Here is a 60474-nt window from a genome sequence, read left to right on the forward strand (position 1 = left end):
GAACTTTGTATAGTTGGTTTAAAATTACTTTTAAGACAATCGACGACAACTTTATGGTTGAGTGATTTTTGGAACATGTGCGAAGTAAGGGTTATTTTTAATGGACATAAACCAAGTTCCCCGCTTTTCAACATACGCACCATTTTCACGATTTTGTCATTTAAAGCTTGGCTAATGTCATGAATTTTCCCGCCCTTATTGTAAGGAAACTGCAATAAACATCTGAGTAAATATGCCAGGACTTTCTGACAACCAGCGACATGCAGTTTTGGGTATGGTCAAATGAAGCCTTTGACGGCATACAATTACGAGAAGACTTAAGTTGTAGCCTCAACAATAACCCAAATCATCCACAAATTCAACCAAAATGGATCATTTAATGATAAGCGACATCCCGGGGTACAAAAAGCAAGAAATGCTCAGCCAGACCGATACATTTGGCCTTAAACATATTCGATATTGACTCTGATGGGTGTACAAAGGTCACGAGAGTTCAATGGGGGTCACGGTAGATCCTTTTCAGTAAAGCATAATTTACGCAGAAATTGTTAAAGAGCGCCAAAGTCTTTCCTTAGTGACATCTAAACGGCCGTAAGGCGTAAATATCGAATTCTGTAGACCAAAAATCATTCATTGTGTACCAAAAACCGTCAGGGGTGGTTACATAGACATTTGGCATCCATCTTGGCCAAAAGTCATGTGTTTCGCCCGATTTTGGTCCGATCGAGCAAATGTTGCATCCGATTGGACATGTTTTAGACGATGAAAACCACCACCAATATCATAAAGTCAGCTTGAGTTTGATATGCGGGACAAGTGGAACAACATTCCACGAGATCACATTAAACGTCCGGGATGATTAGTTCCACGGCGCTGTAGAGATTGCGCTGCACAACGAGGTTGTAACATGTTTTGTTAGGACTGTGATTTGATGTTTCGACATTGGATGTTTCATTTACCTATAGCGTCTGAAAGATGACAATAAAACATTTTTGTTTGATATCGAACTATTGTTAGAATTGTTTATTTTCTAAAACAATTTATTTTGAAAGATTATCATTTCTAATATAAATTTTATGTTTGAAAAACCAAGTGTTGCGTTTTCATTGGCACTCAGTATAAAATGTATACATCATCTCTTTTTTCGTTTCCGTAGTAACATTGTTATTCATCGGAAGTCAAAACAGGCTCCAAAAAAATATCCCTCTGCTAGAAATATATCTGAACGGTATACCATCAGACTTTGGAAAACGTCAATAGCGTCTGTGCAGAACATCGATGAACCAGGGTTATATCAAAGAACGTCTCGTTCTTTTCCAAAATAAAAGTTTATTGGAAAATACTAAAACCTAGTTGATTGATTTCCTATCATTTTCACAAATAAACATGATAGTCTTGAAGTAAAGATTATAGGTACTGACTTTGTTTGTAATCTTAATAACATGTTATTATAATTGTGCTCCTCTTCTTGCCAACTTTTTTCTTCACTTTTATGAGGCTGACTTCATACAGGAACTTCTAAGGATGATAGATAAGAAGTTAGCTTCTTCTTCTCTTAGTAACTTCCTCCTGTGGTTAGGAGCACATCAATTTCTTGATTAATAACACATCGGGCTTATATTACACGGACTTAATAGCTAGAATCACTTTGTTATTTCACAGTATAAAACGCAATTGCATATATTAAAATACGATGGGCTTGTATTACACGGATGGTATTAAAAGTTATTCACTTCGATACTTCGTTAAAAATAGTCTAAAATCTAAAATGACACTGATTCACTTTATGACATTTGTAAAACCGTGGTCTGACACTGTTAAATATCTGCATGTCTCTATAATCAGAACATCAGCTACCACTCTGATACAGCAATTGTCTGTATATTACGTATATCATTATTAACATCCACGTATTCCTAAGTACATCTATATCTCAACTGTCCACTACTAGTATGTACTTTTCACTTCTAACTGATAAGCAATATCCTTTAACTCTGCTTTCCGCTATATAGATAATGTTCTTTCATTGAATAATTCAAAATGTGGTGACTATGTTGAATGCATCTATCCCGTCGAACTAAAGATAAAGGATACAACAGATACAGTTACGTCGGTCTCATATCTTGACTTACATCTAGAAATTGACCATGAGGGTCGGTTGAAAACAAAAATTTACGACAAAAAAGAGGATTTCAGCTTTCAAATGGTGAACTTTCCATTTCTACGTAGCAACATTCCAGCAGCACCTGCATACGGGGTATATATCTCCCACCTGCTACGATATTCCCGTGCTTGCATTTCCTATCATCATTTTCTTGATAGAGTATTACTGCTCACAAGGAAGCTATTAAACCAACAGTTCCAAAGAATGAAGTTGAAATCATCCCTTCGAACATTTTACGGACGCCATCACGAGTTGGTTGACCGTATGGAATAACCGTTTCACAAGTGATATCGGATATGTTCATTGCGTCGTAACTACAACCCCCTTCCTTTTCATGAATGTGACCTACCGAATTACACTATTAACTGGATTTGTAATAACATGAGCAACACGACGGGTGCCACATGTTGAGCAGGATCTGTTTACCCTTCCGGAGCACTTGAGATTACCCCTAGTTTTTAGTAGAGTTCATGTTGCTTATTCTTTAGTTTTCTATGTTGTGTCATATGTACTATTGTTTGTCTGTTTGTCTTTTCATTTTAAGCCATGAACATGATTAACCTTGAATGATTATTCCATTTCTTGGTATATACTTTTGGTGTGGATCTGTAGTTATACATCCCGCCGTTGTGTTTTAAATGCGCTATGTTCAGATTTTGTATTAACGTCTTTCATTTGTGAAAATGTGCTTCGACAATGTGCCATATCATTTTTTTGTTGACATATTTGTTGGTTTTTATATAGGCTGAGTGGCTAAGATGATAATACAATGTTGACTGCTGCACCCTATTAAATTATTTTACATTTTTATCTATTATGTCTGTTTGTTTTGCACACACATTGTTGTCAATATAACAAATTGTTTGTATGCTAAAACAACCCGGCATAATTTTGTACCGTAAGGTATACAAAGCATGAGGGATTTTTCCATATGATGACAAACTATTTAATAATTTATTATATTTACGTGATTTAACAGGGATTATATTTAAAAGAGGGACGAAAGACACCAAAGGGACAGTCAAACTCGTAAATCTAAAACAAACTGACAACGCCATGGCTAAAAATGAAAAAGACAAACAGAAAAACAATAGTACACATGACACAACATAGAAAACTAAAGAATAAACAACACGAACCCCACCAAAAACTAGGGGTGATCTCAGGTGCTCCGGAAGGGTAAGCAGATCCTGCTCCACATGCGGCACCCGTCGTGTTTCTTATGTGATTACAAATCCGGTAAATAGTCTAATTCGGTATGTCAAATTCATGAAAGGGAAGGGGATTGTAGTTACGACGTAAGGAACATATCCGATATTTAAATGTGGCACTATCCTTCACCCGAGGGTTCATTCACTGTTTGTTTCTGATGGAATTTGTTGTTCTTAATCTCATATATATGGCATGTAGCCTGTAAACGCGACCCTTTGGGTAAAAAAATTTCAGAATGTGATCGGGTTTTTTTTTTTACACATAGGACACATCATTGTATACATTAATATTGGTACATGTGTAATTTTTATTGCTTACATTATCATCTTCATCATCTGCACATTCATTCTTTTTCATCCGGCATTTCATCCGTTTTTGCTGCTATAACATTCACAGAAATTTAAATATTTCTTCAATTGTTCCCTTTTTCTGTATGGTCTATTATGTAAAGGAGGATTATGCATTGCTGCTCCCCTGAAAGGTGAGAATTAAAGCTTAGTCATTCTCGTGAATGCGACGCAAATTGGGTTAAGTCACTCATGGTAATACCAAATAATGAACAATGAAGTATTCGAATAGCCAATTGGTTAAAAAAAGATATCTGTGTAGTATGATATCACCTGAAAATTTTGGGTTACAAATGTTATGTCATGTACGCATGTTCGGAAAGTCGTAGGTTGCATGGTGACATAACACTATTGCTGTCGCGTAATTAGCAAATCATTAAAAGTTTTCTCGAATTTATATTATCTGATGAATTGGTATATAGAAATCAGGAGATTTGCATCCTATTATACGAACTCTTATTGTTTTGTCAATCAATAAAAAAAGTTACCAACAAAAAGATTTATTTCACAATCCAGTTTTCTTTGAGGAAAAGTTAATCCTATGATTAATTATCATTAAATGTACATTGAAATTAACAGGACAAACAGAAGTACTACTTTAATGATTAACCATATTGTTTATGATTTTGAACACCTAATACTTGATTGATTGTAATGGGTAATTCATTTTATCCATTAACGCGTTGATTTGAATTGTTTGTAATACTTTATCACCAGACGTAATGAATAACTATCGTTGATAACTATTTATTTTCTGCAAATATTTCAACATTTTGTGTTACATTCTTTTGAAAAAGAATTCAATGACCAACCTCATTTGATAACTTTTGTTTGAAGATTTATATGTCAATGAGAACTGTTATCTGTTTATTGAAAACATATAAAACCCATTAATAACTAACGTCAGTTTTTTTTTTCTAGCATTCTTAATTGGAATATACAATGCAGATTGAAAACGCCACATCATATCAAGGTGAAAATTGCACTATGATAACTTCGAAGTCTCCAAAGTCAATGGTAATCTTACTTAATGACTGAAATTGTTTTTTCTGGGTTTTTTTATATTGAAAAATCGGCGTTTGTAGTGATTAGCGGTAAGGGCTTTGCTCATTGGCCGATGACATATAGTTGTTAATTTTTGTGTCATTTGTTCTCTATTGGAGAGTGGTCTCATTGGTATTTATACCACATCTTCTTTGTGTATATCTGTCTTAGTTTCTGTTTTATTTGTTCATAGCTGTATAATCTACAGACGATTAAGAGCTTGGCACATTGTAGTACCATTTTCTATTGTAGGAGATGGTCTCTTGTAAGTTTGCATCACATCACTGGATTGATGCCACTACTGGTGGACTGCAAGTCCCGGATGGTTCCACGTGCCCGATAACCAGTTATTACTTACGTACTACTATGTATATTTGTACTACTTTTATATTGATAATTGAGAATTCATATTCCACAACTAGATATTATTATCCAACTATAAATTTAAAAAGAGAAAATATCGTAGGACTGCCAATGAGACAACTCTCCACATAAGTGACCAAGTGACACAGAAATTATCAACTATAGGTCATTACACGACCTTCAACATGAGGAAAGTCCATACCACATAGTCGTCTAAGGTTGATGATTAGTTATTCTTTATTTCAATTTTGTATTAAGTTTCGGGATTTTTTTTTTAAATTTGTCGATTGTTATATGTTGTTATTTTCTGTCGATTGGTCTTCGAACTTGGATATTTGGTAATTTTCAAGGGGTGTTTTTTGTGTAATGATTTTTTTTTTAATTTCCAGATATTTGATAATCGTATTTTTCCCTTCACCTGTCTTGTTGCCTTTCACATTTTACAGTTATGATTACAATACATCATATTTAAAACAGATTTGTTTTTCATCGTAGCTGTTTATCTTTCATGCCGATTTTTTTGAATTTTGTGAGTTTTGCCTGTCGTCCAAATGGTCAATTCAGAAAAATGCAGAAAAGTTGAGTGTGGAAATTTAGAAAATCACTGATTAAAAATTAGTTTTGTTGAATTATGTAATGTCAGTTCTTAAGCTCTATAGTCAATGAGACGAACGATTGAAAATTGATTGAAACCGTAATATTTACTTCTAACAAATACCATAAGATAACATAAGATAAAAGTCACATAAATAAAGGCAGCAGTAGTATATCGCTGTTCGAAACTTATATATCGATTGAGTAAATAACAAATCCGGGTAACAAACTAAAACTGAGGGAACACACATAAAATATGAGAGGAGAACTAAGACACAACAGAAACACAACACTAAACTGTAACACACACATAAAGTCAAACGAACGATAATATAAAAACTTCACTGCATATTTTGTCGTATTTTGATAAAGATAAACGATAAACGTACATTGTCTAAAAATAACAAATGTATAAGTGACTGGAAGAATAGCAAGGTATTCTGAACGTAACGAGAATTGAAGTTGACGTATTGTTATTTGAATTTGCCATGTGATTATCGACTTTTCGAATTGATTTTCCTCTAAGTTCATAAATTTTGTGATTTTACTTTTTTCGTTGAATTTGGAAAGAAACTGAATTGCCTTTAGACAAGAATGCGAAAAGAATCATAACATTATCTTCGATGTTAAATTAAAGATTTAACCTCAAAATGAATAAGTAGTAGTCGGCTGAAAACATTTCTTGGATAATCAGTATATGACTGGTGCTTTTTGTTAAAAGTTAGCAATTTAAAAGTTATCAAAGGTACCAGGATTATAATTTAATACGCCAGACGCGCGTTTCACCTACAAAAGACTCATCAATGACGCTCAGATAAAACAAATTAGAAAGCCAAATAAATACAAGGTTGAAGAGCATTGAGGATCCAAAATCCAAAAAGTTGTGCCAAATACGGCTAAGGTAATCTATTCCTGGAATAAGAAAATCTTTAGTATTTCGAAAAAATCAAAGTTTTGTAGACAGGAAATTTATACAAATGACCATATAATTGATATTCATGTCAACACTTGTAATTGTTTTAATTATGTTTTTTTATCAGTTAATATCTGATTTTTTGGCGTTGGTTGAACCAGATTGAAAGCCCTAAAAATACTTTTTAGTGTCGTATAAAATATCAAACTTTTATATCCCGAGTTCTGTATAAGGATATGATGAAGTTATACAAATACGACGGCAACGATCTTAATCGAAGACAGCATTTTTTATTTATCCTGGTTCTGGAAAATAGCTATTTGTTTAAGAAGAGAGACGAAAGATACAAAATGTACATTTAAAGTCATAAGAAACCTCAAATTAAAAAAAAATATGCATATGTTTTTATAACTTAATAGATAGTTTCCGTTATACAACTTAGCGCGAGAAGAAAGACGTAGACACTCTTTCCGAATGGATTAAGGCAGTGATGTCGTTGATACAAATCAGAATTAAGAAACTAAATAGCTATATATAGGTCTATCAATGTCCATGCTACGTCAATCTTTAAAGACCCAAATGTTACAAAACACCTATCCTACCTCCATGACAAATATGCTGTTGTCCCCGCAGATAAAGCCCCAAACCACATCGTTTTTGTGTGTAAAACTCATTACATTAACTGCTTGATGAACGAATTAGGTATTGACAATTCACTTGGAAACTCAACATATAGATATACACGACACTTACCAAAGAGGAAATCCTGGATAATCATAGGTCTGTTCTATGTTCCTTTGGAATTTCAACCAAAGATGAAGAACTGGATCTTCCATCACTGTATTGGATACCTAAACTACATAAACGCCCTTACAAACAACGGTATATTGCTGGGTTTTCCAAGTGCTCCACGAAACCTCTTTCTAAATTATTAACATCTATTTTATCAGCAATCAAAGACGGGCTTTCATCTCTTTCATCTTGTAACAGTAATAACTTAAACGACAAATTGAAAGAGTTGGTATTGCTTTGCTTCATCAAAAAGAATGGTCAACGAAGATACAAGTATCTTGTCTAAGGGAGGGATAAATCCTGCTTTGTAAAGGATCACTCTGATTCAAAGAAAAAAATCTCTGAAACTGATATTATCAAGATGCTTGATTTCTTGATTGGCAACATTGACCGTTATGGAATAACCCTTTCACAAATGATATCGGATATGTTTATTACGTCATTACAACAATCCCCTTCCCTTTCATGAATGTGACCTACCTAATTAGACTATTTACCGGATTTGTTATCAAAAAAGCAACACGACGGGTGCCACATGTGGAGCAGGATCTGCTTACCCTTTCGGAGCACCTGAGATTACCCCTAGTTTTTGGTGGGGTTCGTGTTGTTTATTCTTTAGTTTTCGATGTTGTTTCATTTGTATTATTGTTTGTCTGTTTGTCTTTTTCATTTTTAGCCATAGCGTTGTCAGTTTATTTTAGATTTATAAGTTTGACTGTCCCTTTGGTATCTTTCGTCCCTCTTTTATGTACATATACATTTTTTGAAGACAATTCTTTAATTTGTCCACATTAAGAAAAAGTTTAATTATTTCTAATTGCTTCTTTCCAGGAAGCAGGAAGCAATTCGCCGACATAAATTTCCGTATGCTTAGTTACCTGAGCATTACCTTCCTCGTAAAAATCCGGTGATCAATACGCATGGATCTTTCATTAAAATAAACAGTTATCTGATTGTACATGTTAAACACGTGATCAATACCATGCTTTTTGTTATTTGTTTACTATAAGGTGACAATCGGTAAACTTTCGGCTTCAAAACACGGCATTTAATGAGCAGCAATATTTGTTAAATCATAACAGACAGAGAGAGAAAAATTGACGATTAAACGAGATATTTGCGTAAAAAATGATAAAATTCGTGCACAGAGGACTAAGTTTATGATATATACATGCATTGGTTCAAGAGTTCGATAAACATTATTTATCACCAATCACTCGTTTCATATGACTTTAAACTCATAAGTTTAAGATAAACTGACAACCTCATGGAAAAAAAAGAAAGAAAAAAGGACAGTTCACAAAATATTACATAAAAGTAGTTATCAAAAGTACCAGGATTATACTTCAGACGTGTAGTACATAAGACTTATCAGTGACGCTCATATCAAAATATTCATAAAGCTAAGCAAGTACAAAATTGATGAGCATTGGTGATCCAAAATTCCAAAAAGTTGTGCAAAAATTACAGACTGAGCAACACGAACCCAAACGTAAACCATCATGGGCTCAAGTACACCAGAAGAGGTAGCAGGTTTATAAAAATCTATATAGAATACTTTATTTGTACAAAATAACAATTTGAACACAACATATACTCATATGCGACGCGAGAAAGAAAATAAGGCTTTTCTTTTCTTCCTCAGGAATACCTTTGCTGTATTTTGGCAAATCTTCGAGGTTTTTTTTGCCCCATTGCTCTTCACGTCGTTCTTGATTTGGCCGTTTAACATTTTTTTATTCGACCGTCACTGATGCGTCTTTTGTAGATGATGAGTTCATAACAAACAACAAATAAGGGATTAAATACTGCGCACTAGTACATGCACAATGTATTTATTTTGGTTTATTATCATTCATTTCATTTTATTCAATTATCTTTGTCTTCTCCGGAATCAAAAGAAGCTTTAAGCTTTGCAAGTGCGGACAGTCTTGCATCCCGCCATTTTCTTCTCTCGTCCAGTTTATCCAAAGGTAAATATTCCACCATTTCACTTTGCATTTTATCGACTGTTGGGCCTTCAAATGGTTCTGGGCCTCCAAAAGACTGGCAAACTCTTAATATATCTGCACCGTATTTCCGACCCCAATCAAGCATACCTAAAATGACTTAATTTATATAGAATTCTGTTTGGATTGTTTTTTTCTTTTTTTAAACGATGGAAAATGTCGTGCATCTGTTACCTTTTACAAACTAAATTGAAAGGTTTAACAAAACAAAATTATATAACATTTCATTTTTCTATGCAACTAAGAACAATTATCTTGGAGTATGACAGTTGTTATTTATTCGTTTGATGAGTTTGAGTTTTTCTACATTTCATAAGGGACTAAATATATGAATTTTTCTCGGGAGTTCGGTATTTTTGTTATTTAATTTTTGTGCATCAATTTATGTGTACACAGATTCCATATAATCAGAGTGGAGATGGAAATGAAGAATAAAGTGATAACAAGCCGCTGACATACTTACACGATTCGTTCCTTTTAAAGTAAAAAAGGAATGCAAAATCGACCTTTTTTTTAATGAAACAATGGTCAATTGAAAATGTTTATGTTTGTGCCAACATTGACTAAAACAAAGCAAAGATCACCTGATCATTTATTAAAAGCGACCTTACAATGTTATGTAATGGAAACCACACCTATTTATCATTTTATGCTATAAACTACAAAAACCAGTATAGAAAACTGAAAATTTTGAACGACAGACAGATCAAGGAAATACGTTTTTAAAATACGAAAAGAAAATGCTTTTTCTCATAACCTTTTCTAGAACGAAAGGCGAAAGATATTTGATAAAAAAAGAACAAAAGTTATATACATTGATCGTTTCTAAAATCAAAATTACCATTTGGGCCAGCATTTAAGTAGGCAGTCTCGAATGGTCCAATAAAGGCATACCTACGGCCTAGTCCATCAGACATCACCTTGTCTAAATCCTGGACACTTACAACATCTTCCTAAAAGGACAAACAATTAAAATGCAAATTAATGTAATGTGTGTGTAGTACTGCAGAAAACTGTTCAATCACCAGCATCTTGATGCACAGGAAGTGAAAGATATATCTGAGTGGTATAAGTGTTTAGGAACCAAACTATATCTTGATGCACAGGAAACGGAAGATATATCTGAGTGGTACAAGTGTTCAGGAACTTAACTATATCTTGATGCACAGGACGTGGGAGATATATCTGAGTGGTATAAGTGTTCAGGAACTAAACTATATCTTGATGCACAGGAAGTGGGAGATATATCTGAGTGGTATAGGTGTTCAGGAACTAAACTATATCTTGATGCACAGGAAGTGGGAGATATATCTGAGTGGTATAAGTGTTCAGGAACTAAACTATATCTTGATGCACAGGAAGTGGGGGATATATCTGAGTGGTATAAGTGTTCAGGAACTAAACTATATGTTGATGCACGGGAAGTGGAAGATATATCTGAGTGGTATAAGTGTTCAGGAACTAAACTATATCTTGATGCACAGGAAGTGGGAGATATATCTGAGTGGTATAAGTGTTCAGGAACTAAACTATATCTTGATGCACAGGAAGTAGAAGATATATCTGAGTGGTATAAGTGTTCAGGAACTAAACTATATCTTGATGCACAGGAAGTGGAAGATATATCTGAGTGGCATAAGTGTTCAGGAACTACACTATATCTTGATGCACAGGAAGTGGAAGATATATCTGAGTGGTATAAGTGTTCAGGAACTACACTATATCTTGATGCACAGGAAGTGGAAGATATATCTGAGTGGTATAAGTGTTCAGGAACTACACTATATCTTGATGCACAGAAAGTGGGAGATATATCTGAGTGGTATAAGTGTTCAGGAACTAAACTATATCTTGATGCACAGGAAGCGGAAGATATATCTGAGTGATATAAGTGTTCGGGAACTACACTATATCTTGATGCACAGGAAGTGGAAGATATATATGAGTGGTATAAGTGTTCAGGAACTACACTATATCTTGATGCACAGAAAGTGGGAGATATATCTGAGTGGTATAAGTGTTCAGGAACTAAACTATATCTTGATGCACAGGAAGTGGAAGATATATCTGAGTGGTATTAGTGTTCAGGAACTACACTATATCTTGATGCACATGAAGTGGAAGATATATCTGAGTGGTATAAGTGTTCAGGAACTACATTATATCTTGATGCACAGGAAGTGGGAGATATATCTGAGTGGTATAAGTGTTCAGGAACTAAACTATATCTTGATGCACATGAAGTGGAAGATACATCTGAGTGGTATAAGTGTTCAGGAACTAAACTATATCTTGATGCACAGGAAGTGGGAGATATATCTGAGTGGTATAAGTGTTCAGGAACTAAACTATATCTTGATGCACAGGAAGTGGAAGATATATATGAGTGGTATAAGTGTTCAGGAACTACACTATATCTTGATGCACAGAAAGTGGGAGATATATCTGAGTGGTATAAGTGTTCAGGAACTAAACTATATCTTGATGCACAGAAAGCGGAAGATATATCTGAGTGATATAAGTGTTCAGGAACTACACTATATCTTGATGCACATGAAGTGGAAGATATATCTGAGTGGTATAAGTGTTCAGGAACTAAACTATATCTTGATGCACATGAAGTGGAAGATACATCTGAGTGGTATAAGTGTTCAGGAACTAAACTATATCTTGATGCACAGGAAGTGGGAGATATATCTGAGTGGTATAAGTGTTCAGGAACTAAACTATATCTTGATGCACATGAAGTGGAAGATATATCTGAGTGGTATAAGTGTTCAGGAACTAAACTATATCTTGATGCACATGAAGTGGAAGATACATCTGAGTGGTATAAGTGTTCAGGAACTAAACTATATCTTGATGCACAGGAAGTGGGAGATATATCTGAGTGGTATAAGTGTTCAGGAACTAAACTATATCTTGATGCACAGGAAGTGGAAGATATATATGAGTGGTATAAGTGTTCAGGAACTACACTATATCTTGATGCACAGAAAGTGGGAGATATATCTGAGTGGTATAAGTGTTCAGGAACTAAACTATATCTTGATGCACAGAAAGCGGAAGATATATCTGAGTGATATAAGTGTTCAGGAACTACACTATATCTTGATGCACATGAAGTGGAAGATATATCTGAGTGGTATAAGTGTTCAGGAACTACACTATATCTTGATGCACAGGAAGTGGGAGATATATCCGAGTGGTATAAGTGTTCAGGAACTAAACTATATCTTGATGCACATGAAGTGGAAGATATATCTGAGTGGTATAAGTGTTCAGGAACTAAACTATATCTTGATGCACAGGAAGTGGAAGATATATATGAGGGAAAAAAATCATATAAATACATATACAATATATAAAAGTTATAGGGAACTTACTCTTATAAGACTAAAGCATTCCCGTAATAAAGCATACTGAATCCGATTGAGAACATATCCTAATATTTCCTTTTTAACAGTAACAGGACTTTGTCCAATCTTTTTCATTAAAGCTGTTGTCTGTGGCAACAAGTCTGGATCTGCCCATGGAGAAGGTCCAAGTTCTACCAATGGAGCATAAAATGGAGGATTTGTCTACAAAATATGTGCATTTCTGTATGTTATAAACATTAATATAAAAATATTTTACATTTGACAGCAATTAAATAAAAATCAAAAAACAATTTCATTGTAGTACAATCTTTAATCTCAAATGGACCTTTTGTCGTATATCAGCAGAGAACAGAAATTTAAGGTGACATTTCAAAATATTTGCATAAACAAAATGCCAATGAACTTACAACAGACTTAACATTGCCATAAAAGTGTGAGGTTCCGCTAGCCATAAAACCAGGTTCAGCTCACAATTTTTTCTAAGAATGTCTGTACAAAGTCAGGTAAATGGTAGTTGTTATCTTATATTTCGTTTATGTGTGTGTTGCATTGTCGTTTGGTTTTGTTTTTTTTTCACTTCGGTGTTTCTGTGTTTTCGTTTTTTTCCTCTCATAGTTGATGAGTTTCCTTCGGTTTTAACATACAGCGGTATATTACTGTTGGCTTTATTTACGTCAAGCTCTATAAAGAAAGTAATTAAGCTATTATTCTTTTAGAACAACTCATACCTTATTTCCATGATAGGTGAAATCAATTAGTAATGGTATAAAAAGCATACCACAAAATATTTTCAGAAAAGTATGTTAAAGATTTAAAAAAAATGAAACTACGAAAATGTCGGATCTTTATTTAAAGTATGTTCATATCTCTTTCACCTTGTCTTTCAACCGTTAAACTATTTAATCACTAAATAGTACCACATAACGGACCAGTACCTGCTTAGCAGTTTGGTATTAATGCTCGACGTTTCCTTAAGTGATTTTGCGTCCTAACTGACATGATGTGCGTGCCACTAATAATTCTTAGTTAATAAAAATAGAGCTTCTGGCATACTAAAAAACAAAAAAATAAAAACAACACGTTATAAATGGCATGCCTCCGAAGCACTTTTCTGCAGCCTAGTATGATGATTTTTGCACTCCTTCCAAAGTTTAAAATGGAAACTTAGGGAAACTTACAGGATGAGCCACGATAAACCTGTTTCTGTTTTTCAGGTGACTACAAAGATCTGAAGGTACAATGGTACTGGCTGATGAGGTTAGTATTGCCGTAGGCTCCATAATAGCATCGATCTTCTGATGAACACTTCTCTTCAACTCTAAAATTTCTGGAACATTTTCCTAAAAATAGTAGAAATGGATAATATCCATGCTTTGAATAATACTTTCATTATTGTGATCAATTGTTTGATGTAAAAACAAACTCAATTCACTGTTAGCAAGTCTGAGATCTTCTAACAACGAGCGACTATCGGTTACCCGAACGTTTTCGTCATTTAATTAAGAAAATAGAGGTGGATTGGATATATATTCCACAATAAATCAATGTTTGTAAAATATCTGTGTAGAAAAGCGATTACAATTGTATGGGATACTTTACACATAATAATGAAAAGGAATTAAAAAAAACGATATACCAGTTACCTGTTGTATTTGACTTCTTTACATTTTTTCCTTACCTGTATATACATTGCTCCTTCTATACAATATTTCAAATCATTTGTTCCTTCTATAGCCCGGAACTGTTGTTCTTTAGTCAAGTGTCCTCTCATTAAACCAATTTCTTCCAAATGTTCTAGTTGTGAACTAATATTGGAGAGTGCGTCGGTTATCTGTTTTGGTTCAATGTCGTATATTCTAACTTTGTATCCCGCTGCAGCAAACAGCATGGCCCAACTCCGACCAATCAGGCCACTTCAAAATAAAGTTCATAAATCATATATCAGTTGTGTTACCTATTACGGAGATACATTAAAATAAGGAGTTGTGGTGTAATTGACATTGCGACAACTATCCACCAAAGTTTAAATAAAGTGAATCTTTATCTTAGTTGGTATAGGCAGCCGTACGGTATTGAATAATATTATAAGAAAACCCATACCGTACATGAAAAGTATGAAACAATTCAATTGATAAAACTAGCGGCCTAATATGTTACAAAACAGTTAACGAAAAACGAAGTTAAACTTCTCTCTTTCCTATGATGATTTTAAGAAGAAAAAAATCTGATCTTACCTTCCCACTATTGCAACTCTTTCCATGATATAACTACAAAAAAATGTCTATTATATATGACCTAGTCAATATTTATTGTCAAAAGGATAAAGAAAAGAAGAGTATGTTCCAATCAAGGAATGTGCATAAAATGGATTTTAAATACTTAATATAGTGCTAGGTTTCGGTACCAAATTTCCCTCTCCTACCGACTCGGAAAATTTCCCAGTCCCTTGCACAGGCACTTTTTTTTACTAAAGGTTTTTTTTTCTGAGAAAAAGTGCATGTGGTCCCTTAGTTGTTATTTTTTTGGCTAATACTCCTCCATAACATGATATATCTGTTTATAAATTTAGCGTGACATATGATGTTTTAGCTATACCCTAGCTGAAATTGAACTTATTTATGAAAAATTACGTTCTGGATTATAAGTCTGGAACATAAAAATAGTACCCGATGTAGTAGATTCAGTTGATATTTTGAAAACGGCTTCTTAGTAAAACGGTTCTACTGTAGAGAATTCTTTTCCTTTTGTTATTATATAGGGTAATCAGAATTAATACTACCAATTAGATGTAATAAATGTTTTTGCTTGAATTGAGAACCTATTCTCTACACCCAAAGAGGAATTCAATGAATGTCTGCATTTCAAACCGAAATAGTTTTAACAGTATAAACGTACGTCTACAAATCAAAGAAAATCATATCGAGAAAGTAATCTATGCACGCCTTCCGGTGTGTGGGATTTTGTCGCTGTGTTGAAGACCGATTGGTAGCATCGGGCTGTTTTCTGCTCTTTGACCGGGTTATTGTATCTCTTTGACACATTCCCCCTTTCCATTCTCAATTTTATTTATTTATTTATGAGTTATAATCTCACGACAGTTATGCAATTCTTGATGAAGAATCAACAAGATGTCAAACTAGAAATAATGATATACTGTATGTACTAATTTAAGTAAAACTAAATGATATAACAACAAACAATTAATGAAACGAATACGGCACTTACTTTAATTTATTCAGTCTTGAAATTTCTATATAAAGTCTGCTTGAAAATCACATGTAATATAGTATGTGATCTGTTTAAGAGTGTGTCGTTATCTTTATACAGTGTGAATAATGTTCAGATTTGCATAAATTGTGTGACTTTCCTGACATCCTACCTATTAAGGTTGTTTTCGATAAGCAGGCATATTGTTTAGAATGAACAAGGTGGCTATAATAGGATGGTAAGTTTTATATTAATTTACTTATTCATACATACATATTTCATAGATCAAAGAAATATACTTTAACTTATACCTAATAATGATCTTGAATTGTGTTGTCTTAGCCTTTCTTTTACAGTTTTATTTTGTTTGTTTGTGTACATCTAGGTCTGACAGTGGACCGCTGCTCAGTACTAACAGCATCGTTTTTTTACTCGAGTGTTGGTGTTTTAACGCCACTTTTAAGCGCAATTGTTGGGCTATTTCGTGGCAGTCGGGTTTTTTTGGCGGAGCGAGCCGGATATACCAGTGAAAACCACCAACCTTCGATAGGGAAACTGACAATCCAGGTCAAATAAGATTGGATTCGAGTGTACCCGCGTAAGGGGTTTGAAATCTCAACGTCAGAGTTGACTGGCATGGTTTTTACAGCTCTTTTCATAATGCTAATTTGTTTTGGGAAATGTGAAATATTGTTAGATGTTTTGCCTTACACACTTTCTTTGATATAAGCTAAGTGTTAAATTTACCAAATCAGCAAAGATTTCAAGATTATACAATATAAAGGGCTATCAGATTGCTTTATTGTGTTGTGTCATTTATAGTAAAAATCATTTTAAGACAATAACATACATTTGCATAAAGTGTGAGATGATTTCGCACACACATCCATCTATAAAGATTGTGTTGATAATCTGGCATATTGAAACAAGGGCTGTGATAGGGTGGTTATTAAAGGCAACATGCAGTAGTATGCTGTTGTTTAAAATTCATTAATTGATTGAGAGATAACAAACCCGTGTCACAAACCAAAACCAAGGGAAACACCGACGTGCAACAAAATAAACTAAACGACAATGCAACATACATAGAAACGAACTATTAGATAACAACTGCCATATTCCTGACTTGGTACAGGACATTTTAAGACGCATTCATATCTTTCGTACTTTGTCAAAAGTATTTGAACATGTATTAAAACTACTTCCTATATGTACGAGGTACGAAAATACTAATTTAGTACGCCAGATTTGCGTTTCGTCTGCAAAAGACTCATCAGTGACGCTCATATCAAAATATTTATAAAGACAAATAAGTACAAAGTTGAAGAGCATTGAGGATCCAAAATTCCAAAAAGTTTTGCCAAATACGGCTTAGGTATGGGATAAGAAAATCCTTAGTTTTTCGAAAATTTCAAAATTTTGTAAACAGGAAATTTATAAAAATGACACATTATTGATATTTATGTCAAAACCGTAGTGTTGACTACTGGGCTGGTGTTACCCTCGGGGACGAAACGTCGACCCGCAGTGGCATTGACCCAGTGGTGTGAATATTTATAAAGACAAATAAGTACAAAGTTGAAGAGCATTGAGGATCCAAAATTCCAAAAAGTTTTGCCAAATACGGCTTAGGTATGGGATTAGAAAATCCTTAGTTTTTCGAAAATTTCAAAATTTTGTAAACAGGAAATTTATAAAAATGACACATTATTGATATTTATGTCAAAACCGTAGTGTTGACTACTGGGCTGGTGTTACCCTCGGGGACGAAACGTCGACCCGCAGTGGCATTGACCCAGTGGTGTGAATAGTTATCAAAGGTACCAGGATTATAATCTAGTACCCAAGACGCTAGTTTCGTCTACATAAGACTCATCAGTGACGCTCATATCAAAATATGTATAAAGCCAAACAAGTACAAAGTTGTATTAAGTCCATTCAATCCTGATACAGGATGTGTGCGTCTCCTGATCTCCTTTAAACAAAAAAAAAGTAAAAGGAATTTATAGACACTTGATTTAAATCGAAAAATATCACTATTAGATGTTCTTTTGAAATATTCCAAATTTAGCCACTGTAACGAAACACAGGATTTCTCGAAACCTAGCTCTTAAAAGATGGGCGTAAAGTGGACTCATTGCCATTTCTCGATGAACGAACAATTAAAAGTGTCTTGTACGTTGATCTTTTTACCGAATTCAGAAAACACGATGAATAACGAGCCTTTTTCACGGGTGCACGTGAAATAAAAATGGCAAATCACGTTGCACGAAAATAACCCTTTACCACACTCTTAAAAAGCTTAACCTCAGTATATATGGTGGAAATCCCTGATAAATGTATTGGCTATCGAAGATGGCCGCTATATTTTATCATAGATTACATACTACCTTTATGGATTCATCTACTTATTTTTTGTCAGATAAAAATTATCAAGATATCTTTAAGTCTTATCTCAATTTGCATGTGAGCATGTGATTCAAACAAGCAACTTGAAACTCAAATGTCAAATGGGAAGTAAAAAAAAACATTTAGTGTGTTGTTTCTTATCAGAACGATATGTATACTAGTATATAATATTATTTGCTTATAAGAACCAAAATATATGCATATGTACTTTTAATTATCAATATTTTTGTGTACATAATTATAAGAACAATTGGTAGTGTTCCTTAAGTAACATTTGCAGAATTTTTTAAGGACGCTTATTATTAATTACTATTATCATAGAATACTACACACTTATAAGGAATCATCAGTGTATGGCATGGCATTTTGACCTACATAAGTCTTACATAAGTAAACGTGGTAAAGTTCTATCAAGTACAGATACTATTGAACACAATGAATCAGCCGATTCGTTTACTATTGATCAATCAATGATAAAACATTGTTTTTCTAAATGGAAGGTTTTGAAAAACATGATGAAGTTTATGTGTTAACCGATTGTTTAAGTTAAATGAGCGAACAACTTCCATTAATAATTATGTCATTTTCAAACTTATGTTTTAACAAATATCGTATCAATAATAAACTGTCCATTTTTTTTCATTGATCTAATATTCAATATACCTCTAATATTGGCCATTGGGCGTTATGAAAAAAAACCATAATTAATCACCTATATGATTGTTATTACATGGATTACACATAGCAGAGCAGATGTACGAGAAATTTAAAAGACAAATTGAGTTTAGATACTGTTAAGACTGTAATTTTTTATTTTTTTATATCGTTTTTGGATTTAAAATAATACTGACTATTAATTTTAGTGTTGTTTTTTTTTTTCATTTTGAAGATTTGTTTCTATAGATTTTTATTATGTCGGTTGTTTGTGTAAGGGAGATGTAAAAACCTAGGGATTCTATAAATGATTAAATTATATTATAAGGATTGGATAAAACTGTTTTAATGCCAGTGTCCACCCTTATTTCCTTTCGAATAATATCTGTAACCTGCTTGCTTCCGGGTACATGAACTTCTCGCTGTGTTGCAGACCCATTGCTGGCTTTCATTCTTTTTACTGCACTTTGGTGTCTCTTTGTCACATTCCCCAATTCCTATTTGTAATTTATCTTCAGTATCCGTACTAATGGGCCTTAAATGCCGACCGGCATGAAGAGGATAGGTGAGGTGATCCGTACTAATGATAAACTAGCAAGACAGTACATTTTTATTTTTTTAAGTGGAATGATAGGTCGGAGCTGGGCTATGATATTTGCTGGGAGTGGTTATAAAGTTTCTATTTATGACACGGTCCCAAAACAACTAGAGGAAGGTTTAGCTGCAATAAAATCAGAGCTTGAAAGCCTAAAATCTGCAGCTCAGCTTAGAGGAACTTTATCAGTTGAGGAACAAACAGCCTTGATCGAAGGAACAACAGACCTTAAGTCATGTGTTAACAATGCCTTTTATATACAGGTATGAACCGATTAGTATTAAAATTGTGTTATTTTTTTTTATAAATGTGTACATTATACGGTTAATTTCCAATAGAGCCATATTGTGCTAAATTGTATTGCAATAATATGTGTCATCAAAATTGTATCTAATATTTCAAATAATTTGTAGCAATATCAGAGTAGATATTTCTTAGAGAGAAAAAAAAAACATGCAAAATTCAAACGAACTAAAAAGCCATTTATTTCGACTAAAGAAAAACATTCACCAATACCTACTATGGCGGACATAGTTCTGTCTACTGAAAGTTATACTTGTCCTCAGTTGAGTTTTAATTGATAATTCGAGTGCAAAAATATTGCATTGTTTTATTACAAATCTATGACATCACATTATAGTCGAGTGACATATGTTTAATTTTTAAAACTCTATCAATAATTCCAGAAATGTGATCTTATACTGTTATAAGACTTTTTACTCATGCTTTCAATTATAGGAATGTGTATTCGAGGACGTAGAGTTAAAGCGACAAGTCCACAGTAAGATAGATACTTTGATGGGCGAGGATGCCATTCTTGCAAGTTCTACTAGCTGTATTTTACCTGCCCGCATTGCTGACCAACTTAAACATAGAAATAGATTTATTGTTGCTCACCCGGTCAGTCTCCCAATTATATCTTAAATTGGTAAAATTTTCAGCGAAAAAAAAACATCTTCGAAAAGGATCGAATAGACTTAATGTTTTACCAAATTCTTCAACTGTTTTGAGAATTTCTTCAGTAAACATATATACAATAAGGAGTTAAGGTGGTTTAAGCAAATAGAAAAAGTAAATGGTGCATGTATTCAAATAGTAGCTGGTAAAATATATATTCACAATCTATGAAAACAGTTATTGACCTATATACAGTTAAAATAAACCTGTATCTAATTATTTTCTAGACAAATCCGCCCTATTATGTGCCACTGGTAGAACTCCTCCCCTCGCCATGGGCTGATGACGATGTCTTAACCAAAACTAAGGATTTAATGGACAAAATAGGTCAAACTCCAATCACAGTCAAAAAGCAAAAGGATGGACTAGTTTTGAACAGATTACAAAATGCAATATTCAAAGAATGCTTTGATTTGTTTAGGGTATGTATTTGGTAAATGTCCTTGTGCGAATTTGATTGAAACTAAATGGGCAGATAACATTGTTTATTTTTTTAATGAAATGAAGCCGACTATTGAAATTGTCGGTTCGTGAATACTATTATGCAAATCATTGATACAAATCTGTTGAGAATATACATATATTTTTTATTAAAGTTTGGACCAGCACTGAATTACAGGCATGTGGTTAGAAGTACACATTCTTTGGGATGAGAGGACAAGAAAATTCTCTTTGCCACAGAACTTTACAGTTCTTTTTTTTTTAAATTTAAACCTGTTATATACAACTGAAAATACTAATACGTATTACATAGTACAAAAAGAATGGTATAATAATCAGTTCTGCTCGGGGAATAATTTCTAACGTCTTGAATGATAAATTCTGCAAAGAATTTTGTTGTAATTTTTTTCAAATACCAGCATTATTTGCATCTGATCAGATTTTTTTCACCATTGCATCTTTTCAACACATATCCAGCCATGTCAAAAAGAGGGGATTCCCAACCCAGGATAAAAGGGGGGGGGGGTTCCAGCTATATGTCCCCATTCAAATGCATTGATCAGCTAAAAAAATGGGGGTTCACCCCCCCTCCCTCGGATCCACCACCACATATATTAGTTCCAATGCCATGCTTTATCCAGTAATTGTGATAAGTTTTTGTTTACTTTGTATGATCAGAAAGGAGTTATGACAGCAACAGACATAGACCTAGTAATGACAGAAGGGTTGGGAAGACGATATGCCTTTCTTGGAGTGTTAGAAACTGCTTACTTAAATGCTGATGGTATGTTAATAATATACCAAGATAAACTCATCATAGATACCAGGACTAAATTTAGTATATACCCCAGATGCGCGTTTCGTCTACAAAAGACTCATCAGTTACGCTCGAATCAAAAAAAAAAAAAAAAAAAAAAAAAAGATAAATGACGAAGTTGAAAAGCATTGAGGACCAAAATTCCTAAAAGTTTTGCCAAATACAGCTAAGGTAATCTATGCCCAAGGTAGAAAAGCCTTAGTATTTAAAAAAAATATCAAAAATTTGTTAACAGTAAAACAGTAAATTTATAAATATAACCATATCAATGACAATTCATGTCAGCACCAAGATAACATAAGAACTACGACAATCCAGATGTTTTAAGTTGTAGAATTATGAGTCGATGATTGATGGTATATTAGTTTCCCTAATATGAATAAGTTAATTCCAGAAAACCCTTTTAACCAAATGTTTTATTTCTAAAATTTTCAAGCCATTTACATCAAATTCAATAATTATTGAATATTACATGCAAAACGTTTTAGGAGTGCCAATATGTCCAGCAGCAAATATTAGATTGACATCCTGGATTTAAACCAAATATGAACATGTCATTTATATAAAAAAAAAAAAGAAGTGGTATAGTAATGAGACAACTCTCCAAAAGATACCACATGGCACAGAAATTAACAGCTATTGATAACTGTATGACCTTCAACAATGAGCAAAGCCAATAACGCATAGTTATAGCTATAAAAGGCCCTGAAATCACTAATTGTAAAAGAATTCAAACGATGTCTAAGATGGTTCACTGAGTTGTTGTAATCAGTATACGAGATTGCAGGGTTACAGATCTAAAAAAAATGTCACCCTAAAGTTACTTTTATCTTAACCAACCAGGTATTGTGTCAATCTTCGATGTACTGCATGCTCAATGGAGAGGCAGCTAATACTTATTTTTCTCTCTTTTATCAAGGATCACACTAATGAGGTTTCTTGTTTGAGGCTTTAACATTACTATTAATCTGGAAACAGTATATCTGCAAATGTTTGCACCTGTCATAAGTCAAGAATATGATGTGCAGTAGTTGTCGTTTGTTTATGTAATTTATACATGTTTCTCATTTCTCATTTTTTAGCTCACTTGGCCTAAAAGGCCATGTGAGCTTTTCTCATCACTTGGCGTCCGTCGTCGTCGTCGTCTATCGTCGTTAACAATTTTTCAAACATCTTCTCCTCTGAAACTACTATGTGGATTTGAATGAAACTTAGCATGATTATTTCTTAGATTATCCTGCACAAAGTGTGTGCTTCGATTTTTGATCCGTCAAAAAACATGGCCGTCGTTACTTAAAATAGAACATAATGATCAAATGCAGTTTTTGGCTTATATCTCAAAAACGAAAGCATTTAGAGCAAATCCGACAGAGGGTAAAAATGTTCATTAGGTCAATATCTAGTCCTGAAATTTTCAGATGAATCAAACAACCCATTGTTGGGTTGCTGCCACTTAATTGGTAATTTTGAGGAAATTTTGCTGTTTTTGGTCATTATCTTGAATATTTTTAAAGATAAAGATGAACTGTGAACAGCAAAAATGATCAGCAAAGTAAGATCTACAAATAAGTTAATATGACCAAAATTGTCAATTGACCCCTTAAGGGGTTATTGTCCTTTAATGACATTTTTTCACAATTTGTTCATCATATTTGCTAACTTTAAAAAATCTTCTCCTCTAAAACTACTCCACCAAATTCAACCAAACTTCAACTGAATGATCAGTAGGGTGTATAAAATAAAGATTGTGTTTTATTTTTTATTTCATCAAAAAACATGGCCGTCATGGCTAAAAATAGAACACAGGGTAAAATGCAGTTTTTGGCTTATATCTCAAAAACTCCAGCATTTAGAGCAAATAAGACTAGAAGTTAAAAGTATTTATTAGGTCAAGGTCTACCGGTCCTGAAATTTTCAGCTGAATTGGGTAACTGGCTTTTCAGGTATAATGCCCCTGAATTGATGATTTTAAAGAAATTTTGCAGTTTTTGGTTATTATTTTGAATATTATTATAGATACAGATAAACTGTTAATAGCAAAAATGTTAAGCAAAGTAAGATCTACAAATAAATCAATTTGACCAAAATTGTCAATTGACCCCTTGAGGAGTTATTGCCCTTTAAAGACTTTTTTCACAATTTGTTATCATGTTGACTTATTTAAAAAAAATCTTCTCCTTTGAAACTGCTGTATCAATTTCAGCCAAATTTAGGTTAAGTGAGTTTCAGAGTATCTAGTATAAATTTTATATTTTATTTCCTTGTATGTCAAGAAACATAGCTCCTATGGCTAATATAGAACATAGGAGAAAATGATTTATTTTTTTTGCTTTTGAAGAAAATAGGACGATTCAAAGAACATTTAAATAAATTGAAAAGCCAAAATAATCATTGATGAGAGATTTAACCAAAAAAATTAAGGTGAGCTATTCAGGCTCTTGAGAGCCTCTTGTTTTATAAAGATTAGACCGTTGATTTTACTGTTTAAATGGTTTTACACTAGTAATTTTAGGGCCCTTCATAGCTTGTTGTTCGGTGTGAGCCAAGGCTCCGTGTTGAAGGCTGTACATTGACATATAATGGTCAACTTTTTTAAATTGTTATTTGGATGGAGAGTTGTCTCATTGGCACTCACACCATATATTCCTTATTTATGTTCCTGATTTAATTAAGTTTTACCTACAAGAATAAATAACTCATAACTGTATTCTTACACCATAAATAAGCAAAAGCAATTTTATCTTCAATAAACAGCATTAAATTGATACCTATATATATTGTTAATATATCATATAACTGCTTCTGTTAACCCAATTCTTCTTTAACCAACAAGTGTTTGACAATGGAAGCAACATAAGTGCTTTGTTTTGAGTTGTTCAAGAGGTATATGTTGATTTTTGTAATCTTCCTGCTTACATGTATGTATATTTCAGGCTTTGATGTTTATAGTCAAAGGTATGCTAAGCCAATACTTGAAGTTCAGAAGACGTTTGAACCACCAGAGCCTTTTAACGATGTTCCTGTTCTCAGTAAGATACAAGAGGAAATGGTGAAGAAAACACCACTTAATAAACTTCCTGAACGATACCAATGGAGAGATGCTAGGTTATCTGCTCTTAATACACTCATTAAAGACATGAATGAAGCTGATGCTAGTAAACAGTGAATAAATATCAATAAAATATAGATTTGATTTTTGTTAATATTTGTAAATAAAGAAGCAACTCTTTTCATTATTCAGAGAAGTCTGCTGATAGAGGATTGCAGTTTTTTTTTTTGAGTTTTAGTTACAAATTATAGAAACATTATCCCTTGATTAGAGTTTTTTTTCAAATTTATTTTCTGCAAAAATTCAAAACTGAACACGGAAACATGTGAAATAGAAATTGAAAAAAAATTGCACGAAAAATCAGAAAAAAGGAAGCACAAGAAATAAAATCGCAAATTTGAACAAAAAAAGTACCAGAAGTTATTTCTCAGCCGTTCTTGATGATCATGCAGCCATTATTATAACGCGTTGCCAGTAAACTCAACTTGCCACCATCAAATCCCAATTGATGCCGTCAGAGCTTAAAATACAACAGTTATCTCCTAATTCATGTGAAATTCACATGAAAATTTCACGTGTTTCATGTGTTAGCTCGTTTGAGGTGAATCTCATTTGAAATTTTTCACATGAATTTCATTTGAGATTCATGTGAAATTCATGTGAGCAGATTTTGCCTGTATACAGTTATCCTATTACTCATTATAAGTGAGTATCTAACTTTACAAAAGAAAAAGAAAAAAAATCTAGTAGTCACAAATCCATGAAAATAAGGTTGAGGATAATAGACCCGTTTGGTTTTCTTGTTTAAATGGATTTACACTTTTTTGGGGCCCTCTGTCTGGTGTGAGACAATGCTCCTTGTTGAAGACTTTGACCTATATTGATTTACTTTTACAAATTGTGACTTGAATGGAGTGTTGTCTCATTGGCACTCATATCACATCTTCTTATTTCTATATATGACAGAGGGAAACTTTGTCACAAAAGGTATCTGTATTTTAAAATATGGAGCTTTACATAAATATTAAACGCCACCTTCTGGTTGTGATACCTAGGTCTCTATTTCTAGAAATTGCATTGCAATCAGACAAAAACTAAAAGTTCTTTCATTTCTAACATTTATTGCTGTATATTATGTATCCCTGTAAGGCAATTTGAATTTAAGAGTAAAATGTATATAATACACAAATTTTGACAATACTATGAAAGGGAAATTTTTTTCTTCACACTTTTTTGGATAAGAATGATTGACAACTAATGGTATTTAACAATAAAATATACAGCTCTTCAAGATTTTAAACTACAAGAAGTTAAATATAATAATACAGACAATTTTTGTCAAATCAGTATGGTTGTTATTTTTTTTGAAAATAACTGTTCAATGTCAAAGACTCTAGAATTTTACAATATAAAAAATAAAAATATGCATCCGTTTTTTTTGCATCCGATTGTACTAAAAAAGTTGCAAATTATGCATGTAGTAAATATAAATCACCAATACAAATATGTCTTTATCAAATAAATGACATATAAAAAACACAAGAGATCTAAAAGTTCTAAAATTGTTATATAGCTACTATTAAATAAATAAAGCAATTAAAATGCATGTACATGTATGTCCATATAGTTTACTATACACCAAATATCATCCTTAGATCCTGTAATGTCAGTTTGGAACTTGTTGCCTTTGATCTAAAAAAATAAAATAATATAACAGTATATTATTATTTTCTATATTCTAATTTGATTAGTTCAGAAAAAGTTACATGGTCAACCATATTTTCAAAAGTAGACTGAAAATGGTACATAGAAAGTGATATAACAGAGTTTTTTTCCATATTCTTTAAAAAACTAGAAATCATACTATCTAATGAAAGAATGTTTTCTCTTTTTCCTGCAAATTAACAGTATTAATATGACAATTGCAACTTTGTTTGAGAATATATCAATATATAAAACTAAATAGATTATTATAGACCTTTGACTTAGATTTCAGTCGATATACTTCTTTAAGGGGGTTCGCGGGTCTAAATCATTTATATAGGATTTCTCTATATTTTTCTATAAATGAACTTTATCTTATAGTTAATAGAAAAATGAAATAAAAAAGTGGGGTCACCGTTCATTTGCGCTCACAATCTGCCTTCGAAAGAAGCATACATTTTTGTAAAGGTGTTTTTTTTCTGTTGAAGTAATAGGAGAAATAAAGGTAATATCGAAATAAAAAAAGGAAATTTATTACAGAACTCGCTCATATTTTACAATAATTTAGTTTAAGTACAGCTTATATGGAAATTATATTAAAAAATACAGGTCACCGATGAGTTAAAAAAGATATTTCAATTTTAAAGCCCAAAAATGGCATTTTTCCACCAAAAGGAGATAATTTGGAACTTTTTCAATGATGTATACATTTTAAAAGTCATCTGAGGCCAAAACGAATTTATTGTTTTGAATGATTTTTGTACCATATGATAAAGAAACAACTACAAAAGGTAATAAATAAAATTTGTAATGAAAAACAAATGTTTAATTTTTTTCTGAAATGTTTATACCCTATAGCCTCCTTAAGGTTGATTTATCCTCAAATTGACCTCTTACAAAGACTATACCTGAATGCTTCTATATTTTAACTGAAATCCATTGATTGTTCTCATGAGGATCACAGACTTAAAACTAATATGTCACAAAATAAATACTGCAGACCAATGTGTGTGATATTCTATCAACTTGGCTGGTCACAAATGATAATATTTGATTTTTTGTGTTTTTCACTGACACTTTTAATCACTGCTTTTGGGCTATTTCATGGCAACCAGTTTTCATTGGTGAAGTAATCTATAGTGGCTACAGAAAACCATGACCTTTGTTATGAAAACTGACAATCCTAGTCAATTAAGATTGGAGTTTAGTGTAGCTACACAAGTGGGGTTCGAAACTCACAATTTCAGTGTTGACTGACTAGTGATTACAGTAGTAAATAATAGCATTCTGCCACCAAGGCCTCACAAATGATAATAACTTACCCTGTCAATACATTATCAGCAATTTTTTTCTTACTATCTTGAAGTTGAACAATTTTTTCTTCCACTGTATCTTTACACAGAAATCTGTCAAAATAAAATTAACATGGAAGATATTTGTAGCTTGTGGATAGATTAAAAATTTCAATTCATTTCTGTTATTTAATGTTAATTTTATTTTGTGCATCTTTTGCCTTGTAAATCTCAATTTTAATCTAAGGCATGAACAGAAGGTATTCTGGTAAAAAGAAACTAGAGGCTCTAAAGAGCCTGTGTCGCTCACCTTGGTCTATGTGCATATTAAACAAAGGACACAAATGGATTCATGACAAAATTGTATTTTGGTGATGGTGATGTGTTTGAAGTTCTTACTTTACTGAACGATTTTGCTTCTTACAAATTATATCTATCATGAACTTTGCCCATTAGTAACAGAGAACTATATTTGGTAAAAATTTACATAAATTTACCAAATTAATGAAAATTGTTAAAAATTGACTATAAAGGGCAATTACTCCTTAAGGGGTCAATTGACCATTTAGGTCATGTTGACTTATTTGTAGATCTTACTTTGCTGAACATTATTGCTGTTTACAGTTTATTGCTATCTATAATAGTATTCAAGATAACCAAAAACGGCAAAATTTCTTTAAAAATTACCAATTGGAGGGCAGCAACCCAACAACCAGTTGTCCAATTCATCTGAAAAATTCAGGGCAGATAGATATTGACTTGATTAACAATTTAACTTCTTGTCAGATTTGCTCTAGATGCTTTGGTTTCATAGTTATAAGCAAAAAACTGCATTTTACCCCTATGTTCTATTTTTAGCCGTGGCGGCCATCTTGGTTGAATGGCCAGGTCATCGGACACATTTTTCAAACTAGATACCCCAAAGATGATTGTGGCCTAGTAGTTTCAGTGGAGATTTTGTAAAAGATTACTTAGATTTATGAAAAATGGTTAAAGATTGACTATAAAGGGCAATAACTCCTAAAGGGGTCAACTGACCATTTTGGTCATGTTGACTTATTTGTAGATCTTACTTTGCTGAACATTATTGCTGTTTACAATTTATCTCTATCTATAATAATATTCAAGATAATAACCAAAAACAGCAAATTTCCTCAAAATTACCAATTCAGGGGCAGCAACCCAACAACCGATTGACCGATTCATCTGAAAATTTCAGGGCAGATAGTTCTTGACCTGATAAACATTTTTATCCCATGTCAGATTTCCTCAAAATGCTTTGGTTTTTGAGTTATAAGCCAAAAACTGCATTTTACCCCTATGTTCTATTTTTAGCCGTGGCGGCCATCTTGGTTGGTTGACCGGGTCACGCCACACATTTTATAAACTAGATACCCCAATGATGATTGTGGCCAAGTTTGGTTTGATTTGGCCCAGTAGTTTCAGAGGAGAAGATTTTTGTAAAAGTTAACGACGACGGACGACGACGGACGCCGACGGACGACGACGGACGACGGACGCCAAGTGATGGGAAAAGCTCACTTGGCCCTTCGGGCCAGGTGAGCTAAAAAGAGCAGCAAATATGAATTTCAATGGTTAATCTGTGGGGATGAAATCCATTGGTTTTTTAATAATTAAAAACAATTAAAATGATGCCATCCCCATTTGAATCTATGTTGCAGTAAATGGTAATTAACAATAAATGATATTAATGGTGCCAATAGCTCACACTATTCATTAGGGTAAGAATGAAGTTATTGTTTATTTAAATCTTTTTTTAATGAGTGCTTATGAAATTAAGTGATTTGTGTTTAAAACTAGAGGCTCTAAAGAGCCTGTGTCGCTCACCTTGGTCTATGTGAATTTTAAACAAAGGACACAGATGGATTCATGACAAAATTGTGTTTTGATGATGGTGATGTGTTTGTAGATCTTACTTTACTAAACATTCTTGCTGATTACAATTATCTCTATCTATAACAGTAGTTTCTGTGGAAAATGTTAGTGAGAATCTACAAAGGAGCGGGTCCGGTAAGGACCGATTTTGGCCTCAAATTTCAGGTTCATCTGACGAAAGATTTTGACCACTTTTTAAGCACTTACGTGTCTATTTCATTTGATTCAATTAGTTTATGTGAAAGATTTCAACTTATTCAGTCATTAAAAACGATCCGATTCAAGCTCAAATATGAAAAATCTACCACATATGCCGAAACATGTCACTTTTCATATGGTTTTTGTCAAAAATGAAAGTGGCCACATCCGTGTTCATCCTCAACCTTTATATATGTTATGTATTATCATCAAATACAACTTACATTGCAATATTAAGGATGAACACGAATGCGGCAACTTTTGTTTTACACGGAAACCGTCTAACATTTAACTAAAATGCTAGAATTGTGAATATTTCAGTAATTTAGCACGACTTAATGGTGCTAGTTCCCAATATATGTACATTGTATTATCAAAAACTGCACATATTTGTGTAGCAGAAGCATTCTACTGTTCAATAAATAACTAAAAGTTTAAATTTTAACAATTTTGTAAAACTGCTATATTTTGGGGCCAAAAAGGGGTCTTACTGGACCTACTCCTTATTTGAAAATTGTTAAAAATTGACTATGAAGGGCAATAACTTCTTAGGGGCTCAATTGAACATTTTGGTCATGCTGACTTATTTTTACGTCTGACTTTGCTGTACATTATTGCTGTTTACAGTTTATCTCTATCTATAATAATATTCAAGATAATAACAAAAAACAGCAAAATTTCCCTAAAATTACCAATTCAGGGGCAGCAACCTAACAACCAGTTATCCGATTCATCTGAAAATTTCAGGGCAGATAGATATTGACCTGATCAACAAGTTTACTTCCTGTCTAATTTGCTCTTTATGCTTTGGTTTTTGAGAAATAAGCCAAAAACTGCATTTTACCCCCCATATTCTATTTTTAGCCATGGCTGCCATCTTGGTTTGTTGGCCAGGTTACTGGACACATTTTTTAAACTAGATACCCCAATGATGGTTATGCCCACGTTTGGTTTAATTTGGCCCAATAGTTTCAGGGGAGAAGATTTTTCTAAAAGATTACTAAGATTTACGAAAAATGGTTAAAAATTGACTATAAAAGGCAATAACTCCTAAAGAGGTCAACTGACCATTTTGGTCATGTTTACTTATTTGTAAATCTTACTTTGCTGAAAATTATTGCTGTTTACAGTTTATCTCTATCTATAATAATATTCAAGATAATGACCAAAAAAAGAAAAAATTCCTTTAAATTACCAATTCAGGGGCAGACAATGGAATGTCCGATTCATCTGAAAATTTCAGGGCAGATAGATCTTGACCTCATAAACAATTTTTTGTCAGATTTGCTCTTTATTCTTTGGTTTTTGAGTTATAAGCCATTTTACCCCTATGTTCTATTTTTAGCCATGGCAGCCATCTTGGTTTTTTTTAAACTAGATACCCCAATGATGATTGTGGCCAAGTTTGGTTAAATTTGGCCCAGTAGTTTCGGAGGAGAAGATCTTTGTAAAAGTTAACGCAGGTTGACACGGGACGCCAAGTGATGAGAAAAGCTCACTTGGCTCTTTGGGCCAGGTGAGCTAAAAATGTGGATTCAGTATAAATATATCTACTAAGTATTTTAATTTCAAAGTTATGTATTAAAAACTGTCCCAATTGAAAATTTATAGAACCCCCTTCTTTGAACTAATGGTCTCTGTCTATTCTTTACCTGTGTATCATGACATCTCTGGTCTGCCCTACTCTATATATTCTGTCACAAGCTTGATCTTCTAATGCTGGGTTCCTGCAAAAAAGGAATAACAAACTATAAAACATTTCCCATGTTCCTAAGATAAGTTGTTGTAAGAACTTGTACCCTGTTTACATTTCTAAAAATAACCTGGTTTGGGAAATCCCCCAAAATAGGTCATGAATTCAGTGCATAATAAAACAATTAACAACTAACAAAATAGTTGAAATGTGAAAAGGTTGTCTGTAGTTGTAAATGCCTTTCCCTTTATTATGGGCCGGCACTAAGCCGATACCATACATTTGTTATAAATATTTGGTATCTTCTTATAAAAAAAATAATAATAAAAAAAGCATTTCTTTTAATTATCTAAAATCTTTTATTCCCATATACCGTAGAAAATGAAAATACAGATCTGCAGAAACTCATGTAATAATCTCAAAAAGATATCGTATAATGGACTGGCTTAGTGCCGGCCCATAATAAAGGGAAAGGCATTTACAACTACAGACAACCTTTTCACATTTCAACTATTTTGTTAGTATAAATATATAGTATGAAGTATTATGATAACAATGGTGGCATAATTTGGACTGAGTTAAAAACCAATATAGATTATAGATGCAATGTATTACATTTGAGGATATTTAATGATGAGACAATTAGTGAAATTTAAGTAGGAATACCATATTCAGATTTTCAAATGTCAATTAACTATCCTTGAGAATCTCATAACAGATGTATTATGTGAATTCAAACTTCAATTTAGGGACCAGCTGAAGGACATCTCCAGGTGGGGGAATTTCTCGCTACATTAAAGACCTGTTGGTGACCTTCTGCTGTTGTCTTTTCTATGGTCGGGTTGTTGTCTCTTTGACACATTCCCCATTTCCATTCTCAATTTTATTTTATACATGTCATAAGGGTGAAGGTTGGTTCCTATTAAACACGCTGCAATTGTTTCCACCTGTTCTAAGTCAGGAATCTGAAATTTGTTGATGTAGTTTCTCATTTTTTATTTAGATTAGACTGTTGGTTTTCCAATTTGAATGGTTTTACACCAGTCATTTTTGGGGCCCTTTATAGCTTGCTGTATGGTGTGAGCCAAGGATCCGTGTTGAAGACTGTTGACCTTTAATGGTTTACTTTTATAAATTGTGACTAAATGGAGAGTTGTCTCATTGGCATTCATACCACACCTTCTTATATCTATGTTACTGATCTATAATTTAACATGTAAACAAATGGTCCAAAAAAGCAAATTGATTGATAAATTTAATACAACACGCAATATACTTCCTGTGCACACAAATAAAAAGTAAAATCACAAAAATACTGAACTTAGAGGAAAATCAATTCGGAAAGTCCATAATCACATGGCAAAATCAAATAAAAAAACGCATCAAAAACGAATGGACAAGAACTGTTATATTCCTGACTTGGTACAGGCATTTTCAAATGCAGAAAATGGTGGATTAAACCTGTTTTTATTGCGCTAACCCTATCACTTTGATAAATGTGGTATAAAACCTACCAATGTTGATCTAGCAAGAAGAGATGGTTTCCTCCAATCAGATTTAGACCAACACCACCAGCTCTCAGGGACACCAACATTACTTCAGATCCTTTGGGATTGGTGTTAAAATCTTCCACAAATTCATTTCTCTTTTTAGGGGGGATGTTGCCCTGGATGACACTGTACTTAACACCCATTCTATCTAGATGGACAGCTATTATATCCAACATCTTAGTCCACTGTGACACAATTACGCTGAAACATTACGTTTATAAAATACACTATCATACATTCACAAGTCTATAAATGAAAACAAACTGTAATTTTAAATTAAAACCTGAAATATTGGATCGTTATTTCTATGAATATTCATTATTCTACTGATTTGAAACAAAGACTTTAATCTTAAATGGACATGGTATGACATTTAGCCAGTTGGTCCTCTAAAAAATTTTACAATTTTAGTAAAAATGCTAAAAATAAAAAAATACTTTTAAATATTTACATTCGACTTTTAAAATCTTTTATTTATATTTTACTTTTAAAATCTCTTTTTTACATTTTACTTTGAAAAGTCTTGAAAATCCTTTATAATCAAACTACCTTTTCTGCCTTCTGCTCTTTTCTGAAGAATCCCTTATTTCTCTCAATTTCTTCATAACTGCCTCCACCTGAAAGTTATTATATTTAAAGCAATTATTCAATGGCATTCATACCACATCTTCTTCTTTTATATTCAACTGCTACACCAACAGGTGCAGTGAAAATAGTTTAAAATGAATGTACAATAAAATCTGAAATATTCAAATGAATTAAATCATTGTGCAAACTTTTGGAAATCAATATCTTTTGGTTATTTCAAGATTTGTATGTATGTTGGGTTTGAGCCCAATAATCACATTACTGTTTATTTAGAAATGTTTGCAATGGTTCATTTTATTGCAACGAGATATGTGTCACGAAATTAAAAACTTAAACTTTATATTTTGATAGGTTTTTTTTGCATGCAGCTATTCCTGATTAACAATAATTAAACTTGTCTTTGTGTCGATTGTTCAACAACCACAATTATAATTGCATGTCATAATTTTTTGCATTTACAGTACTTACAAATTGAACACACTATCACAAATATAACATTAATATAAAATTCTAGCTGTCTTCAATGTAAACATTTTAATCAATCAAGCAATTAAACATAAAATATGGTATATGTAATATCAAACACTTGTACCTTTGTACTGAGAGAGTCCTTTTCAAAGCAGGCATTAGATTTGGTAAGAGAAGGTTCTTTGGTTCCCTCTTCCTCCAGACCCATTCCTCTCATCTGCTCTACAATATCTAACTCTAAGCCTTCATCCTCAGCTATTTCATCTTCTAGTGCCTGCAAAAATAATTCATTAAAAGTTTTAATGAAAAAAACAAAAACAAAACCTTTTATACCTATGATATATTGAATAATTAAGAAACTAAACATTCCCCTATCATTTTTTGAAAATATAGCTCATTCATTTGAATCTTTTTCCTGAAATAGCTGTTCAATTAAAACATCATGGTACAAGGAACATGAGGAACGCCATCCTACTTCTGGTAAAATATCAACTGTTCGACACCAATGCATAGATGAGATCTGAAGGACCTGCATGGCCTTTTTGAAACAACCAATAATATGAGAAATGCTGTATGTTAAATTTAGTTAATCATTCTTCTTGGGAGAATTGTGACTATACAGAGACACAGTGTTACAATCTAGATTAATGACGGTTAATGTTGTGAAAATCTGTGTTTGTAAAATAAGTTCAATATGTAAAATTTCTTTCTACTGATTTATAATTCATTTCACATTGTTTGTGTAATAATGTTGAATATCAAGATGGACATTTGGCTCTAAGTGGAAGGTCTCGTAGTGACTTACAGATGAATAATAGCAATAAAAGTGCTGTTTCTTTGCTTTTGTGGGTTTTGCATGTACTGATTTTGTGTTATGGAGGGATATCCCATATCCTTGTTTTTCTATTATACATGTCATTTAATTTTTTCTACTGTATGAAACTCTATTATAGAGTGATTGATTGTTGATGTTTTATCACCACTTTAAATGCCACTTATGGGGTGTTTTGTGGTGGCCAGTTTTTATTGGTGGAGGAAGCTAGAGAAGACCACTACCTTTGAACATGTTCATGTTGAAAGGAAAACTGACAATCCTAGTCAATTTAGATTGAAGTTGAGTGCCACCACATGAAGAGGGTTTGAACACACAATCTCAGTGTTGACTGGCAAGTGATTACAGTAGTAACTACTAAGACCACAGAGGCCCCTCTTATATGTAATAGAAGGACAAGTTTGCCTTCTGTATTCCTCATACTTACATCTTTCATTAAACTTAAATGACAACAACATTGTCGTAACCGTAACAACATAACCAAGATCATTTGACCTCCAGGTCTCTGTTGTGTGTTGAGGGCCAGACCACCTCCTGTCATCTGTGACCCTTGACCTGCAACCTTTGAAGGTGATTTGTCTTGGAATGGGTTTACATTTGATGTTGTAGACTGACTTGAAGTGTCAATATCCTTTTCTCCATGTCGTTTCAAATAATCTCTCATAACATCCCTACAAGAAAAAAATATATAATTCCAAGATAACACTATTGACTAGCACAAAAAACAAAAAATTCAGATACACAAACTTGTTTATTAATCATTAATTTAATAAGCCCTTCATTTTTTCGTGTCCCATTATTATAGGAATTCTTAGTTAACCAGCTGTCCAAATTTCCAAACAAAACTGATTACTCTACTTTTTGATGGGGTATAAATGGAATCAAAATAAGCATTTGACTGGATGATATATTCATAATCCATACTTGATTAATTTTACCATAAACTGCATTGTTAAATTCTATTTTAAGATCCACCTACTTTGATTGCGCAAATATCTTTTCATACACTTTTCTCTCATTTTCAGATAACTTTATTTCATATTCCTTTATAGTCTTTGTTGGTAAAGCTACCTACAAAAAAGAAACACATTTTCTTTGATAGGGGACAATAAAAAAGATTTAAACATTTTCAACAGTGAACAAACAATACAATGATTTGCTAAAGCAATGTGTTTTCCATTAAAAGGAGTTCAAAACAAATATATTATTCTTAAGAGTGACTGCATTGTCACAATTAAATGATATTTGTAAAGTTTTTGATAGAGCTTAACTTAAAGTGCTGCTTAAGATATAGATTATATAACATTTGAAACAAAAATGTGTCCCAAGTACACAGATGCCCCATCCACTCTATCATTTTCCAAGTTCAGTGGACCGTGAAAATGGGATAAAATCTCTAATTTGGCCTTAAAATTAGAAAGATCATATCATAGGGAATATGTCTACTAAGTTTCAAGTTGATTGGACATCAACTTCATCAAAAACTACCTTGACCAAACACTTAAACCTGGAGCAGGACAGACAGACACACAGACCAGAATATATAATGCCCATTAATTGGGCATAAAAATACCAGGGTTGGCAAAGTATTACCTGGTTTTCCCGGGTTGGGCAATACTCCCAGAAATGACTAATACTGGGTAATACTGGGCAATATGATTTTTTAAGCTTATTTCAACACAAAATAGTAAAGACTTGGTGTCGTTTCATTGTATTATAGCTAAATATATACATTTTATACAGATAACCATTGACAGTCATTTCTAGAAGATTGAAAATTCAATTTCATTCTTTTCTCCACTACTCCTATGTAGGCAGAATATAAAATTTGAACATTTTAGGATAACTTGTTAATTTCCATGTATTGTTTCAATAATCCAAACTTTAAAAAAATGCATTTTATAGCAGTATTTATATGAATTATAAATTTAAATTCTATGCAATCACATTGCTAAATAAACACCCTACAGGGTCAAGTCATTAATACTTATAGAAATGAAAAGGCTGAATATTGTTATATAAACATTACTATGTCTTGATCTGAATAATTATTTATTAATTAGTGATATACATGTATATAAATTATGCAAAAGTAATTTTTCTTACAATTTCTTGTTAATTCTTAATTAAAGATATATAAACATTTGAAAAAAGAATTTTTAGAATTTATGTTAACAGTTTTGACATATATATCTAGACGTGAGGGTGATTTAATAAACTTTTAAGAGAATTATTGAGAAAGACCTTTTCCATTGTCTACATGTTTTATTCTTGTCTCATAGTTGCTAGAATGGTTCCTTTTCAAATGAATACACTTGTATTATCAGACTCTAAAACAAGTAAACTTATTCATAAATCAAAATGTGTTTATAATAGTCTTAAATGTATTCCATTTGAGTTTGATCACTGAATCATCTTTAAGATTCAGGCTTGTATTTTATATTACCCAGTATTGCCCAGTACAATGTATTACCCATTAAAACCCAGTAAAACCCGGGTTTTCCCAGTATTTCCCACTGGGCTGGGCAATACTCATAAAACCCGGGTTTTTGCCAACCCTAAAAAATACACTGGAATTTATTATTCAAATAATTACATTGAAAAGAATTGCTACAGAATTTAATGACTTGATATTTTAACTTTTTAAAAGAAGCAATTATAAACCAATGCAACTTACTGAAAACATAAAATGAGAATAGTAAGAAATTAGTTCTTATTGAATCCATTTAAAAAACATGAGAAAAATACAACACTTGACCTATAAATAATAAACTCATTTGTAAAAATTACCAATGGTTTTCCAGCCTTGTCAACTTGGTTCTTAGTTCTTCTAAGTAATAAACATTTCACTAATACATTCAGACGACTATGACCACTGTTGTCTGAAATAATAAATAACAAGAAATATAATTGTAAAAGGATGCTGTTAAAAAAGTCTCTTAAGTATTCAGAGTCTGCCCTATTGAATAAATTGAAAAAAGTTTAAGGTCAAAGGGCAAGGTTATAATTGACCATTGACCCTTTGACTTTTTAAGTATATGTTCATGGTCATTACTGAAGACCCCACTAACAGTTTCAAGTTATAATAATTTGAAATTAAATTAAACTGTTGACACATAAAAATGTCTTGCCTACTAGCATAAAACAGCAACACTGTTAATTAATCTAGTCACTGGACCATGACCTAGCTAAAGGGTCATGGCCTTTGAAATAGTCACCAGACTGATATGATGCAACTTCTTACAAAATATCTTTGATCTTTCTCAAGTAGGTCCTATCAAACTAAATTAAACAGAAAACTTTACATTGAAAATTGCTAATCAATTCAAACAAACTGGACCTTGTCCTTGGTGAAAAGGCCTTAAAATAATCATCTAACTGACATGAACTGATGACATGTTAGCCATAATTTGTTAAATCACTTACATGTAAGATACATAATTAAATCAACTACATTGCTGCAAGATGAATGAAAAAACATTTAAAATCCTCCATTTTTTTTTGTCATTATGTGTTTTTCTAGCTACCTCCATTGCCTTTTCTCAACAATCATGAAAGTTCATTTCGCACATTTACAAATCTTTTTTCATGCACAAATTATATAAAATATTAATCAATATATTCAATATGTTTAAAATAGTCATGCACAACCAAAATGAAATAAGCTGTACATTTATACCTTCTACAAAACAAACCCTTTGAACATACCTCTCTCAACCTGTTTCTTCCATAACTTGTATTCATCAAATGGGGAGCATCTTAAAAATCTGAAAGATTAAAATTATTTACTCTGAAAAAAACTCAAAACATTATATAGTTTTGTCATAATGGTTTTTTTTAACTTCAAGTTAAACACCTATAAAACCAAAATCTGGCTTTTATCAGATGAATTTGGAAGATATCACATTTAGCCTACACAAAAAAATCTTTACACCATGTTGCTATTTGTCAGCCATTACTGGACATCAGAGATGACCCCAGAAAATTAGATTTTTTTAGAGAAAATATCTGATACCACAAAAGAAAAGTGATTGTTGTATGAAGTCAATACTTAAAGTGTCATATAAATTCTTTGGTCAAGTGTTGCAAATCTCCAAATAAAAATACGGTCTATTTGTAAGCTATTGAATTTCAATGCAATGTATGTTTCACTAAAAGTGATATTTTAAGACCTTTTTAAGTGCTCCTTAACTTCACATGACAAATGAAGTTTAGAAATAGTATTTTTTTAACATGCAAATACCTCAATAAAGAAAATATATCTAGAAGTTTATTCTGTATAGGGGTACCAGTCAGTGCCCACCGGAAACCAGCTCTTAATCTACACACTGCTACTGCTGTCAAACTTTTATGATTTTTAATGTTATGTGCCTCGTCTAATACAATTCTATCCCAGGCAATGCGTAACATCTTAGAGTCTGATTTGTGTTTCACTGCAGAAAGCTATAAGAAAACAATCATTTGAAAGATGTGGCATGTTTTTTCTCATATGAGTATTATTTCAAGTTTCTATTTGAATATTTTCCTTTCTTGTTGAAGTATTGCAAATTAATCTGAATATATCAATACTTTAGTTTCGCCAATTCATCTAACAAATATATCAATAATTTGGGCTAGTCTAAATATTCTAATTGTTTTGGTCTTATAATAATATCGACAGCTGGCATATTATGAAAGTGTTTCCTTGCCTGTTATCATGGTTATAGTCTTCAATTGTTAATCTTATCCTAACAGATAGGTGCTTAATGTTTCAACAAAAAAATGTAATCCACAGTATGCAAGACAGACACCAATTGCCTGATGCAGACTGGGCATTAAACAAATTATTATAACTTACAATTTAAATAATTATATATATGTAAAAAATTTAAATTATTGTACAGATGTCAAATTTTTAAATTATTGTACAGATTAGTATTTAATTTATAACCTCATCTTTTTTATCCTCTTCATCTGGATCTTCATCCTTAGCAGGATCCTCAGCATTAATATCTGATGCCCCAACCTCCTTAGCAACCAGGTTATAGGTTGTCAGCACTACATCATTGTCAGCTAATCTATAAGATTGAGATGCTAAATTATCTACACTTGTTTTATAAGCAATACAAAAACATATATGTTTGATAGCTTTTAAATGGGGTAATGGTCATTTTACATTTCTTTCATAAAGTAAAACAGTTGTTAAGCCATTCATCAAGAAGTTAGTAATTTAAGGTTAATTATTTTTAAGTACTCAAATTTTATAGTTTCAATTTAGGATTAAATTATTGAACCATACCTATGGTACATTAAACAAATAGAACTGTATTTAATAAGTGGCACTAACAGATAAGCAGTTTACTGATTATAATGCCTAACTGATCAATCAAAATAATTTTGTATGACCAAATAAAATATCCTGTTAGATATATTAAATTATTAAATAATATGAGCAAATCAGCCCTAATATGGATAAACCAGCATGTGCAATTCTGGTGATATTATCCTGTCGATATTAATACAGAGTTAATATTTTTTTTCTGACTGCCAATATTAGGACCAATAAGGAAAAAACAATATTGGTCAATGGGCTAATACAGAACATTTACTTCTGGTTTCAATTTTCTAATGCCTAAGCTAACTTGACAGTTAACTTTGGATTGATCATCAGAAAGCAGACAATTCTAGAGCAAAATAGTTAAACTGTCTGATTTATTCATACCTGCTACTTAATATTTGGTAGATAAAATGATTTGTAATATTATAAGATTAAGTACATGGACGATTATTCAGAAATTACATCTGACAATGTTGACAAAAAATCCATTGTGAATGCGAAAAGAAAGGTTCAGATAAGAATTTTTGTATCTTCTTCGACTTAAAGGTATGTTGCTTAATTAATTAACGATTTAAAATCATTTGAAAAAAGTGTTATCAACTGGCTGTTTCTGTATTGGTCCTGCTATAGACTCTCATTCAGCTGTATTGGCCCTAGACTCTTCAAGTCTCAGGTCCAATTCAGCTAACCTCGAATCTATAACTGGGCCAAAACAGAAACAGCCAGTTGATAACTCTATAGAATTGCCCATTGATTTCTGGATAAGTTAAACATGTTTTTTCGTATTATTTTTATGCATCTTAAACAATTGTAATAACCAATAAAGAATTCATGGTTTAACTAGCAATTAACTTTAAGCACTTAGTACACACTTGCATTGATCAGCTGGCAGATAATCTCCCCTTTTCATTCAGGGGAACATAACTCTACCTTAGTATATCTGACTCTCTGTCAGGTCCATGATACAGCATCACTTTCAGTCTACTTCCTTTAACTCTTCTTTCTATCTCTGTTTTCCATTGATGGATCAAAGATGCTGGACAGATCACCAGAGTAGCTCTTGATTTAACCAAATTTTTGCTCACTATAAAACAAACAAAAAAAGAGGTTTCAATCGTTTTGAATTCATACTTACCAAATAGTAAAACAGTAAAACCATTGACAAGGTTCCTTTTGGCAGGGAAATTTATAACCTCCTGTTTTTTATTTACAATTTTATTATGTTTTCATACATTTTGTAACCATATCTTTTATGTTTACTTACATTTTTCTAACTGTTTGTCTCTACTTAACCAAGTCTGTTTATCTTCATCTGTACCATTTTCCTTCAGTTGTTTTTGTTTCATTATCAGTGAGATCATAGTCAGGGTTTTACCTAAACCCATGTCATCAGCTATCAACAAAAAACATAGTGCGGTCAAAACCATGTAATTTACTTCTACTGTGTGTAACAACACAAACTGAGATGACATTATTTTCATGAATCTTTAATAGTCACATGGTAGTCATTTACATGTAGATAAATCTTAAGAGTTCTAGACTTATTTTTAAAATGATAGAAACCAAAACAAGTATGCAAGGCAGTCTGTGCCAAAAACCAGTAGCCCTATGCCCATAATTCAGGACAGTGGACGTTTTTTTAAATTGGTTAAACACATAGAATTATCTGTCCTACATAGAAGATATTAAATTTCTTTAAATTATTCATTACAATTGACCTCTCAACAAACAATCCTTTCTTTTCATTTTACCCAAGAATTGTTTTACCAAATATCATGATGTTCCCTTGTAATAACTCAAACTAACAAGAAAATGACTCTCACTGTTTTTCTGTTTCATTTCTGTTTCATTGACACCATCTAAGTTTTGATTAAATTTTCAAAGTCAATTATTGGTGTACCATTTCAAAAAAATCAAAACATTATATTTTCCGTCACATTGTCAGTTGACTGACTGACAGACAGATAAAGCAAAATGCACTGTATTACAGTCTATAAGAGGGATTATAACATATTAAATCTATTGCAAAAGGTTACATAATAAAGTAGATATGACATTACCTAGAATCCCTCCAGCTGGTTGTTGTCTTTCCCTCCACACCAGCCATGCTATAGCCTGTCTTTGATGCAACATTAAGGGAACTTTCAATCCTTCTGGATCTTCTAATTCATAGGTGTCATCAGGACAAGTTTTTATTTGTCTAAAATTATACACACTTGTATATAGAGTAAATAGATTACTTCCAAAAAGCAATAAACATCAATATTTTTTAAAAGGATTAAAAAAACTTACCATGCTTATAATTTTGTATACCATACACACATTTTGACAAAAGACTCATAAGTGACGCTAAAATCTAAAAAGTCAAAAGTGCAAATAAAGAACAAAGTTGAAAAGTCAAAAAATGCAAATTTGCCAAATACAGATTAGATATCTATTTCTGGGATAGAAAGTCCCTGGTATTTTGAAAAAAATCATATAAAAGAATTATCTAGTGTTTCCTGATGCATAATTTAGTATCAGAAGTCCACCCTAAAAGGAGATGGGTATGACAATAACTTTACACATAGATTTATTTGGTTGTTATGCATTCTAAATCAGAATTTAATTAAAACATTTACACATGTTTTCAACAGATCTATTTCTCTATTGTACTATAAGGGAATATATATTTTCAACTTTTAAAAATCCCCATTACTAAGAAGGATTAGTCTTTACTTATGAAGTTTTTCTATAGCCTCAGCTGTTATACTGGTGACTTCTCTCATTCTCTGGTTTGTCATTCTGCCTCCATACAACTGCATGGCTTGTGGATTTGCTTTAAAAAAAAAAAAACTTTTATATTAGTTATTAGGGTTTCCTTTACAGATATCAACATTCAATGCATATTAAAGCATGATTCAAGATTTAAAAAATATCTCCTATTAAGGAGGCTTGAGGGTATACAAATTTCAGAAAAAAAATAAACATTTGTTTTTCATTAGAAATTTTATTTGTTACCTTTTGTAGTTGTAACTTTATCATATGGTACAAAAATCATTCAAAACAATCAATTCGTGTTGGCCCCAGATGACTTTTAAAACGTATTCATCATTGAAAAAGTTCCAAATTATCTCCCTTTGATGAAAAAATGCCATTTTTTGGCTTTAAACTTGAAATATCTTTTTTAATTCATCGGTGACCTATATTTTTTAATATAATTTCTATACAAGCTGTACTTAAACTAAATTATTGTACAATTTGATCGATTTCTGTAATAAATTTCTTTTTTTATTTCAATATTAACTTTATTTCTCCTATTACTTCAACAGAAAAAACCCACTTTTACAAAAATGTATACTTCTTTCGAAGGCAGATTGTGAGCGCAAATGAACGGTGACCCCACTTTTTTATTTTATTTTTCTATTAACTATAAGATAAAGGTTATTTATAGAAAAATATAGAGAAATCCTATATAAATGATTTAGACCCGCGAACCCCCTTAACAAGATTTTGTGTCAGCAGATCAAAATGTCCTACACATACCGAGATTGAAATCAAATTGTCCATGATTTTTAAACAGAATTTACCAATCCAAGCTCATAACATACTTTGTCAAGGATTTTTAAAGTGCTTTGAATTTTGAGTCTTTGGTATCTTGGTTAAAATTCCAATCTTTTCCACCATGTGATAATCATTGAAAATCATTTGTTTATTACACTATTGATCTCATTAAAATGCTGTTGAAACTGAATAATAATTGTTTTATTTTAAAAACTTTACATTTAAAGATGTCAAAATTTTAACTTCAATTTTCCACACAAAATAAAGAACAATTACATATATGATACATTTTGTAAGTTTATATATAAAGTAATAATTTACCTGCATATAACTGCTGCATTATGTGTGGTGGTATAGTCTGTGTGTGGGCTAGTATACTGGTTTGTTTTAACCCTTGTGGATTGTGGGCTTGGTGATTGGATGTAGGTTGTGTTGACCCACTAGTCATTGGTATCTTTACAACAGACGTCTTTCCATCTACATAAATTAAAGGAATAAAAATGACAAAAACTAAAATTGATAAAAGAATGTATGACAAAATGACACAAAGAAAGCAAAACACAAAAACAAAAGTCTTTAAAATAAAAAATAATATAATGCCAAGCTCTTTATGGCCTGCAGTTTTTAACATTTGTGGATAATTTTTCCATAGCCTATTAAAGATTTTCTTTCAACATCAAATTCCTAAATTAACATCAAAGTTTAGCTAAAAACAAATATCAAAATGGTTCAAAACTTCTGAACATGAAGGATGATTACTTTCTTACATCTCATTTTAGCTCTGTTGTATAAGTTTGAACCTATTGCTTTTTAAATCAACTATAAAACAAACATATGAAGACCTGTTGGTAACCTTTTGCGCAAATGTTGTCTGTTCTATGGTCAGGTTGTTGTCTCTTTGACACATTCCCAATCTCCAATTCTCCTTTCTCAATTTTATAACAAGTATACTAGAAATCTTTCACTCAAGACAATTATCATTTATACCTTTTCACGGTTCAAGTTGCCTGTATAAGTTACATACCTGGCTGAACAATTTTGTAAGTTTGGTACTGAGATGAATCTGAAGGTTGTTGGGTATTATTTGTAGATACTGCACCTTAAAAAAGAGAATACCTATTAATACAATATATATCTTTTTAGAATAACAACAAAATGAAGGCTCCAAGGAGCCTGAATCACAACTCAACTGGTAAAAAATATATGTGATATTGCACCTTTTTACTTAGCAAAACAAGTATTCATGTCTTTCTATTATTATTTTTTCAGTTCAAAAGTTTTAAGATTAGATTAATCAAAATTGTTTTTCCTTACCATCCTTACTATATTTGAAATGAAAAACATCATAGAAATATGTTTCTGTAATTTTCATATTTTGGAACATTTTTATAACTTCAGTTTGAACATTAATACACCAATCAGCAATGCTGATATTTACAAACAAAATAAGTCACAAAAAACATTATAAATTTGAAAGAAATAACTATAGACTGGTTTTGGAAGAAAAAAGATATATAAAGATTATTTATAAATCATCTAATAACCATTCAAATACATCTTTAACAAATGTGCATGTTTTACTGTCAAGAAGTTTATTTTAATTATATTTAAATAAATGAAACAGTGAAATCAATTATTTTTCAGATTTTTTTCTTTCAGTTTATAAATCTTACAAAAATCTATAGCTATGTTCATTTTCTGTTCCTCCACCATAATGCATTTTGATTTGTAAACAAAAGTCAAACAGATCTGCTGATTGATTTATTTTCAGGATAAACATAAGCTCATTTCAAAAATAGTATTAAGGTGGTACCTAACACTACAGGGAGATAACTCTGTAAAATCAGCAGAACGTTTTAATGAATTTGTGTTCATAAAGGAATATTAAGCTTCTCAATGATCAAAATAAGTGTTTTTCAAACTGCTATATAACCAGTGTAATTTTTCTGATTAAACAGATGGTTCAAATTTTTTGAAATTTTTATATTTTTGTCAAAGGGTCAAAGTAAATACTTTGTCAAAATTTTAAGAAAATTAAACGAGCCAAATTAATTTTAGTTAAAGTGTTAGGTACCACCTTAAGGACACTGAGATATGAATCTAGATTACTTAAGTGAAACATCCATGGAGTATTTGTACTGCCATTAATCATGAAAAGATATTCTTATTCTACAAAAACCTCTACACAAGGTTTCTAATTGTATTTTATATATATATATAATTATATACCCTGAGTTGCTGCAGGATTATTATTACTTCCTGTATCCTGGCCTGTCTTATTACTTCTCATGGTTTGCATGGTATTGTCAATCTTCCTACTGACAGTTTTGAGTGCTCTATCAACATCTTCTACTTGTCGGATGAGTTTCTCCCCTTTATCTGGCAATGCTGACATTTTAGCTGTAGCAACAACATGCTGAAAATAATCAGATTGACTAAACAGTTTAAAATACATTCTGAATTTTTGTTTATATCAAAATTACAGTTTATAATTTTTCCTATAAATGTACACATTTGCAGAATAAATTTCAAAATAAAAATATATTCAAAACCAAAGTTCATATTCAAATTTCCTATTTTCATATTTCATACAAGACTATAGACATAATAGATGCACTTGTAATTACTTTTTTCTAACTTCCCTATTGTTAGTTGTTTATAAAATGTCAATGAATGTAGGTATGCAGATGTAAAGTATTGACTACATTTTGATAGCTGACTCCTTGACCTTGATGATATTTTTTTGTAATATCACTTAAAATAATATCCTACCTTTAACCTTTCTAACTGTCTCTGTAAGTCAGTTCTTCTATCAATATCTAGCTGTAAGTTGTACATATCTGCAGAGGTCAGTGCACTTGGTTTTGGTGCTATGAACTGTGTGTGTGGCTTCTGTCCTTGACCTATATTCTGTGTCACCTGTTGAGTGAGTGATGATTTCATTTGACTTCTCTGATCTTGTGCTTGTTTAACAGCATCTTTAATGATTGATTCTGATCCTGATTTCAGATTTTGTGGACTTGCTGTCTGCTGTTGTGATGGAGGCTGATATCTTTTTGGTTGCTCTAGTAACCCAGTCTCCTTTTCACTTTCATCCTCATCACTGTCACTTATCAAATCAATAACATCTGACTTTCTTCCAGGTGAGTTAACATCCTCAGACGTTGAGGAACAACTTGATAAAGAAGACTTTATACTTTCATTTGATTTTAGTCTGATTCTTTCAGAAAGAGGCAAATTTACATCTGAATTAGGACTTTGATGTTTTGCATTGTTTTCATGATTATTAGCACAGGAACCCTCTTTATCTTGTTGACTTGGGCTTAATGATGATTTCTTTTTTATTTTATATTTGCTATACTTCTCAGCAATATCAGTTCTTGGTAGTTTTTTGCCATCTTCACCAGTTAAACCAGGACTTGGTAAAGAACCAGAAGAGTTTGATCCTAAATCATAACTTTTGTCTGAAGGATTATCTTCCAACTCTTCTTCATCATATGTGCTTAAATTAGCCATAGCTTGGTTCATTCCTTCTTCTTCTTTGGATGTATTTGATTTATATTTTTGAGCTGATTTCTTCTGTTTCTCAAAAGAGTGCTGATCAGCTTCATCTGAGTCATCAATAATGCTTAAGTTTACAACGCCATCTACAATATCATCATCATCTGTCTCAGTATCATGTGACTTTGTTTTGGAATTTGATTGGCTTCTTGCTTTGTCTTTCTCTGATTTTGAAGAACCTGAAGGAGATTCTTTGCTGTTATCTTGTTTCGGTGGTGTTTTTGTCTGCTTCTGATGGGCAGGTGGCATATCTGATGTTGACTGATGGTTATGATCACCCAAAGGCTTAACTGAGGACTGAAAAGTGAAATTCAACAATCATGACAATAATAACTTAATCTGACAAATTAAGATTTATATAATAGAAAAATTGTCCTTTGACCCAGAAACTACAGCTCCCAATAAATATTGGAGATGGGTAGGCATTATCTTAACACAGAGCATTTAGATAGAAAGGTTTTTAAAAATTGACTGATATAAAACTTGCCCATGTTTAAATAAGCAAAAACTCTCAAAAAGCACGACATATAAGAAAATCTACAAAGGTACTGGCTCTTTGGTAATACATGTACTAGTAATATAAATATTTGATATAATAATAAATAGGAAAAATATGTCAAGACTTGATTTTAACATTTATAATTTACCTTTTTCTCCGAGTTATGGCCACACCAAGACTGTCCAGCAATTCTTCCATGACACCTGTGGTATCTCCTTAAAATATATACATAAAAGGTTAGAAACTATTCTTACAACTGAAACACTATAGCACATTAAAATGTATCAGGGTTACTAGATAAGAGACATTTAACATTCTGTGTGACACTCAATCTGTAACTAAATTCCTATTTTTATTTCAAAGCTTAAAATATCTTAAGGCAGAGAAGGCATTCACCTGGTAATTTATTTGAGTGTCATCTTGGACTTTTACCTTTGATACACATAATACATTAAAGAAACATTGAACTTTATCATTTCAGAAAATGTACGTGCTCTAATAAAAATCTATCCTTTTCTTAAAAGATATATTTAAAAAACTAATAGGCTTATTGATACTCCAAGGTAAAAAGCTTTTGCAAATGTGGCCAATTAAGGGACAGGGATAATTTAACTAGATGTCACTCATCAGAATCTATCAAATTTGACACTATCTGTGAAATTGTGAAAAAGAAACAACTATTTCTATTTCCTGACAATATTTGATTTCAATAATGTGGTTTTAAATACTATCTACTCCTGTAGATTATTTTTTGTTTTATGCCCAAAAAATATTAACACTCTGTTTCTGAAAAAATAAAATGTCCTCAAATTTTTAATTTGTCTGGAATTTTTATGTATTCATATATATATATACCAAACTCGTCCTAAGTCAGGAATCTGATGTACAGCAGTTGTCGTTTGTTTATGTAATATATATGTGTTTCTCATTTCTAGTTTTTTTACATAGATTAGAACGTTGGTTTTCCTGTTTGAATAGTTTTACACTAGTAATTTTGGGGCCCATTATAGCTTGTTGTTCAGTGTGAGCAAAGGCTCCTTGTTAAAGGCCGTACATTGACCTATAATGGTTTACTTTTATAAATTGTTATTTGGATGGAGAGTTGTCTCATTGGCACTCGCACCACATCTTCCTATATCTACAAAGTACCCCATAAATGTTTAAATGTCCAATATACCTTTTCTCACCAGAACTCTTGCCAAAAAATATTGCCTGTAAATCTACAATCTCATCTGGATGCTGAGGACACTTTGTGGAAGAAATTCTGAAAGGAATTGGAAATAATTTACTGTGATAATATAAATAAACTTAATTTATCATTTGCAATATTCATGATATTTGTCATGCCTATGTGGTACCATTATATATTGTCTCAAAATGTAGTGAGATAATTTAAAATCTGTATCTGGACCATAATTTACCACATCATTATTCTAAAAATAAAATGTATCCCAGATGTTCTATGCAAATGTAAAAATGAAATTGAGTCACTACATAAGCAAACATACTGTCTGACATGGTCTGGTTGACATTTAAATAAATCCTTAATTATTGACTGTACCATGAATTGTGTAAATTTCTATTTGATACATACTGTGCTTGTTTGAAAAATCCACATGATAGAGGACACACATAGAAACTAACTCCATAGTTAGGTCCAGCTTTAGTTCCAGTCTTCAAATAGCAAAGTTGTTCTGAAAAATATATAAAATTGATAATACATTCTGTAAGTGCCTGTCTCAAGTCAGGACCGTGATATTTCAGTGAGTGGTTGTCGTTTAGCTGTAAATTAATAAAAAAAAAAAGGGAAAAAAACATGATGCACATAGTTTTGATTATTATTGTCAACATTTTAATTTTAATATAACCAAGTTAGATTTTCTGTGTTGCTAGAAAAATATGCAAAGATCATGAAGTTGGTTTTGTGTGTTTCATTCAAAATTTGAATATAGGATTTTTACCAGGAAGAAGCAGAAGAATGTGGCAACAACAAAACTACATATAGATATACATGAAAGAAGATGCCGTATGAGAGCCAATGAAACAAACAGTCTGGTTTATTTTTTTTCAGGATTTTCATCCCATAAATTTGTATCTGATACATCAAAATGACAATTGGCAAACCTCTGCAGATTACTTCGGATTATCAAATCGACCAAGGTGTACCACAAAAATGTCTCATACGATTTCCCTCAATGTTTTTTATTTGAGCATTGTCTCCACTGGGACTTGATCTTGGGACATCTGTGTTACAAAGCAGGGCTCTGACTGAGCTAACTTCCCTAGCTCAGATACTTATGTCTAACTAAGAATTTATCAGGATTTTGTACTACACTTTCAAAAGGAAGCAATATTGTCAAACTTCCCCCACCTCAACAGTATGAGTCAGCATACAACATTGGTTTTTTTTTTTATTAAGAAGCCAAAAGTAACCAGAGAGCATGATTCTTTTGAAAAAATAACATTATCTCTAGTACTACTAGGACTGGATCCCTGTGTTGCAAGGCAGCACTTTATTTAGTTCAATGAGCCGAAGAAGTACTTCACTATCTCAAAGGCTTACAGCTGGCTAAGTATCTACAGTACTATAATTAATAAAGGAAGCAACCAAATGCACTTTCAGCACTCCCAATTTCTTATGAAGCAAATGCGTGAGATTTAGCTTTGACGAAGTCCCCTATTACAGTAGAAATATCAATAAAGAAAACAAAAATCTTCGTCCCCTTTCATAGGTTATTCCTACCTCATATAAGTACAGTTCAAAAGAGAAAAACAATAGATCAAGAAAAAAAATGTCGCCAGTAGGGCTCTTCACGGTTAGTTCGGCCATATTGGATAGTGGGCAGATTTTCATAATGGAGGTGGAAATAGTGTGAAAAATACAGGAAAACATCATTAAAACAGAGCAGTTGCTTGGAAACAAGCTTGGAAACAAGCATAGGATTTTCCATACTTTAATACTATTTCAACCCCTGCATCCGAGAGGATCCACCTATGCCAAACTAGCGTTGTACCTAACAACCACACAACATGAACGAAATACCGGACCATTTAAAAAGTTCTCGATCCGTTCCCGAAAATTACCAGATACGGAGAAAAATAAGGAGAGAAAGTCCATCACTGAAGATTTACATACCATACATAAGTACACAAAGTCAAAGTAATTCGGAATACCAGGCATTTTACTTAGAGAAAAAAGGAAGGAACCAGAACCCAGATGAACCACATAAACCACAAACCATATTTATAAAGAAAAGCTTCATCCACGGACATTTTATTAGCGAAGTTAATTTTTATAAACACATTTACCAAGATTTACAATTCCCAAAGTTGCGGCGATCATACACTTCACCTTTTACTAACTCAATGGAAGCAGTACCTCCCTGGGAGCGAAGCCAGTTGAATATTGGTACGGGATGGCCAATGGGGTGTTGTCCAATTTGGAAATGAACTGACATTTTATGAGCTACTTCCATCATTTCTACATTATTACCACTAGAAACTTCTATGAGGACCACTACACAGACGTGCAAGAATAGCAGATAATCACATCGTTAATAACTTTATTGACTAACTTTCTCTTTTAACTATACTAGATTCTTATTTTACTTTCACTTTCTATTTATATCTATAACGTCGTCATAACAACCTCTATTGTTCATGCAAACCGCACAACCGCAAAATTTGTACTTCACTGTTTGATTTCATGTATAATATTGTCCTGAAGACGCCACGCTTGTTGGCGAAACATGTCGACCACAATAAATTAATCACCATGCGGTAATTGATGGGTGTTGTTGTCTTTAATATCTTTTATTTCCACCTCTTTCTAAAAAATCATTGTGGGTCTCATTGGGGTCTAAGCGTGACGCAGGATTGCCTATTTTTTTGTAAGCATGACAGGTGTCAAATAATTGTGTCGTAAAAACTGGAAATGAGGTCCAGCGGGACCCGCGAAATGGCAAAAAAATGTGAATTGCTTAAGTACATTGTGTAAGCGGGATACAAGAATCTGACAAAACAGTAAGCAGGATCTGGGACCGGAACCCCCCAATGAGACCCCCCCCCCCCCAATTTTAAAGCATAAAACGTTACACTTGGCAAAGTTGCATTTTCAAAGAAATTTTGATGTCACATTAAACTATAAATATATATCGTTTGGGATTTTTTTTTATTTATTTTTGTTTAAACAAGTTATTTTTTTCATCATTGTGTTCATCACTCATGTTTTTTTTTTTATTTGTGGCAGTGACTGTGGCCAGTGTTCCTCTGCAGATAATTAATGGTGTATAAGTTGTTTGAGTATTCTTAAATACTTTAATATGTTTTAGAAACTTCAAACGTAATCATACTATGTTCTGTGCATTTTATTTCCTCCATTTCCAGTTTACTCATCACGTCTACTTTCAATTTAAAAAAAATTTGTAAATCCCGCGAATATTCGCGAGATTTTAAAGAATAAAAGGTAGAGTAGATAAATATGAAGAGATATTATTGTTGTATTAGAAATATAAACAACCTCTTTAAAACCAACAATAATATGTGTCACTAGTATGTCTCTTTGGCCATGATGAAATAGTATCTTATTAAGCATTAATATTAGTATATTTGTTTTCATCAGTTTTGACAAATTTGTATAACCTTGCCTTTATTCATTTGCAAATGTTTGGTTTACTTCCGTTTTAACTTTTCAGCTCAATGTTTTTTCTCTGAAGTAGAAGTTTAATCTATTGAAGTATTTAGAGATGACAGAAAGGAAAAGGGTCCAATTATGGGATCCACATAAACTGTATGATTTAAGTCATGCTGAAATGGATGCCATACGGCGTCGATCAGAGCAAAGAGCTGCACTAAAAGCTGAATGGCAAAGGAAGGTCACTGATCCGTTCAAAGCAGAATTCCCAGTATGTTCATAGATAAATATTCCTGTTTGCAATATATTGTTATAAATTTTTAGAGATCATACGTTTGTTAATATAGTTTAGGACTAGCAAAACAAAATGTCAAATTGGATAAATAAACAAATATAGTCTTTAGTAAGTGTCAACTTAACACTACTATGAGGCAGGCTTTACCTATGTCATGAATGGGGACGAAGTCTGTATTAATTAAATTTTTTTGTAACTTAAATATTTGTTAGAAAAAAGAAACGGAAATAGCATAACATTTTCAATTATTGGATTTTACTTGTGATGTTATTTAGTTATTTAAAGTTATGACGTCATGTTCAATGTAAACAAAGAAACACATATAAGAAACACGATCATCTGGTAACATTTATTCATACCAAAGTCATTTGAAGAATTATTAATAATGGCATTGTGTTCCTAGAGTTCCTATATTTTACTAGACAACTCAAAGTCTCATGACAACGATAGAAAAATACCGATTTTGAGTTCTTTAGTACAATGAAAATTTCTAGAAATTTCCCAGATTATTTTTTTAATTTATTTTTCTACTGTAATAGGGTACTTCGTCCCCATTTAATCTCTCTGTATTTAAATCACTCTAGTAATTTTATGCCGTTAATGTATAAAACTCATCAGTACGTTTGTACTTACAATGTATGATGTGGCACTGCAGAGAAAAATAATTAAATAAATAAATAAATGTATTGTTAAAAAAAAATAATCAATATTATAAATAATTAACCCTTATGAAACCTTAACTATCTATTTTGTGAACCTTCCAGTATCTTTAATAATGACCCCAAACTAATGTTGAATATCTTCTATGTGATGTTTGTTATTTTCATTTTCTGTTGTTACTAATAACACTTCTGATTCAAGTGTTATTTTTGATGTTATGTCGAACAGGGGCGGATCCAGGATTTCCAGTTAGGGGGGGCGCAATTGTTATGTTCGCGGAGCGAGGCGAAAAATTTTTGGAGGTTTTTTTAGATAAAATTATTGAAATATTCTTCTAAAGGGGTGAAATGTAGATATCTCGAACTATTGTGTGTTAAAATTAGCTCACCTGACCAATATATTTTTCAAACGAAAAGTTCTACTTTTACCAGCGATTTTTAATTGTCCTTTCATACTATCTGTTTTTTGGGTTTTTTTTAGTTTTTTTTTTTAACTTTTTTGATTTTCGGAGGTCGTGCCAGAATTTACTGTGTTCGCCACAAACAACTAAAATCAGAATGAGATGCATTTATATTTATATTTTCTTGGGATCCCAAGCATACAGTAGTAATACGGTACAGAATTCGGCCATATTTAGGTTGCAAGTGGGAAGTAAATATAGACACAGAGATACAAATTAATAAACTAACCTTTCGCTTGAAACAGCATTTCTATCTTTCATTACGGATATTATAAAAGAATCTCACCTGCCGACTGGTTTTTTTAGACCGTGTCATGATGAAATTGTGAAAGTGAGTAAGGGATGTTTTGGAACTTCGATGATCAAACAAATTGACTTTAAAAACCGCAAATACAATGTAACATTCGTTTTCACTTTAACTGCTAAAAACCTATTATATTTGTCATCAAACGCATCTCCGCGTTTGACACCTTCCTTTGAAATCATTCAAAGAACTTTAAAATAATAAAGCGTAGGTCAGTTGATTAGTAATCACGCTGATTGTGTTAAACTGACTATTTTATATACTTTGAATGTTAAAAAAGATTAAATGGTCTCTTCTGATACTTAAATATGTTGAAGTCAACCCATGCTTTGAAAATTTTAGGGGGGGCGCACGCCCGCCACGCCCCCGCCTAAATCCGCCCCTGTCGAAGAAAAAAAAAATAATAGCCTTTCAAGACATCATAATTATTTGGACTAGGCATATCATTGATTTGTATGAATTTAAATTACAATATCCTGTTCTTAAACTAGTTGATATCTGATACATTTCAGTTGAAGGTTTGTCTTTTGGAAGTGTATTTTTTACATTTTGTTGAAAGTAAAGATATCTTTTCCTTTATCACTGTTGTCCCATCGGTTTTGCCATTTTACCATTACACTCTCTTTTGTTCCTTTATATCTTGTTTTGTGAATATTGGAATGGCATTGTTTATTCTCTTCTATATTAAAATTATGAAAATTGTTAAAACACACACACACACATTGATGCATGTTTCTATCTTATATTCATCTATTTAAAATAATTTATATTAATATTTCTTGTCACGAAAAGTGATGAAACTTGTTTATTGTTGTTACTTTAATAATGTAGTCTTCTCTCGTTAGATAATTCTTCTTTTCTTTAATCTGAGAGATTTCCACCAACAGAAATGTAAAAAATTAAGTTACATTTTAATTGTATTTATTTAGTATTAATCATAATCAACAAAAAATCACATATTGTAATTTCAGTTTGATCCAGCAATACAGAGGTTTAAAGCTTTGAAAGCAACACAGTATGATCATTTTCGTCCAACCAAGAAAACTGGATTAGTTGGTGGTTTATTTCTAGGAGTTATTCCTGCAGTGTTATTTAGTTATGTTTATTACACAAGGGTATGTATAAAAAATGATGCTAAGTGCTGTGTGTGCTGCTTTTGTTATGTTAATATATGTTTCATGAATTTAATTTAATCATCATGTGAGAAATGATTATTCCTTAATAGATATAGAAAGATGTGGTACAATGTATGAGTGCCAATGAGACAACTCTCCATCCAAATAACAATTGATAAAAGTTAACCATTATAGGTCAAGGTACAACCATCATCACAGAGCCTTGGCTCACTTTGAACAGCAAGCTATAAAGGGCCCCAAGAATTACTAGTGTAAAACCATTCAAACATGAAAAGCAACCGTCTAATCTATATAAAAAAGAGAAACACATCACAAACAGGGTTGGCAAAGTATTACCCGCCCGGGTTTTCGCAGTATTTCCCACTGGGCTGGGCAATACTCATAAAACCCGGGTTTTTGCCAACCCTGATCACATATGAACTACAAAAACAGACGACAACTTCAAGCATGTTTAATTTGAACTAAACAACTGTATAAATTAAGTAAATGTTGTATGATTGCAGATTAGACAACTATATAAATTAGGGGGTTTAATTATATAAGCAACTATAGGTCTACATATAATATATAGCCTAAACAACATAAATTACTCACAGTAAACATAACTAAGATATCTGGTTTCAGTAAAATAGGGAAACATATGAATAAAAATGTCAATCAGACAGCCAACAAATGATTCAAGTTAACCATAATTCTAATGCAATTATTTTGTAACAATTGTTCTGATTGGATGACAGCAAGCGTAAAATCCTCTATCTCTTTGTCTGTAACTAAGGAAGCCGACATTTTGAATTTCGGAATATATTGACATGTTATTTCTACAATAATAAACAAAAAACTCACTTGTTGCGCCTAAAAATCTTTCTATTAAATTTTATTACATTCTGAAGCGGCACAAAAGCCAGAAAACGTCCGGTGTTTATGTTTGACGCCAAAAGCATACCTATGACCGTATGACGTCACCTAGTGTAGGGACTAAAGAAGATAACATCTTTTCGCGGAATTTTCTTTTATGAAAATTTTACACTGAAATAATGATAAAAATTTAACTATAAACTTGTTTTGCATTAGAATAGAGATAACTGTATTGTATTTGAAGATTTTCGGACGTCCATCGGTAGTTTTACTGTCGCAAATACCCGTTTACCTGTCTCCGCTCCTCGTCGCCAGGTAAACTAAATTTGCGACAGTAAAACTACCGATGGACGTCCTTAAAGCTTCAAATACAATACAGTTATCTCTTAATTGACTGCTTTGATTATACATTTGTATGATATAACATTTAACATATTTTTTTATCCTTGCAGCAAGAATTTGAAAGAAAATGCAGAGCTGGAGAAATACCAGCAAAAGATAGGACATGGAAATATGTGTATTAATTTTGTAAATTTGGCAGTAAATATTCTACATTAGATTTTTGTTAATGACACTTCTTAAAGATGATTGTTTGTATGACATGTATGGAGCGAGATAAAACTCTCAAAACAAGATGTGTTTTTCTTTGTTTTATTCTGCCTTATGTAAGTGGACTAGGTATCAATTGAGTATTGTTTATTTATTTTAGCGTAATTGTTAAGCTTATACAAGTTGACCAACCAGTTTATTGACATTTCACCAATAAAACCAGGTGTAAACAACTAACTATTTTCTATAAAAGGAAATGCCTGTACTAAGTCAAGAATATGACAGTTGTTTATCATTCGTTTGAAGTGCTTGAACTTTTGATTTTGTCATTTGATAAGGGAATTTTTTGTCTTGTATTTTCATTGAAGCTTGGCATTTTATTATTTTACCATTTACTAATTAATTGATGTTTGTGTTATTAAACCACCTCTTTGGCTACTAGAAATTGAAACTGTACAGTGTATTTTAAATCTATCATATTACATTTTCCTGACTTTAACTACATATTACACATTAGGCTGTGTGGGATGAGTATTTATATTTTGGGTAAGGATTTCATCGAATGCAATAAAAACCCTAAGGTACTGACTTGATCTCTACCTTTCATAGTTCATAGTTAGTTCTTTATCTTAAAGACTTGATACATATCTTGTCCTGAACATTTGCCACTGGATGTTATGCAACCATCTATCAATCAATCAATCAATCATATTCAATCATGATCAGTAACATAGACAAGGTGTGATGTCTTGTTATCTTGTTTAAAGCTGGATGAATTCATAAATGCAATAAGATCTAATATCTGGAACCTTATGTGAAAAAAATTGAAGGCAGAGAAACATAGGTCATTTGACTTCAGGTCAATGTCCATCTACAGTTTACCATCACTGTAGTCCAACTGTCACAAACATGTGGAACTACCGCTCATCTTTTAATTACAAATTTGTGGGTTTATTTTTATACCCATTTTAATCATATCTTTTATGGAAAGCCATGATGCTGATAAGTCAATCACTTGATTTATAGAAAATAAGAAGAATAAACTTGAGAAATTCTCAACCATTTGAAACCTGATATGGCAAAAATACTAGTGTGTAATTCTCTCATAATGTTGAGACTGAAAATTCACAGCCAAACAATGTGGCCACAAGTTTTAAATTGCAGCATATTGAAAATATGAAAAAAATATTGGATGAAAACTGCTGATTCAAATGTGGAAGAAAGTTTACTTACATTTATAATAGTGTAATGACTGAGTTCTGTCTGATTTATATTGGTCAAACAATATGGCATCAAATATTAGTAACAATTAAAATTGAGCTCAAATTGAGTTTTGCACTGATATAAAGCCATTCATTTGGAAAGTGGGTGTCCCAAATACGTATTTGATCAAGTTTCCCTTTTTTCCTGGTAATGAACAAAATTTTCACCCTATAAGAATGCTTACCCCTGAAATTCTTAACACTCCCCCTGTAGTTCTATTCCATCGCAATATTTTAGAGTCAATCCCTAGCCATACAGAACTGCTGAGGCAATGGGTTGGAAAGTCCCCAATACATATTTTATCAAATTTGACTTTTTATACAATCGCAAAATTTGAAAAAAATTTCGTCATATATTGCTATCACATCGGCGTCGTCGTCATCGTCCGAATACTTTTAGTTTTCGCACTCTAACTTTAGTAAAAGTGAATAGAAATCTATGAAATTTTAACACAAGGTTTATGACCACAAAAGGAAGGTTGGGATTGATTTTGGGAGTTTTGGTCCCAACATTTTAGGAATTAGGGGCCAAAAAGGGCCCAATTAAGCATTTTCTTGGTTTTCGCACTATAACTTTAGTTTAAGTGAATAGAAATCTATGAAATTTTGACACAAGGTTTATGACCACAAAAGAAAGGTTAGGATTGATTTTGGGAGTTTTGGTTCCAACAGTTTAGGAATTAGGGGCCCAAATAAGCATTATTCTTGGTTTTTGCACAATAACTTTAGTTTAAGTAAATTGAAATCAATGAAATTTAAACACAATGTTTATGACCACAAAAGGAAGGTTGGTATTGATTTTGGGAGTTTAGGTCCCAACAGTTTAGGAATTAGGGGCCAAAAAGGGACCTAAATAAGCATTTTTCTTGGTTTTCGCACCATAACTTTAGTATAAGTAAATAGAAATCTATGAAATTTTAACACAAGGTTTATGACCATAAAAGGAAGGTTGGTATTAATTTTGGGAGTTTTGGTCCCAACAGTTGAGGAATAAATGGCCCAAAGGGTCCAAAATTAAACTTTGATTTCATCAAAAATTGAATAATTGGGGTTCTTTGATATGCTGAATCTAACTCTGTATGTAGATTCTTAATTTTTGGTCCCGTTTTCAAATTGGTCTACATTAAGGTCCAAAGGGTCCAAAATTAAACTTAGTTTGATTTTGACAAAAAATGAATCGGTCGGGTTCTTTGATATGCTGAATCTAAAAATGTACTTAGATTTTTGATTATTGGCCCAGTTTTCAAGTTGGTCCAAATTGTGGTCCAAAATTAAACTTTGTTTGATTTCATCAAAAATTGAATAAATGGGGTTCTTTGATATGCTGAATCCAAACATGTACTTAGATTTTTGATTATGGGCCCAGTTTTCAAGTTGGTCCAAATCAGGATCTAAAATATTATATTAAGTATTGTGCAATAGCAAGAAATTTTCAATTGCACAGTACTCAGCAATTACAAGAAATCTTCAATTGCACAGTATTTTGCAATAGCAAGAAATCTTCAATTGCTCAATATTGCGCAATAGCAAGAAATCTTCAATTGCACAGTATTGTGCAATAGCAAGTATTTTCAATTGCACAGTATTGCGCAATAGCAAGAAATATCTAATTGCACAATATTGTGCAATAGCAAGAAATTTCAATTGGAGTTATCTTTCTTTGTCCAGAATAGTAGTTGAATCAACTTAAATCAATGTTTTATACAATATACAATGTATATTCACTTTTACTACCAACTGATAAATTAATGAAATTAATAAATTTCTTGAATAAAAATATTTTTTCAAACCTTTTTTTGAGAGGATTAATATTCAACAGCATAGTGAATTGCTCAAAGGCAAAACACAAATTTTAAGTTCATTAGACCACATTCATTCTGTGTCAGAAACCTATGCTGTGTCAACTATTTAATCACAATCCAAATTTAGAGCTTTATCCAGCTTGAATGTTGTGTCCATACTTGCCCCAACCGTTTAGGTTCAACCTCTGCGGTCGTATAAAGCTGCGCCCTGCAGAGCATCTGGTTTATGATGCTATGGACGAAATTTTTGACCTTTAACAATACTCAAACCAGAACTTCTTTACCCTAACATTGTAGTACTTACCAATAGCTGTTCACTAGGGCCGTGTCTATAATCCCTTGCTATTAAGAACACAAAGACAATGGGTCGGAAACTTGGTGTCCCAATAAAATTGAGAATGAAAATGGGGAATGTGTCAAAGAGACAACA

General features: G+C 32.2%; 4 protein-coding genes across 4 annotated transcripts; 2 read left to right on the forward strand and 2 right to left on the reverse strand.

Annotated features, from left to right (window-relative positions):
- Window positions 1-9223: 9223 nt before the first annotated feature.
- On the reverse strand, window positions 9224-16152 carry LOC134688318 (lambda-crystallin-like). Its single transcript, XM_063548904.1, has 7 exons — window positions 16044-16152; window positions 15053-15085; window positions 14497-14731; window positions 13997-14158; window positions 12825-13019; window positions 10280-10391; window positions 9224-9528 (listed from the first exon to the last, which is right to left on the reverse strand). The coding sequence occupies exons 2-7, from the start codon at window positions 15076-15078 to the stop codon at window positions 9299-9301; spliced, it is 960 nt and encodes a 319-aa protein (XP_063404974.1). The 5' UTR covers window positions 15079-15085; window positions 16044-16152; the 3' UTR covers window positions 9224-9298.
- LOC134688319 (lambda-crystallin-like) lies at window positions 16119-25091 on the forward strand. Its single transcript, XM_063548905.1, has 6 exons — window positions 16119-16263; window positions 19712-19946; window positions 20422-20583; window positions 20868-21062; window positions 21760-21865; window positions 24832-25091. The coding sequence occupies exons 1-6, from the start codon at window positions 16238-16240 to the stop codon at window positions 25062-25064; spliced, it is 957 nt and encodes a 318-aa protein (XP_063404975.1). The 5' UTR covers window positions 16119-16237; the 3' UTR covers window positions 25065-25091.
- A 1349-nt stretch (window positions 25092-26440) lies between these two features.
- Window positions 26441-52528, reverse strand: LOC134688320 (transcription termination factor 2-like). Its single transcript, XM_063548906.1, has 24 exons — window positions 52441-52528; window positions 49683-49782; window positions 49266-49352; window positions 48237-48303; window positions 46801-47886; window positions 46258-46444; window positions 45053-45127; window positions 44350-44505; window positions 43204-43303; window positions 42546-42685; window positions 41750-41878; window positions 41416-41569; window positions 40099-40225; window positions 39412-39611; window positions 38877-38935; window positions 37959-38050; window positions 36148-36239; window positions 35596-35839; window positions 34461-34610; window positions 33830-33897; window positions 33245-33481; window positions 31690-31764; window positions 27974-28057; window positions 26441-26639 (listed from the first exon to the last, which is right to left on the reverse strand). Exons 1-24 carry the CDS (start codon window positions 52481-52483, stop codon window positions 26579-26581), a joined length of 3813 nt encoding a protein of 1270 aa, XP_063404976.1. The 5' UTR covers window positions 52484-52528; the 3' UTR covers window positions 26441-26578.
- Window positions 52529-52744: 216 nt separating this feature from the next.
- Window positions 52745-57064, forward strand: LOC134688321 (NADH dehydrogenase [ubiquinone] 1 beta subcomplex subunit 4-like). The gene is made up of 3 exons (XM_063548907.1): window positions 52745-52992; window positions 55412-55555; window positions 56884-57064. Exons 1-3 carry the CDS (start codon window positions 52834-52836, stop codon window positions 56953-56955), a joined length of 375 nt encoding a protein of 124 aa, XP_063404977.1. The 5' UTR covers window positions 52745-52833; the 3' UTR covers window positions 56956-57064.
- Window positions 57065-60474: the final 3410 nt, after the last annotated feature.

The sequence above is a fragment of the Mytilus trossulus genome, chromosome 10 (assembly GCF_036588685.1).
Source record: "Mytilus trossulus isolate FHL-02 chromosome 10, PNRI_Mtr1.1.1.hap1, whole genome shotgun sequence".
In the NCBI taxonomy this organism is placed as follows: Eukaryota; Metazoa; Mollusca; class Bivalvia; order Mytilida; family Mytilidae; genus Mytilus; species Mytilus trossulus.

Coding starts and splice junctions, on each gene's coding strand:
- LOC134688321 (XM_063548907.1), top strand. CDS start 52,834: ATGACAGAAAGGAAAAGGGTCCAATTATGGGATCCACATAAACTGTAT. Junction 52,993..55,411: donor CGTTCAAAGCAGAATTCCCA/GTATGTTCATAG, acceptor TTGTAATTTCAG/TTTGATCCAGCAATACAGAG. Junction 55,556..56,883: donor GTTATGTTTATTACACAAGG/GTATGTATAAAA, acceptor TTATCCTTGCAG/CAAGAATTTGAAAGAAAATG.
- LOC134688319 (XM_063548905.1), top strand. CDS start 16,238: ATGAACAAGGTGGCTATAATAGGATG. Junction 16,264..19,711: donor AAGGTGGCTATAATAGGATG/GTAAGTTTTATA, acceptor TATTTTTTTAAG/TGGAATGATAGGTCGGAGCT. Junction 21,866..24,831: donor TGCTTACTTAAATGCTGATG/GTATGTTAATAA, acceptor TGTATATTTCAG/GCTTTGATGTTTATAGTCAA.
- LOC134688320 (XM_063548906.1), bottom strand. CDS start 52,483: ATGAGTAAACTGGAAATGGAGGAAATAAAATGCACAGAACATA. Junction 49,783..52,440: donor AATAAAATGCACAGAACATA/GTATGATTACGT, acceptor TATATTTTTCAG/AACAACTTTGCTATTTGAAG. Junction 40,226..41,415: donor AGAGAGTCAGATATACTAAG/GTAGAGTTATGT, acceptor TCAATCTTATAG/ATTAGCTGACAATGATGTAG.
- LOC134688318 (XM_063548904.1), bottom strand. CDS start 15,078: ATGGAAAGAGTTGCAATAGTGGGAAG. Junction 14,159..14,496: donor AAGGAGCAATGTATATACAG/GTAAGGAAAAAA, acceptor TACTATTTTTAG/GAAAATGTTCCAGAAATTTT. Junction 13,020..13,996: donor GGTTTATCGTGGCTCATCCT/GTAAGTTTCCCT, acceptor CATATTTTGTAG/ACAAATCCTCCATTTTATGC.